The sequence below is a fragment of the Balaenoptera acutorostrata genome, chromosome X, assembly GCF_949987535.1.
Source record: "Balaenoptera acutorostrata chromosome X, mBalAcu1.1, whole genome shotgun sequence".
NCBI lineage: Eukaryota > Metazoa > Chordata > Mammalia > Artiodactyla > Balaenopteridae > Balaenoptera > Balaenoptera acutorostrata.
In genome coordinates, this window is record NC_080085.1 from 41,819,989 (window position 1) to 41,892,077 (window position 72,089).

The window sequence follows — 72,089 nt, forward strand, 5'->3', positions numbered from 1 at the left end:
CCAAACAAACTGAAAAGTTAGAGTTTGGAGCAGAGAAAGATTTATTGCAGGCCAAGCAAGGAGGATGCGTGGCTCATGATCAAAAAACCCAAAGTCCCCAATGGTTTTTGGGGAGAAGTTTTTAAATAGGCAAAATTTGGGGTGAGGGCTGCAGGGTGTGTGACTTTCTTGTGATTGGTTGGTGGTGAGGTAACAGGGTGGTGCTCCGGAGATCTCGTGCTCAGCCTGAAGTTACCATCCTCCACCTGGTTGGGGGCCTTAGTTCCTGAGGAAGAACTCAAAGATATTGTTATGTATATTCCTTGAGCAGGAACCAGGACCCTGCTTTAATCACTGCACTATTGTTTCTTGACTGCTCCTCCTTTGTTTCTGCATTCCCTCTCTTCCCTAATTAGTAACTGTTTGAATCTGCCCTTTGGAACTCAGGGAAGGTGTAGGAGGCTGAGTGAAGCCTATTTCCTACAAACAAGAAACTGGGGAAACAGAAAGGATTTGTACCCTGGAGGGCCCCACAAGTTCCTGCTCAGTTTCACCTCTTCTCCCTGCTTTTTAAATTGTACTTTTTAATATGTATTTTTCCCCCTTTTCATCCTTACTTTTAGTCCAACTCCAGGCACACGCCTTAAAGCATTGTGTCCTTTATGTCTAGTGACATATAGAATATATATTTCACCATCAGTTAATATTTGTAAGTACATAGGGTGAATTGAAACCGCACAGCTCAGATGGGATTTGAACCCAGCCAAAACTCAGATTGGGACTCGAACCCACTGTCTCTTAATTGAAATCACTCACCTGGTCTCAGGACTTAATCAAGCTTAGGTTCTTTATGTCTTGTCAGAGAAAGAATTCAGTGAGAGACAAAGTGATAGGTTAAGAAGTGGATTTACTTAGAGAGATACACATTCCATAGACAGAATGCGGTCCGTCTCAAAAGGCAAGAGCATTCCCGAAATAAGGGGTGGTTAGTTTTTATGGGCTGGGTAATTTCATAGACAAATGAGTAGGAGGATTATTCCAACTATTTTGGGGAAGGGGGTGGGGATTTCCAGGATTTGGCCACCACCTACTTTTTGGCCTTGGAACTGTCATGGCGCTGGTAGGTGTGTTATTTAGCATATGCTAATGTATTACAATGAGTGTATAATGAGGCTCAAGGTCTACTGGAAGTTGAATCTTCTGCCATCTTGGACCTAATCGGTTCTAATCAGTTTATGTTGTACCCTCAATGACTATGTCATTCTTTTAAAGGTTGTGCCTTGCCCCCTTCCCTCCTGTTTCAGAATCAGCCACTATATTTCACCATTATGCAACTAAATCCTCTTATGACCACTAAATGTCTTCATCTTAAGACTCAGAAAGATGCCCATATATCTAAATATCTATATCTAGATATAAAAGTTATTCTATATATTTCCATGTGTATATTCATATATATTTTATTTATAACAAATACATTTGTGTTACACACACATATATGTATATATATGTGTGTGCATATATATATGTATTTTATATATATATATAAAATTGAAACTGAGCAGAACCCTATGGGGCCCTCCTGGGCACAAAAACCTTTCTGTGTTCCTCATTTTCTCATTTGTAGGAAATAGGCTTTATTCCACCACCTCCCTTACCTTCCCTGAGTGTCAGATTGTTACCAAGGCTCTTGCTCCATAATCATACCCCTGCCCCTTCCTCGAATGGAAACCAATTGCTCTTATCTAAGTTTCAAGAGGAAGCTGCAAAGAGAAAAACAACTGGTTAGAACCAACTAGGCCCAAGATGGCAGATTTGACTTCTAGTAGGCCTTGAGCCTCACTATATGTTCATTGTAACACAATAGCAGGCTAAATGACAAACCCACCAGTGCCATGACAGTTGACAATTGCCATGACAACAATCAGAAAAGCCCATACAAGGACTGAAAAGGAGTATTGCCTCAGTTCCTGTCCAAACCACACCCCTGTTCTCAGATAAGTCACGAATATTCCTCCCTCTTTCCAATTCCCTCCCTTTTACCTCAACCCTCCTATATATATGGTGTCTCCACCCAAACTGGGTTGAGAAGTTGATTTGCAAACTAGGTTTCTGCTTCTCCATTCTTTGGCCATTGAATAAAGCTTGTGCTGTTCCAGTCTCAGCATCAGTTTCGTGATTGGCTGTGCGAATCTGATAGGAAAAAGAATCTCCCTGGCCCAGACAAGGCATCTCGGCTGGGGCTAGGACTCTGGTGCGGGTCTGGTTGACCAGTTCGGTAATGAGATCCCACAGGTTAAGGGCTCAGTCCTGCGAGACTACCCTCTCCCCACCCCCCACTTCAGATGCCAGATTGTCACCTATACTTCTGACCAGTTTCCATGAAGCAGAAATTTGATTAATTCACAGAACTCAGAGAAACATTTTACTTACTACATTACAGGTTTATTATAAAAGAATATAACCTAGGAACAGCCAGATGGAAGAGATGCATAGGGCAAGATGTCTGGGAAGGGGGAGCGGAGCTTCCATGCCCTCTCTAGGTGCACCACTCTCCCCACATCTTCACATGTTCACCAAACTGGAAGCTTTTTATTTCCCCTTCTTACCTGAAGGATAGTTTCACTAGATAAAGAATTTGCACTTGACAACTCTTTTCTCTCAGTACTTTAAAAAATATTATGTCACACACACACACAAAATATTATGTCACTAGTGAGAAATCTACTGTCATTTTTTTCAGTCTTTTTCTTTTTTGCATTTAAAAAAATTGAGATATAATTGACATATAACATTGTGTAAGTTTAAGGTGTACAATGTGTTGATTTGATGTGTTTATATACTGCAAAATGATTATCACCATATCATTAGCTAACACCTCTATCCTGTCACAAATTACAGTTTCTTTTTTGTGGTGAGAACAATTAAGATTTGCTCTCTAGGCAACTTTCAAGTATATGATACATTATCACTAGCTATATTCATCATGCTGTGTATTAGATCTCCTTTATTTATCTACTACTTGCAAGTTTGTACCCTTAAACAGTATCTCTGCAATTTCCCCACCCAATCTGCTGTCATTTAAATTGGTGTTCCCCTAGAGATAATGCTTTATTTCTCTCTGGCTGCTAAAAGGGAGAAGATTTTGCCACCCCAAACATGCCTCTTCAGCATATTATTATTTATTTTTTTAATTAATTAATTACTTTAAAATTTATTTTTGGCTGCATTGGGTCTTCGTTGCTGCGCGCAGGCTTTTCTCTAGTTGCAGCGAGTCGGGACTACTCTGGTTGTGGTGCGCGGGCTTCTCATTGCAGTGGCTTCTCTTGTTGCGGAGCATGGGCTCTAGGTGCACGGGCTTCCATAGTTGTGGCACATGGGCTCAGGAGTTGTGGCTTGAGGCCTCTAGAGCGCAGGCTCAGTAGTTGTGGTGCACAGGCTTAGTTGCTCTGCAGCATGTGGGATCTTCCCGGACCAGGGCTCGAACCCGTGTCCCCTGCACTGACAGGTGGATTCGTAACCACTGAGCCACCAGGGAAGCCCTGGCATATTATTTTAAGCTGGTTATTTTTAAAAAGACAGCAGCCCTGAGAGAAGCTCTGAAAACTGAGTAGAAGTTACCCTTTTGTAAGAGACCTTTACATTTATAAGGGAAATCTCCATTTGTTAGGTGTCTCCCTTCTGTACCAGGAAGAGAAAGATGATTTTAAATCTCTAGAACTTCTTATCAATGGAGTAGGCAACAACTTAAATCTACATAGCAACCTTACCCCTGTTTACTGTGCTTTTCCTGGTCACCTCCCATAACTGACTCCCCTCCCACCCCCTCCAACATTTTCTTCCACCTTTAGCTGGAAGATAGTATTTAAGGTGATGGCTTTGGCCATTTCAGAGAGTTACTCAGTTTTCCTGGGTATCTCCCATGTATACAGGAGGTATACATGTTATTAAACTTTTGTTTGTTTTTCGCCTGTTAATCTGTCTTATGTCAATTTAATTATTAGACCAACCAAAGAACCTAGAGGAAAGAAGGGAAAATTACCCCACCCCTTCACTGTTTTCAAGTTATTTTCATTGTCTTAGTTTTCAAAAGTTTAATTATGATATATACGTATTTTAAATTTTATTTATTTATTTATTTATTTGGCTGCATTGGGTCTTAGTTGTGGCATGTGGTATCTTTCATTGTGGCAAGTGGGCTCCAGAGCATGCAGGCTCAGTAGTTGCAGCGAGTGGGCTCAGTAACTGTGGCACGTGGGCTTAGTTGCCCCACAGCATGTGGGATCTTAGTTCCCCGACCAAGGATCGAACCCGTGACCCCTGCATTGCAAGATGAATTCTTAACCACTGGACCACCAGGGAAGTCCCCCTAATTATGATATATTTTGACATGAATTTCTTTGGGTTCATCATATTGAGATTCCCTCAGCTTCTTGGATCTGTAGGCTTGTGTCTTTTGCCAAATTTGGAACATTTCATTAATTATTCAAATACTCATTTGGTCTCAGGGTCTTTCTCTTATCTTCCTGGGAATTCCATGATATGAATGCTGGGCTTTTTGTTATTGTCTTACAGGTCTATGAGACTCTGTTTAATATTTTCTGTCAATTTTCTCTCTGTTGTTCAGATTGGGTAAGTTCTATTGATCTGTCTTCAGGTTTACTGATTCTACCTTCTGTCATCTCTACTCTACTAGTGAGCCCATCCAGTGAGGTTTTTATTTCTGTCATTGCCCTTTTTGGTTCTATAATATCCATTTGGGGTTTTAAAAAAATAACTTCTTTGCTGAGATTCTTCTCATTTTTCATTTGTTCCAAGAGAATTTGTAGAGTTTGTAATTGATTGTTGAAACATTTTATATTGGGTGCTTTACAATCTTGTCAGATAATTTGAACATGTGAGTCATCTCAGTGTTGGCATCCGTTGATTGTCTTTTCTCATTCAAGTTGTTATTTACTTGGTTCTTGATGTGACAAATGATTTTCTATTGTATTCCAGGCCTTTGTCTATGATGTTAGGAGACTATGGGTCCTATGAAAATCTTTCATTTTAGCAGCCAGTCACCCTGTTTAGGTTTGGCATGAAAGTTTCGGCCTAATTTTGGTGCTGTGGTTCCAATGGCAGTTTAATTTTCTGAGCCTCTGTGGTGTTATTTTTATCTGCTTGGACTATCTGGTGCCTCTGGGGCTCTCATTTGCCTTTGCTGGTGCTGCTTAAGGGTGAGAAGGATTTCTACAGGCCAGGCCTCTGGGTGTTCCTCAGTGGTAGAGGGATGTGATGAGCTCCACTGACCAGTGCCTTCTGGCTGCCCAGGTGTCTCTGTGCAGCCAGAAGGGGAATCTCAGGTCAAAGTGGCATCCTGGGTCAGGATGATTGCTGTGGCTAGGTCCCTCTTGCTGGTTCTGCCCCTCTTGCCTGCCTGGTGACTCTGGACAGGGGAGAGGTTTTCCAAGTCTGGTCGACTGATTGGATCCTTCTTTCTAGTTTCACCCACCAGCATCATGTTTCCTGTTGGGAGAAGGGAATCTCAGGTCTCTTGGGCCTTCAAGGTAAAAGAAGTTTCCAGCCTGGCCTCTTGCTGTGGCTGCGTCTCTCCAGCAGTTCCCCCCTGCCTGGTTCTTTCAACTTGACCACCATCAATGGCATATTGCCTAGAATTGTGCCATTTGATATTGGAGACACCAGCCACGTGTGGCTACTGAGCACTTGAAATGAGGCTAATGGGACTGAGAATTGATTTAAAATTTTATTCATTTTAATTAACTAAAAATTTAAAATAGATACTCAAGTGGAAGATCCAGTGCTTCAATAAAATGCAATACAATTTTGGATTAAAAGATCTGAAATGATGTCCTGTCCCCATTGACCACGTATTGAGAGTCACAACCTTTCCCTGGCAAACCTTTCAAATACCTAGCTGCCATCTGAAAGAAAAACTGTTCTAAATGTAATGTTATACATTTTGGTAATATTAGACATTTCTTCTGTTAAAAAAATACTCAATTCAGTTATTGGAAAACTTTTAAAGTATGTTTGAAACAACCTGTGAATATTAATCTACATTTTCTTTTTAAAAAAAGGTTATTTATTTGGCTGTGCCGGGTTTTAGTTGCGGCATGTGGGACCTAATTCCCTGATCAGGGATCGAACCCGGGCCCCTTGCATTGGAAGTACGGAGTCTTAACCACTGGACCACCAGGGAAGTCCCTAAGCTACATTTTCATCTGTAAATTTTATGAAGTCTACATATAAATCAAGTATTTCTGATGAAAATTCAGCATTCAAATTGAGATGTGTTGTAAGTGTAAAATACACATCTGATTTCACAAGCTTACTACAACAAAAAGAATGCCAAATATCTCATTAATAATTTAAAAAATTGATTACATGTTGAAATGATAATGTTTTCCATATGTAGTTTAAATATATTATTAAAGTTAATTTCATTTGTTTCTTTTTCTTTAATGTGTCATCTGTCTGCAGCACCTCATGCTAAGTTTCCTCCTCCTTTTCCACCTGTGTTGGAAATAGAGGCTGATGCTCTGTTTGTTTGTTTGTTTGTTTTAGTTTGGTTTTTTGGCCATGCTGAGCGGCTTGCAGGATCTTAGTTCCCTGACCAGGGATTGAACCCGGGACACGGCAGTGAAAGCACCAAGTCCTAAACGCTGGACCACCAGGGTAATCCCCAGGCTGCTGCTCTGTGTCAAAGTGATGTAGATTCTCCAGGCAGGAGTAAGAAGTTTCATTCTTTTTTTTTTAACACCTTTATTGGAGTATAATTGCTTTACAATGGTGTGTTAGTTTCTGCTTTATAACAAAGTGAATCAGCTATACATATACATACAATTTGGAACAGCAAAGTTATTTCTACATAGTAACAGAGATGTTCACATTTCATTAGTCAGGGAGACTAAAGTCTGCCTCCCACACAGAGCCATTGGCCAGCTGCACCACCTGCCCAAAGCAACCTCAAGCCTTTGCTCCCACCCACTTCCACTTCCCTCACACAGCTGTGTCATCTATCTGCACCCCCGCAGGCTATGCACTGCCCCCTCCCTGCACAGGACAATGAGGACCTCACTGATTTACAGACCAGGAAGCCTCATATACCTAGGGAGGCCAGAGCCCCATTCTTACTCAGCCATTGGTTAACTGTGCCTTTTGTCTACAGCCTCTCATGTGCCACTTTGGCTGCCTTCTTTCACATGGCCGTGGGGGTTACTACCTAGCATCAGTTTACTATAGGCTGAAGAAGCTAAAGCCCAATTTCTGCAGTCATTGGCTAACTATTTGTCTGTAGCAACTCAGGCTAGACCTTGCCTCTCTCACTCTGCACATAGCAACAGGGGCTTCTCCCTGGTAACAGGTTGCTGCTTCATCCCATTGGCCACCAGAAACTAGATCCCACCTTTCGTACACAGCCATTGGCCAGCTGTACCATCTATCTACAACCCCTCAGACTTGGTCTAGACAAGAGAGCTCAAATTGCTGGCTTCCATTAACTCTTCCACCACCACTGCTCATATGGTAGGACCTTGAATTTGGTCATTTGTTATCTGACCAACCATCAACGACTCTCTTGTCAAAATCTAAAATCCAGGCTCCTGTAATAACATTTCTACTACCTTTGGACCAAATTTCAACCCTATCAGTATTGCTCTAGTCTGACCTGTAATCTACAGCTCTGATAATTCTTCCACCATCAATGCTTTTCTCGTATCTTTTAGCATTCAGCCTTTAATTAACTATTCCTCCATCAATGTCTCTCTGATCTGGAGCTTGAACCCAGGCCTGTTAATTTTTCCACCATCAATGCATACTAGGACTGATCTCAAACTCGACATCTGTGAACCTTCCAACATTAATGACCTTGATAAAGTCCATCTGATAAAGACCACAAGGGTCACATCCATAGTTGGACAGAAATGGGTTTTTTTTTAAACAAGTTTTTAAAAAATTTATTTATTTATTTATTTTCGGCTGCATTGGGTCTTCGTTGCTGTGTGTGGGCTTTCTCTAGTTGCAGCAAGCAGGGGCTACTCTTCATTGCAGTGTGCGAGCTTCACATTGAGGTAGCTTCTCCTGTTGTGGAGCACGGGCTCTAGGCTCACGGGCTTCAGTAGTTGTGGCACGCGGGCTCAGCAGTTGCGGCTTGCGGGCTCTAGAGGGCAGGCCCGGTAGTTGTGGCATACGGGTTTAGTTGCTCCGCGGCGTGTGGGATCTTCCTGGACCTGGGCTCGAACCCATGTCCCCTGCATTGGTAGGTTGATTCTTAACAACTGCGCCACCAGGGGAGCCCAGAAATGGGTTTTAACTTGCTGCAGCAAAGGAGACCACACACCGTAGGAATTGTGGAGGATCTCACTTAGGGTGGTCAACTTGTTTTAGTTTTGCCTGGGACTTTCCTGATTTTAGCACTGAAGTTCCCTTGTTCCAATAAACCCCTCAGTCCTGGGCAAACAGGTATGGTTGATCACCCTAGTCTCACCAAACAAAGGAAGAAATAGAATTATGGTAAGTCACCTACATACAAACAAGTTCCATTCTGAGAGTGCGTTTGTAAGTCCAATTTGTTCGTAAGCCCAACAAAGTTAGCCTAGGTACCCAACTAACACAATTGGCTATATAGGACAGTACTGTAATAGCTTTATAATACTTTTCACACAAATAATACATAAAAAACAAACACAAAAAATAAAGAAAACATTTTTAATCTTATAGTACAGTACCTTGAAAAGTACAGTAGTACAGTACAACAGCTGGCATACAGGGGCTGGCATCAAGTGAACAGCAAGAAGAGTTACTGACTGGAGGAGGGAGAGGAGGTGGGAGATGGTAGAGCTGAAGGATCATCAGCAATGGGAGACGGAGGGCAAGCTGCAATTTCACTCACGCCTGACGTTGATGGCACAGGTTCTGGTTCCTTGCTGGATTCAGTTCTATCTAGCCTCTTTTTTCGTCATAGATGGCATGGTAGCACTGGATTGCATTCTGAACGGCTGCTGCAACCTTCGTGTACTGTTCTACATTCGGGTCCTGTGCCTCAAAAACTAACAGTGCCTCCTCAAATAAAGAAAATCCCCTTGCCATTTCCTGCATCGTGAATCTCTTCGGTTCTTCAGCAGTACCAGCTACATCACCGCTGCTTTTACACTTGCTTCCGGACATCCTGGGCTTGAAATATACTGTACTACTGTACTGTATACAGTATGGTACTGTAAAGTACATAAAAGCACAACCACTTATAGAGGATGCACACACATGACAATGTACACCAGACATGTGAGCTAATTTACGTGATTGGACATGTGAACGCACGTCAACATCTTCGAAAGTTCGCAACCTGAAGGTTGTATGTAGGGGACTTACTGTACTACAGGATGTTGGGGAAGAGTGGAGTTCAGTTAAAATTTAAATGAAGCAGTGTACTGATTAGCCCAAAGCAAAGTAGGTTGGTATGTAAAAGAGTCAATGTCAAGTCTGGACTGTGAGGTGGATCCAGGGTCCTTTTTATTTAGAAACGCTAAATTAAAAAAAGATGTGACATACTGTCTGCTAAGGTTTCCACTACAGATGCAAGAAAAAAGTGTCCTTATGCTTTCTGTCTGTCTGATTGTGGCAATCCAGATTGAATGGGGGAATACAGGGAAAAATTGCAACTGACAAATAACCTTGTGAACAGTAAAAGCCTCCTTTATTTCAAAGAAAAGTTTATAAGAACAGTATTGGAGGGCTTCCCTGGTGGCGCAGTGGTTGAGAATCTGCCTGCTAATGCAGGGGACACGGGTTCGAGCCCTGGTCTGGGAAGATCCCACATGCCACGGAGCAGCTGGGCCCGTGAGCCACGATTGCTGAGCCTGCGCGTCTGGAGCCTGTGCCCCGCAACGGGAGGGGCCGCGATGGAGAAAGGCCCGCGCACCGCGATGAAGAGCGGTCCCCGCACCGCGATGAAGAGTGGCCCCCGCTTGCCGCAACTGGAGAAAGCCCTCGCACGAACCGAAGACCCAATACAGACAAAAATAAATAAATTAATTAATTAAAAAGAAAATCCTTAAAAAAAAAAAAGAACAGTATTGGAAAATTATTCCCCTACACCCTTGCCTTCTGATTTTACTTTTAAAAGCATAAGGGTTCAGTCTAAGCATGGTGGGGAGGGATAGTTAGGGAGTTTGGGATCAGCATGTACACACTGCTATATTTAAAATGGATAACCAACAAGGACCTACTGTATAGCACAGGGAACTCTGCTCAATGTTATGTGGCAGCCTGGATGGGAGGGTAGTTTGGGGGAGAACGGATACGTGTATATGCAAGGCTGAGTCCCTTTGCTGTGCACCTAAAACTGTCACAACATTGTTGGTCGGCTATACTCCAATATAAAATAAAAAGTTAAAAAAATAGATGTGACATGTTTGCTTCAGATACCCCTTATTTGAAGCTCTGAACCTGGGTTGGAAATCGAGTCTGCTTCTCTGTGTCAAAGTGACTTGGATCCTCCAGGCAAGAGTGGGATGTTTTATTCTTACTGACATAATTTCAATTAACAAAGCTTCTGATAGTCTATGATTTTAGAGAACAAGTTTTCTGGGACTAGGGTAAGGCAAGAGAGACATTCACTTCAAAGTGCAAAATTTAAGGGGGCACCAAAAAACTCAGTAATCAAAACAAATAACATTTTAGTGCAATATTTTCAAAAGTCAAAATACAAGAACATTGATGATTGAATCATTAATAGAGAACATGAAGCCAGATCAGAAAAATGCAACATAGGTGTTGGTAGAGTTAAGAAAGGTTCAGGTTTGAGATCAGCTCAGAGAGGCATTGATGATGGAAGTAAACAGGGTCTAGGATTTGAGACGTTGACCAGAAGTCACAACAATAATAAGTTTTGGCAATTTATGTCGAGGTGTGTGTGTTACAACAATATTCTCATATTTGCCATTCTGTCTTTCATCCAGTTCATAAATACTGCTGGGGAGACAGAGAAAATGGGATAATCTGAGAGGCTAACATTCTAGCTCTCCAGATTGTTGAGCTGAGGTCCAGAGAAAGGAAATGAATGTCCTCAGGGTACCCAGCAATCCATACTCAAGCTTAGCCAGGGTCTACCTGCTGGGTTGGAAACACCTTACGCAGGGAAAAGAGCTCTTTACCTCTTGTCAGAGTAGGCTCCCTGCAGGAGGGTGTACTAGGACTAGCTTATAAAGACTGTGTATAGGAGTTCAGAGGTGAAGAACACCCAGAATTCTCTTCTCTCCCAAGAGTCAGTAGCAGCTCCTGAATTTCCATATAAGAGAGGCTAACCTGGTTGACAGCAGGTGTTGGGGGCATGTCTTGAAGATGCATTTTCATCGAAAGTGTGCTTAAAATGTTTTCTAAATATTTTTCTATTGATAATTTGCTGAAAAACATTAGTTGTCCAGATCAAAGGCTAGTATTATTATTCTCACCTACTATCATTTCAGTGGGGTAATGGAGATTGAGGGGGATTAAAGACCCCTCCATATCTGTTCCACAGTCCGTCAAAAGGAGACTGTACCACCTTGACTCCTCCCCTCTCTTCTACAGTGGTATCGCCCAGGAGGGACTTTTCCCCCCTCTTCCCGGTGGTATCTCCCTTGAAGATCGGGACACATCTCCCCTTCCCCCGGGTTGGGGTTTGGCACCTCTGCTTCTGTAAACTTTGCACAAACCTATAGAACTCGGTTCCAAAGACCAGCTTCTCTCGGAAGCTTGTCTTCAGAAAGTTTCTACCCATGAACGACACCCCCCTCCGTCGCCTATGGAACAGCCCACTGTACGGAATGGATGCTATGATGGCGGCCCTCATGGTGGAAAGCCTCGGCGCAGCCATGTTCCTCTCTCGGCACCGCTGCTCATGGACAAAGTCTCTGCAGATCCATAACAGCACCTTGTTCAGAGTGAGTAGACCACAGTCGCACAGCTCTTGTGTGATCGTGTGCGAAATTAACAGCCCCAGAAGGGGCAGGTTCAGAGGTGAGGACAGGAAACGGAAGTGGCCCTCAGAGGCTGTTTAAGTCTTGTTGGCGCGCGGCACTAAAGCGAGTGCACGAGGGTTTGTGGCGTGACAGTCATCAGTGATTTTGAGGTGATGGCTTTGTTGGCTTTTGGGAATGACAGTTTGTGGGGTCAGTTGGTGGGGAATTAAAGAATCTGGTGAATGGGAGTGTATGCGGGTCAGGGAGGGATGGAGGCTTCTGAAGTAGTCAGTTCTTTTTTAGATTCCTTGCTGCATTTTGTTGTCAAGCCCTAATAGTGTGTGTGCTTTTAGATTTTTTCCTCAGTCTCCCCAGAGATTTGCTAATTTTATTAGCCTTTCCAAACTACCAACTTTTGGCTTTGTTGATCCTCTCTGATGTACCTTTGTTTTCCCTTTCCCTAATTCCTACTATCTGTGCTATTTTCTCTTTTATCTAACTTCTTAAATTGGTTGTTAATTCATTAATGTTCAGCCTTTCTTTGTTAAAAGGCATTTGAAAACATGAATTTCCCTTTAAGAGTCTCTTTAGTTGCGTTCCACAAAATGTTATATACACCATCTTATTATTGAGCTTAGTGTTTAATTTTTCTTTTTTATTTATTCTTTACATTACTATAATGTTTTGGGAGGGCTGACATTTTCATTAAATTTTTTGTCCAGGGGTATGGTATGTCTGTGTGACTATTTTATATTTGTCAATTTTTTTTACTTTTTAAATTTATAGGTGCAGCTCCTTAAAGAATTTATTTTACATATTTTATATTTTTCTTGTTATCATTACTAACGGATTTTTTTCCCATTTTCATTTGGTCATTGTTATTATACAGGGAAAAAACTATCTGCTCTTGTAATTTTATCTTGTATCCAGCCCCTTATCAAATTACCCTATGACTTCTGGTAGAGTCTGGGGTAGGTTTTCTATGTATAAAATCATATCACTGGCAAAGAAAGCTACATTTTCATTTCTTTTTTAACTTTATTTTAAATTTTATTTATTTATTTATTTATTTATTTATTTATTTATTTATTTTTGGCTGTGTTGGGTCTTCGTTTCTGTGCGAGGGCTTTCTCTAGTTGCGGCAAGTGGGGGCCACTCTTCATCGCGGTGCGTGGGCCTCTCACTATCGTGGCCTCTCTTGTTGCGGGGCACAGGCTCCAGATGCGCAGGCTCAGTAGTTATGGCTCACGGGCCTAGTTGCTCCGCGGCATGTGGGATCTTCCCAGACCAGGGCTCGAACCCTTGTCCCCTGCATCGGCAGGCAGATTCTCAACCACTGCGCCACCAGGGAAGCCCCATTTTCATTTCTTTGCAATATTTATTCTGATTATTTCGTCTTCTATTGTGTAAGCTAGAGCCAGAAAAAACAATTTTGAGTTGTATCAGACATCCCTATCTTTTTACTAATTTTAATGGCAGTTGCTTCATCATTTTATTTTTTAGCATAGTATTTCAGGGATATGTTTTGTAAATGATTTTTGTGATATTTAAGTGATTTACTTCTTCCTTAATTTTAGTTTGAGTTTTTATTAGTAATGACTGCTGAATTGTGTCAAATGCTTTTTTGGTGTAAGTTAAAAGCAGCATGTTTCCTCCCCCACCCCCAGTTTGTTGATTTAATAAATATTATTAATGTTGAATCATCTTCTGGAAAGAAGAGGCTCAGAGCTTCTCTGCAGAAGAATTTAAGAGGGATTTTTCACCCTAAAATGGTGAAATAATTAAAGTGGACAGAAGAGACCCCTTTCATTAAGATTACCAGGTTTCCAGGTTTTTTGCCTCCACAGTCACTCACCAGGACCCCATGGACAAGTCCTTCCCCTGCCTACCCCATGGGGCTTCAGCACCATTCACTGCCTCACTTCCACCTTCTCCCCAAACCCAGATCTGCCGTGAACCTGGAATTGAGTGATGAGCTGGTTGGGTAAAGTGTGAAGCACCCCCTGTGGAGCCACCCAAGAGTAACGGACTCTGAGTTCATTCATTTGACTCCAAATATCATGACTGTTTCCACAATCTACCCTCACTAATACTCAGAGTGGGAGTTGCTGAACTTTGTGGGGTGAATGTGGAATGACAGTGATGACATGGATACTATCCTTTTAGGATTTGTTGGTGTCTCTGTGGAGCTGTTGAACTTTCTGCATATTGGAGGCTGCAGGATCTTCCATTTATTCTGACTGCAGCCCACATACAAAGGCCTCTCCAGCTTTGGAAGGTGGGCTGGTACTCGGAGTCAACATGCCAGCTAATGGGAAATCACCCCAGAGGTTTCCTGCCCTGGTTCCAGGACAACCTGGCAGATCATTTGAGGTAAGTAAGAGGAGCCTACTTTTTCCCATTTTTTTATTTTTAAAAAAATTTTTAGACAAAAGTTTTTATTTTTTAGACAAATTTTGATTTTGAGATAATTGTAGATTCAAATGCAATGTACTGATGTACTGTTTACCCAGTTTCCCCCATCATAGCATCTTGCAAAACCTTGGTATTGATACAGTATCACAACCAGGATATTGACATACAGAACATTTCCTTTACCACAAGGATCTCTCATGTTGCACTTTAATAGTCACACCCACTTCCCTCCTCCCCCTCTCCCTCCTTAACCCCTGGCAACCAATAATCTGTGCTCCAGTTCTATAATTTTGTTATTTCAAGAGTGTTATATATGTAGAATCATACAGTATGTAACCTTTTGGGACTGGCTTTTTTTACTCAGCATAATTCTCTGGAGATTCATCCAGATTGTTGCATATATGAATAGTTTGTTCCTTTTTATTGCTGAATAGCATTCCATGGTATGGATTTACCACAGTTTGCTTAACCAGTCACTAGTTGAAGGACATCTTGGTTGTTTCCAGTTTTTGGCTGTTATGAATAAGGATGCTGTGATTGTGTAAGATTTTTGTATCGAAGGAATGCACGTGAGTGCAATTGCTGGATTGTATGCTAAGAGCATTAAAACAATTAAGTGACCTAATTTTTAGTAGTTCTAGATTTACAGAATAATTGAGATGGTAGTATTAGTGTGGTACATTTGTTACAATTAACCAATATTGATACATTATTATTAATTATAGTCAACAGTTTACAGTAAGGTTCACTCTTTGTGTTACACATTCTATGTGTTTTGACAAATACATAATGACATATATCCACCATTACAGTTCATACAGAACAGTTTCATCTGTGCTTTAGCTATTCATTCATCTTCCCTCTCCCCCTGCCTGAAACTCTGGCAACCACACTTTTTTACTGTCTCTATAGCTTTGCCGTTTCTAAAATGTCATATAGTTGGAATCATACAGTCTGTGGCATTTTCAGATTGGCTTCTTTCACTCAGCAATTTGCATTCAAGTTTCCTCCATGTCTTTTCATGGCTTGATAGCTCATTTATTTTTATCACTGAATAATATTCCATTGTATGGATGTACCACAGTTTGCTTATCCATTCACCTATTGAAGGACACCTTGGTTGTTTCCAGTGTGGGGTGATTATGAATAAAGCTGCTATAAACATGTATGTACAGGTTATGGTGTAGACGTAAGTTTTCCATTCATTTGGGTAAATGACTAGGAGTGCAACTGTGGGTCATATGGTAAGACTTTGTAAGAAACTATCTTCCACAGTTTTTCATCATTTTCATTCTCACCAGCAATGAATGAACATTCGTGTTGCTTCATATCTTTGCCAGGATTTGATACTGTCAGTTTTTTGGATTTTAACCATTCTAATAAGTGTGTAGTGGTATCTTATTGTTGTTTTAATTTGAAATTCCATAATGAAAAATGATGTTGGACATGGTTTTACATGCTTATTTCCCATCCGTATATTTTCTTTGGTCAAGTGTCTATTCAGATCTTTTGCCCATTTTGTAATGGGGTTGTTTGTTTTCTTATTGTTGATTTTTAAGAGTTCTTTGTATATTTTATTTTATTTTATTATTTAAAAAAAATTTTAAAAATATTTATTAGGGGCTTCCCTGATGGCACAGTGGTTAGGAATCCGCCTGCCAATGCAGGAGACACGGGTTCGTGCCCCAGTCCGGGAAGATCCCACATGCCGCGGAGCGGCTAGGCCCGTGAGCCACAACTACTGAGCCTGCGCGTCTGGAGCCTGTGCTCCGCAATGGGAGAGGCCGCGACAGTGAGAGGCCTGCGCACCGTGATGAAGAGTGGCCCCCGCTCGCTGCAACTGGAGAAAGCCCTTGCACAGAAACGAAGACCCAACACAGCCAAAAAAAAGAAATTTTTTTAAAAAATTATTTATTTATTTATTTGTTTATTGGCTGTGTTGGGTGGGTCTTAGTTGCAGCAGGCGGGATCTTTTGTTGCAGTGCATGGGTTCTCTGTTGGGGCGCATGGGCTTCCCTCTAGTTGTGGTGTGTGGGCTCCAGAGCGCGTGGGCTCTGTAGTTGTGGCACACTGGCTCCAGAGTGCGTGGGCTCAGTAGTTGCAGCACGTGGGCTTAGTTGCCCTGAGGCATGTGGGATCTTTTGTTGCAGTGCATGGGTTCTCTGTTGGGGCGCATGGGCTTCCCTCTAGTTGTGGTGTGTGGGCTCCAGAGCGCGTGGGCTCTGTAGTTGTGGCACACTGGCTCCAGAGTGCGTGGGCTCAGTAGTTGCAGCACGTGGGCTTAGTTGCCCTGCAGCATGTGGGATCTTAGTTCCCTGACCAGGGATCAAACTGGCGTGCCCTGAATTGCAAGACAGATTCTTAACCACTGGACCACGGGGGAAGTCCCTCTTTGTATATTTTTAAATACAAGTCATTTTATCAGATATGTGTTGTGCAAGTATTTTCTCCTGTTCTGGGCTTGTCTCTTTATTCTCTTAACAGTGTCTTTCACAGAGCAGAATTTTAAAATTTCAATAAAGTCCAACTTGTCAGTTTTCTTTCATGTAATGTACTTTTGGTGTTATATTTTAAAACACTGCCAAACCCAAAGTCACTTAGATTTTCTCCTGTTATTTGCAGAAGTTTTCTTTCTTTTTTTTTTGGCCGCACCGTGCAGCTTGTGGGATTTCAGTTCCCTGACCAAGGATTGAACCTGGGCCATAGTAGTGAAAGTCTGGAATCCTAACCACTAGGCCACCAGGGAACTCCCTATATGCAGAAGTTTTATATTTTTGCATTTTGCCTATAAGTCTAAGATCCATTTAGAGTTAATTTTTGTGAAAGTTGTCAGGACTGTGTCTAGATATTTTCTTTTTGCATATGGATATCAAATTGTTTCAACACCATTTATTGAAAAGGCTGTCCTTTCTCCATTGAATCGCTTTTGTTCCTTTGTCAAAGATCAGTTGTCTATATTTGTGTGGGTCTATTTTCTGGCTCTCTATTTGTTGCATTGATAAATTTGTCTATTTTTACCAATACCATACTTTTATTTATTTATTTATTTTTAAATTGAGGTATAATTGACTTACAATATTATATTAGTTTCAGATATACAACATAGTGATTCGATATTTGTATGTGTTGTTAAATGATCACCATGGTAAGTCTAGTTGACATCCATCACCATACATAGTTACAGAATTTTTTTTCTTGTGATGAGAACTTTTAAGATTTACTTTCTTAGCAGCTTTCAGATATGCAATATAATATTATTAACTATAGTCACCATGCCTGTACATTACATCCCCATGACTTATTTACTTTTTAACTGGAAGTTTGTACCTTTTGACTCCCTTCACCCATTTTACCCTCTCCTCTTGCCTCTGGCAACTGCCAATCTGTTCTCTATATCTATGAGTTTGCTTTTTTGTTTGTTTTGTTTTGTTTTAGCTTCCACATATAAGTGAGATCATACACTATTTGTCTTTCTCTGTCTGATTTATTTCACTTAGCATAATGCCCTCAAGGTCCATCCAAGTTGTTGTAAACAGCAGGATGTCTTTCTTACTCATGGCTGAATAATATTCCATTGTGTATGTGTGTATATCTATATCTCTATCTATCTCACATTTTCTTTATCCGTTCATCCATTGGATGGACACTTAGGTTGCTTCCATATCTTGCCTATTGTAAATAATGCTGCAATGAACATGGGAGTGCACATATCTTTTCAAGTTAGTATTTTCATTTTCTTCAGATAAATACTCAGAAGTGGAATTACTGGATCATATGGTAGTTCTATTTTTAATTTTTTGAGGAACTTCCATACTGTTTTCCATAATGGCTGCACCAATTTGCATTCTTACCAACAGTGCACAAGGGTTCTCTTTTCTCTATGTCCTCACCAACAATTGTTACTTGTCATCCTTTTGATAATAGGCATTCTAACAGGTGTGAGGTGATAGCTCACTGTGGTTTTGATTCACATTTCACTGATGATTAGTGATGTTGAGCATCTTTTCATGTACCTGTTGGCCATTGCTATGTCTTTGGAGAAATGTCTATTCAGATCCTCTGTCCATTTTTAAATTGGATTGTTTTTTGCTATTGAGCTGTATGAGTTCTTTATATATTTTGGATATTAACACCTTGTCAGATATACAATTTGCAAATATTTTCTCCCATTCAGTAGGTTGCCTTTTCATTTTGTTGATGGTTTCCTTTGCTGTGCAGAAGCATTTTAGTTTGATGTAGTCCCACTTGTTTATTTTTGCTTTTATTGCCTTTGCTTTTGGAGTCAGATCCAAAATAATCATTGCTAAGACTGATGTCAAGGAACTTACTGCCCATGCTTTCTATGAGTTTTATGGTTTCAGGTCTTACATTCAACTCTTTAATTCATTTTGAGTTAATTTTTTATATGGTGTAAGATAGTAATCCAGTTTCATTTTTTGCATGTGGCTGTCCAGTTTTCCCAACACTATGTTTTGGAGATATTGTCCTTTTCCCATTGTATATTCTTGGATCCTTTGTCATAAATTAATTGACCATATATGCATGGGTTTATTTCTGGGCTCTTTATTCTGTTCTGTTGTTGTTTGTGTCTGTTTTTATGCCAATACCATACTGGGTTTTTTTCACTAAATTTATTTATTTATTTTTATTTTTATCTTTTTAATTGAAGTATAGTTGATTTAAAATGTTGTATTAGTTTCAGTGTACAGCACAGTGATTCAGTTATATATATATATATATATATAATTTTTTAGATTCTTTTCCCTTATAGGTTATTACAAAATATTGAGTATAGTTCCCTGTGCTATACAGTAGGTCCTTGTTGGTTGGTTATCTATTTTTTGTTTTTAATTGATTTCTTTTTTTTTTTTGGAGCTCCTGATTTATTTATTTATTTATTTATTTTATTTTTTTGGCTGTGTTGGGTCTTCGTTTCTATGCGAGGGCTTTCTCTAGTTGTGGCAAGCGGGGGCCACTCTTCATCGCAGTGCACGGGCCTTTCACTGTCGCGGCCTCTCTTGTTGCGGGGCACAGGCTCCAGACGCGCAGGCTCAGTAGTTGTGGCTCACGGGCCTAGTTGCTCCGTGGCATGTGGGATCCTCCCAGACCAGGGCTCGAACCCATGTCCCCTGCATTGGCAGGCAGACTCTCAACCACTGCGCCACCAGGGAAGCCCCGGTTATCTATTTTATATAGATAGTAGTGTGTATATGTTAATACCAAACTCCTAATTTATCCCTTCCCCCTTTCCCCTTTGGTAAAGGGGAGGTAACCATAAGTAACCATAAGGTAACCATAAGTTTGTTTTATGTGTCTGTGAGTCTGTTTCTGTTTTGTAAATAAGTTCATTTGTATCTGTCTTTTTTTGTTTTTTGGCTGTGCCACCAGGCTTGCGGGATCTCAGTTCTCCCACCAGGGATTGAACCCAGGCCACAGCAGTGAAAGCGCTGAATCCTAACCACTAGGCAACCAGGGAACTCCCTGTATCTTTTTTTAGATTCCACATATAAGTGATATCATAAGATATTTGTCTTCATCTGGCTTACTTCACTTAGTATGATAATCTCCAGGTCCATCTATGTTGCTGCAAATGGCATTATCTGATTCTTTTTTATGGATGAGTAATATTCCATTGTATATATATACCACATCTTCTTTATCCATTCTTCTGTCGATGGACATTTAGGTTGCTTCCATGTCTTGGCTATTGTAAATAGTGCTGCAGTGAACATTGGGGTGCATGTAACTTTTTGAGTTATAGTTTTCTCCCATACTGTTTTGATTACTGTAGCTTTGTAATATATAGTTGACCTTTGAACAACACAGGTTTGAACTGTGTGGATCCACTTATATGTGGATTATTTTCAATAGTAAATACTACAGTACTACATGATCTACAGTTGGTTGAATCTGTGGATACAGAGAAACTGGGGATAAGGAGGAACCAAGTATATGGTGGGCCAACTATAAGTTATACATGGACTTTCAACTGCTCAGAGGGTCAATGCCCCTAATCCTGCATTGTTCAAGGGTTTTAAATCAGATAGTGTAATGCCTCCAGCTTTGTTCTTCTTTCTCAAGATTGCTAGTGTGTTGCAGTATTTAACTTACTGCAAGAAGTGAACTTACTGCAAATAAGTAAACAGCAATTTAACTTACTGCAACTTTTAGTTTTGTTAGGGTTATACTTAAGTGTTTCATACTTCTGAGTAATTATCAATGGTTTCATATTTTTTATTTTGGATTTATTTTATTTTTATTTGGAGCACTTGGTTTTTGTGTGTTTTTCTATGCTTTCTATGACCTTTTCATCTGGAAATAGAGACAGTTTAATTTCTTCCTTTTTATTCTGTATGCCTTTCATTTCCATTTCTTGCCTTATTGTAATGGTTAGAACTTCCAGCACTATGTTGAATAAGAGTCGTGAGAATAGACATCCTTGCCTTGCTCTTGTTCTTCAGTCTTTTATCATGAAGTATAATGTTAGCTGTAGTTTTGTTTTAGATGCTGTTTATCTAATTGAGGGTGTTACTCTATATTTCTATTTCTATTCTGGTTTTTGCAGGAATGAGTGTTGGATTTCTTCAAGTGCTTTTTCTATTTTGATTGATACAATCATGTGATTTTTAAAATCCTGTTAACATGGTGGAGTATATGGATTGATTTTTGAATATTGAACCTGTCTTGCATCCCTGGAATACACCCTAATTGGTCATGGTATATAATTCCTTTAATATATTAATGAATTATAGTTGCTAATATTTTGTCAAGAAATTTTGCCTCTATATTCATGAGTGATATTGGTGTGTAGTTTTCTTTTTTATACTATATTCATCCAGTTTTGTAATCAGGGAATGTGTTAGTTTCATGTGGTTGCTGCAACAAATTACCACAAACTTGGTGGCTTAAAACAGCAGAAATTTATTCTCTCATAGTTCTAAAGGCCAGAAATCCAAAATAAGCATCACTGGGCAAAAATCAAGGTGTTGACAGGGCTTTACTCCCTGCAGAGGCTCTGGGGGAGAATCTGTTTCTTGCCTCTTCCAGCTTTTGGGGGCTGCAGCTATTCCTTGGATTGTTACTTCATCTCTTCATTCTTCATGGCCAGCATCTTCAAATATCTCTCTACTCTCTTCACATCACTGCCTCTGTGTGCGTCAAATCTTCTTTTGCCTCCCTCTTGTAAGGATACATGTGATCACATTTAGAACCCACCTGGATAATACAAGATACTCTCCTTATCGGAAGATCCTTAATCACATCTTCAAAGACCTTTTTATTTTTGCCATGTAAGGTGATATTCATAGATTCCAAGGATTAGGATGTGGATATCTTTTGGGGGCCCCTTTTCACCTATCCTAGGAAAATACTAGCCTCATAGAATGAGTTTGAAAGAATTACCTCCTCTTCTGTTTCCTGTAAGAGATTATGTAATTGTGTTAATTCTTTGTTAAAAGTTTGGTAAAATTCTCCAGGGAAACCATCTGGCCAGAGATATCTTTTTTTGGGTGAGTTTTATTTTTTATTTTTAAAAACTTTTATTGGAGTATAGTTGATTTAAAATGTTGTGTTAGTTTCTGCTGTACAGCAAAGTGAATCAGTTATACATATACATATATCCATTCTTTTTAGATTCTTTTATGAGTTTTAAATTATGGATAAATTTTCCTTAATAGTACAGGGCTACTTAAATTATCTATTTCATATTGGATGACTTGTGGTCGTTTGTGGTTTTTGAAGAATTGGTTCATTTCATCTAAGTTATAAGTGTAGAATTGTTCATAGTAATTTCTCTTTTGATGTCCGCTGGGTCTGTAGTGATATTCTTTGTTTCATTCCTGATATTGGTAATTTGTGTCCTCTCTCTTTTTTTTTGTCAGTCTTACTAAAAGTTTATCAATTTTATTGATATTTTCAAAGAACCAGCTCTTTGTTTCATTGATTTTTATCTATTGTTTTTCTGTTCAGCTTCATTAATTTCTGTTCTTTTCTATTATTTTCTTCCCTCTCTGTGCTCTGGGTTTATTTTGGTCTTTTTTTCTTTATTTTTAAATTGAAATATAATTGGCATATAACATTATGTAAGTTTAAAGTGACAATGTGTTGCGAGTTCCCTGGTGGCCTAGTGGTTAGGATTCCAGGCTTTCACTGCTGCAGCCTGGGTTCAATCCCTGATGGGGGAGCTGAGATCCCGCAAGCTGTCCTGTGCAGCCAAAAAAAACAAGTGACAATGTGTTGACTTGATACATTTATATATTGCAATATGATTATCCCTGTAGCATTAGCAAACACCTCAATCACATCACATAATTATCATTTCTTTTTTGTGGCAGTAACAGTTAAGATCTAGTCTCTTAGCAACTTTGTATAATACAGTATTGTTGACTATAATCACTATTCTGTGCATTAGCTCTCTTGGACTTATTTATCTACTAGTTCCAAGTTTGTACTCTTAACTTATCCTCAATATGGTCTTTTTTTCTAGGTTTTTGGTATGGGACCTTAAATCTTTGATTTGAGACTTTCCTCTTTCAAATGTATGCATTTAGTGCTGTATATTTTCCTCTCAGCAATGCTTTAGATGTGTTCCACAAATTGTAAATATGTATTTTTTTCATTTTCATTCAGTTCATTGTATTTTATGGATTTCCTTTGAGACTTCCTCTTTGAACCATGGATTATTTAGAAGTGTGTTGTTTCGTTTCTAAGTGTATGGAAATTTTCTTGTTATCTTTCTGTTATTGATTTCTAGTTTGGTTCCCGTGTAATCAGAAAAAATACCTTGTATAATTTCAATTCTTCTAAAATTGTTGGGGTTTGTTTTACGGCCCAAGATATGCTATATGTTCCATGGACACTTGAAAGGAATGTGTATTCTGCTGTTGTTGGGTGGTGTGTTCTGTAAGTGTCAGTTAGATCCTGTTGGGTCATTGTGTTGTTGAGAATGCTCATTTTCTGTTTAGCTGTTCTGTAAATTGTTGAGAGAAGGGGTGTTGAAGTTTCCAACTATAATTTGTCTACTTCTCCTTTCAGTTTTATCAGCTTTTGCTTCTGTATTTGCTGCATACACATTTAGAATTGCTTTGTTTTTCTTGATGGATTGACTTTTTTATTATTATATATCTCTCTCTGTGTCTGGTAATTTTTTTTTCTAAATTCTAATTTATCTGATATTAATATAGCTACTCATGCTTCTAGCTTTATTGAGGTATAGTGGACAATACTTCTGCTTTCTTTTAATTAATGTTTGCATGATATATCTTTTTCCATACTTTTTCCTTCAACCTGCCTATATCGCTATATTTGAAGTGACTTTCTTTTAGATACCATACAGTTGAGTCATGTTTTTAATCCTTTCTATGAGTCTCTGTCTTTTACTTGGTGTAGTTAGACCATTCACATTTAATGAAATTAATGATATGTTAGGCCTACATTTACTATTTTTCTTTTCTGTTTGTTCTCTCTGCTTTGTTTTCTGTTTTATTTTTCCCTGTCTTCCTATCAGTTTCTTGAGCATATTTTAGAATTCCATTTTGATTTACGTATAGTGTTTTTGAGTGTATTTCTTTGTATAGCTCATTTAATGGTTGCTCTAGATATTACATTATATACACATAACTTATCATTGTCTATTGCTATCATCATTTTGCCAGTTTGAGTGAAATGTAGAAACCTTGCCTCCCTTTAATCCCCTTTGCAGTCTCCTGTTTATCATTGTCTTAAATATCTTGTCTACATACATTTAGAACCAGATCAAACAGTGTTAAAATTTTTTCCTTTAATTGTCAAACGTAATTTAAAAACTCCAGAGGGGAAGGAAAGTCTATTGCACTTACCCACATTTTCATTTACTGTATCCTTTCTTACTTTGTGGTGTTCCAAGATTCTATATTTTATCTTTCATTTTCTGTTTAGGGAATTTCCTTTAGCCATTCTTTTAAGGTAAGTCTGCTGGTGACAAATTCTATTAGTTTTCCTTCATCTGAGAATGTCTTTATTTCTCCTTCATTCCTGAAGGATATTTCATTAGGTATAGGATTCTGTGTTGACAGTTCTTTTCTTTCAGCACTTGAAAAATGTTATGCTACCTCCTATGGCATCTGTGGTTTCTGATGTGAAATCTGCTGTCATTCACACTGTTTTGTAAGTTGTTGTTTCTCTCTCATGGCTTTCAGTGCATATATTTTATTTTATTTTATTTTATTTAAGATTGATTTATTATTTATTTAATTAATTTATTTATTTTTGACTGCGTCGGGTCTTAGTTGCAGCACGTGGGATCTTCGTTGAGGCAAGTGGGATCTTTTGTTGTGGGGCGCAGGCTCTTCGTTGTGGCGCGTGGGCTTTCTCTAGCTGTGGCATGCAGGTTTTCTCTTCTCTAGTTGTGGCACACAGGCTCCAGGGTGCATGGGTTCTGTAGTTGTGGCGCACTGGTTCCAGAGCACATGGGCCCTGTAGTTTGTGGCATGCAGGCTCTAGCTGAGATGCACGAGCTCAGTAGTTGTGGCACGTGGGCTTAGTTGCCCCACGGCATGTGGGATCTTAGTTCCCTGACCAGGGATCGAACCCGCGTTCCCTGCATTGCAAGGTGGATTCTTTACCACTGGACCACCAGGGAAGTCCCTCAGTACATATATTTTAATCTTTAGTTTTCAGAAGTTTAAGGATGTGTCTTGGTGTGGCTTTCTTTTGTTTTATCCTATTTGTGGTTTGCTCTGTTTCTTGAATCTGTAAATTTATCTTTCGCCAAATTGGGACGTTTTCAGCCATTATTTCTTCGTGTACTTTTTAAGCCCCATCCTCTTTCTCCTTTCCTTTTTGTGTTCTGATAACATGAATGTTGGTTCTTTTGCTATAGTCCCACAGGTCCCTGAGGCAGTATTTTTCCAGTTAATTTTGTCCGGGTAATTTCTATTCTTCTGTGTTCCATTTCACTGAGTCTTTCCTCTGTCCCCTCTGTTCTGTTGTTGAGGCCATCCATTGAGGATTTTTTGTGTTTTTTTTGTTTGTTTTTTATTTATTTTTTGGCTGTGTTGGGTCTTTGTTGCTGTGCGTGGGCTTTCTCTAGTTGTGGCGAGCGGGGGCTACTCTTCATTGCTGTGCAAGGGCTTCTCATTGCAATGGCTTCTCTTGCTGCAGAGCACAGGCTCTAGGCACACAGGCTTCAGTAGTTGTGGCATGCAGGCCTCAGTAGTTGTGGCTCGTGGGCTCTAGAGCGCAGGCTCAGTAGTTGTGGTGCATGGGCTTAGGTGCTCCGTGGCATGTGGGATCTTCCCAGACCAGGGCTCGAACCCGCATCCCCTGCATTGGCAGGCGGATTCTTAACCATTGTGCCACCAGGGAAGCCCCCACCCATTGAGTTTTTAATTTTAGTTATTGTGTTTGTTAGGTCTAAAATTTCCATTTGGGTCTTTTTTTTAAATTAATTAATTAATTTTTTTATGGCTGTATTGGGTCTTCGTTTCTGTGCGAGGGCTTTCTCTAGTTGCGGCAAGCGGGGCCACTCTTCATCGCGGTGCGCGGGCCTCTCACTATTGCGGCCTCTCTTGTTGCGGAGCACAGGCTCCAGACGCGCAGGCTCAGCAATTGTGGCTCACGGGCCTAGTCGCTCCGCGGCATGTGGGATCTTCCCAGACCAGGGCTCGAACCCACGTCCCCTGCATTGGCAGGCAGACTCTCAACCACTGCGCCACCAGGGAAGCCCATTTGGGTCTTTTTTATATCTTCTATTTTTTTCCTGAGACATGCTCACTGAAGCGTTTTTGTGATGACTGATGCAAAATCTTTGCTGGATAATTATCTCTGTTATGTCAGTCTTGATACCTATTGATTATTTTTCATTCAGTTTGAGATTTTTCTGGTTCTTGATATGAGTGATTGTCAATTGAAACCTAGGCATTTTTGGTATTATGCTATGAGAATCTTGTTCTTATTTAAACCTGTTTTAGCTGGCTTCCTCTGACTTACTCCAGCTGGGGAAGAGAGGGCGTCGCCTCATTAGTGCCAAGTGGCACTATATATATATACACCACATCTTCTTTATCCATTCATCTGTTGATGGATACAGGATGCTTCTGTGTCTTGACTATTGTAAATAGTGCTGCTATGAACATTAGGGTGCGTGTATTTTTTTGAATTAGAACTTTGTTTTGTATATGGTGTTCAGAGTTTTTAGTCATACTTAGCAGGAGGAATGGGGAAAAGTATATTTACTCTATTTTCCCAGAAGCAGAAATCAGCCTACTTCTTAAGAGAGAAAAAAAATACAGAGCTAATTTCCAGTTCAGATTAAAATTACAGAACTTTTACTTCTTTGCTATTATACTTACATATCTTTTTTTGATGGAGGTGTTATAATGACATTAACACAATTACTTTCTTGGTTTATCCTATAATATAAAAAATGATGGCAAATGAAGTAAAACTAATAAGAATGGTTACCTTTTCTAAAAAAAGGAAACATTGGGAGTGTTAGATAAATATTTTTCCACGTCCAGAAACAATTTTCTACATAATTTTAGTGGTTACATAGCACTCCATCCTTTGAGCACTTGCAATGGTGGTAAGTTTTCATTATAATTGACAATTTGATGGTGAAACTCCTTGATTTGTTTCTTTACGTACATCCATGATTATTTGTTAAAGATATTTTTTGGGAAATTGAATTTTTGTGTCACAGGAGAGGGTTCACTAAATTGTAAGGAATTCAGTGGATGACAGTGAAAAATCTTCCTCTTCACACTAAATGGTAATACTGTTTGGAGGCTGATGATTCTGGGCAATGCATGGCAACTTTTTCCTGATCAGTGCTCTACCCCTCTCCAGCTCTTCCTTCCCAGATCTTCCAAAAAAGTTAGAGATGGCCACATCTCCAGCCAGTTTTTATTTGTTCATTTATTTACTTATTAATTTTGTTTTCCTGTGGTTTTTAGGGAGCTTCTAAGTATAAATAGACAAATATTAGGATAAAAGGAAGGGAAATAAAAAGAAGAAAATATCAAAACAAGTTTTAGAATGTAGGCATGTTGGTCAACAATCCTACACAATTAGAAACTTCGAAGTCTAGATTTATCTCTGATATTCTGGGACGACATAACAGAGTTAGAAGTCCAATCAAACACATGAATTTCAATGCCCCCACAGAGAAATCGATAATTCCTCTATAGCAAAGATTTCCTGATACTTGAGAGTTAAGAAATCTTTTGATGGATCTTCATATGGATGATGGAAACAGTATCTTCAATCATAATTTTGTCATAAATGCTATTACAGGACTCCTATGGCTTTTTCTCTTTTTGAAAATATTTTTTTCATTCAGTGTTTAAGTAAGATTAAAACCTATAAGATTTTGCTTACAGTTAATGAGTGATAAGAGAAAGGGTGAACATAAATTATCCTCTGATTGGGTAATTAAAATGCATCTGACCCAAAGTCAAGTTACTCAGTGATATACCAGTTACTTTGTGTGGGCTTAAGAGTTTTTGACCAAAATACTTCTAAACAAAACATGCCATCTGAGAGCATAGGGATACTGGGTACATAAAATACTACATAAGAAAGTTGATGGAAGGTAGTTGTGTCAGACCTTTAGATTCTTTTTTTTAAAATTGAAGTATAGTTGATTTACAATGTTGTGTTAGTTTCTGCTGCACAGCAAAGTGATTCAGTTATACAAACATACATATATATATATATGTATATGCTTTTTCATTATAGGTTACTACAAGATATTGAATATAGTTCCCTTTGCTATACAATAGGACCTTATTTATCTATTTTATATATAAGACCTTTAGATTCTTTAGGCTTCTAACAGTTGGTTGCCATATGCAGGGACTTTGCAACCAGTTCGTCGTTATTTTCTCTCTTGACTTTTCTGAGTTACAGTTTTAACCCACACCCACTAAGCAGGATTAAAGAGACACTTTAAAATAAAGATTAGTTGGAAAACATAAAGCAATCCTACATCCCAGTAGAATTTTAGTTGAATTAAATTGTAAGAGAAGTGCAATGATTATTGCACATATTGTTCTAGTCTCACTACATCTGTTGAATAGAATTTGCATTCCAAGTGTTTTCATCTTCACCATCATTGAGTCCTTAATCTGTCTCCCTTCCTTTTTGAAGTCTTCCCCATGCTTTTCCGATACTCCTTTCTGGCTGGTTCTCTTTTTTTCTGAGTTGCTAGATGGTGCACAATTTGAGGGTTCTGATGATGTTGTTATCAAAGAAGTCTGTGCAGGAGGAGTATTACCAAATAAGAAATTGCTAATCAATGTCCAGATGACGTGGCATGGATAAAGTACCATCCCCAACAGTGTCCAAATGTCTCCCCTGGAAGAGTGCACCATGGATGTAGTTGGTCTTTCTGCCTGTGCAGTAAACTGTCATGCTTTTTCTCAAGGAGCATCCAGAGGGAACTGATTTATAAAGGAAGAACCATCAAGAAGACCCAATTGAATTATTGCAACAATGTTTCTTTCTCTAGCATAAGATTCCCTCGTGAATTCCACTTTTGCCTGTTGTCAGCAACGTTCCATTCATGATGCCCAAAGACATCAAGAGAGCTACCGCTTTTTGCAATTCAGACATAGCTTACTTTTTTTCAGGCCCTTATACACATATGGCCTTCTTTTTGGGTCATTTTATAGAGAGGAGCTAGCAATATTTGCAGATGTGGACCATGCATCCTGCAAAATCCATGTAACCCGATCATGGGCTGTGTCTCTTCTTAGTACCAAAGGTAGGCAACAACAGTTCATTTTTTGTTGCCTGTGGAATGTCACGTGTGGCTCCTGCCAAGGGTATTCCTAAGAATTTCACCATTTGAGTGGGCGCTTAGATTTTTGTTGGATTTATCAACTAGCTTCTGTTGATCATATGTGTCACTATTGCATTTAAGTCAGTCCTAGCTCGATCTTCAGTTTCCAATATTATGATATCATCAATGTAGTATATTATTATACTTGGGACCTGCATTAAGTTTAAATCCCTTCTAACCAAATTATGACAGTTGAAGTATGACAGCTGGTGAATTCAAATAACATTTTGGCAGTACAGTAAATGTAAATTAGGATCCTTCCCACATGAAAGCAAACTGTAGTTGACTCTTCCTATATTGAGATAGGGAAAAAGCATTTGCAGGATCAGTCACTGAGAACCAGTCTCCTTTAGCTTCCTGTATTTTTCCACTGTTGGAACCATATCAGGAAGTACTGATGCTGTTAGGTGATACTAATTTATTTAAGCCTTGATGATCTGCTGTTAGTCTCCCTGAGCCATCCGCCTTTTTCATGGGCCACTCAGGGCTATTCTAAGAGAATTTGTTGGACCAGCACTCCAGCTTCTAACATGTCATTAATTAAAATGGTAACTTTTTTTGTCCAACACATTTTCTACACTGCTTCAAAATAACAACTTGTATGAGCTTGGGCAATTATAAAGGTTCTCATTTATCATGTGCAATTAATACTGGCCAAGGGATGAACTTATATTCCTCTTGTTTTGCAATACTACGTAGGAGAAGTATTCCCCAGTCAGACATAAATATCCATCTCAGGAATACATTTAGATGAAGGAGATGCACTTCACATAAAGTCTATTCAAATATTCCCATTTTCATGCAGATTTTCACCTTAATTCCATCAACTGTTGCATCCCTATATCCTTTTAATCTAACTGTGGCCCCTGTTAGGACTTGACCAACAGATTTTGGAATCACAGTGCATTATTCTTACATGTCAAAGAGTCCCAGGAAACTTTCTTCTCTGCCCTCTGGCCATTTACCCACACATGTGCATATGGCCTTTGGGTACTCAGCTGGGTGTTGAGCCTGGCTGGAGACTAAGATAAACCTTGAGTCCATACTGATAGTAAATGTATGAACAAGGGAGAAAGGAAAGCTCTTCCTTAAGGTCTAATGGCAACTAGTAATGTGGAAAGAATGATGGAGTTAGAAAAATAACCTTTTGCAACCATTCTAGTTAGTAATAATTAAGCCAAGCAAGAATCATTGATGGATGCCAAAGCTATTGGATGAAAGTTTAATGAGGAACAACACATTTACATAGTTTCAAGGTATGTTCCTACACATTGCTCATTAATTACATAGGGAAAATTGTTAACTTTACAATGGAGAAACCTGACAGACACTACCTTAACTAAATGATCAGAAACATAAAAATTTTAATTTGAAGAGTCCTCATAATCTCATCTTCTGGAGATAACCAGTCTTAACAGTTCAGTAAATATCCCTCAGGAATTCTGAAGTTTTTCTGGATATGACTGTCTGATTGATTGTTCCAGAGACATTTGTTGAGAAGAGTATCCTTTCCCCACTGAATATTCTTTTTTTTTTTTAACATCTTTATTGGAGTGTAATTGCTTTACAATGTTGTGTTAGTTTCTGCTATATAACAAAGTGAATCAGCAATACGTATACATATATCCCCATATCTCCTCCCTCTTGCATCTCCCTCCCACCCTCCCTATCCCACCCCTCGAGGTGGTAACAAAGCACCGAGCTGATCTCCTTGTGCTATGCGTCTGCTTCCCACTAGCTATCTATTTTACATTTGGTAGTGTATATATGTCCATGCCACTCTCTCACTTTGTCCTAGCTTACCCTTCCCCCTCCCCATGTCCTCAAGTCCATTCTCTGGTAGGTCTGCATCTTTATTCCCATCTTGCCCCTAGGTTCTTCATGACCTTTTTTTTTTTTTTTTTTTAGATTCCATATATATGTGTTAGCATAAAGTATTTGTTTTTCTCTTTCTGACTTACTTCACTCTGTATGACAGACTCTAGGTCGATCCTCCTCACTACAAATAACTCAATTTCGTTTCTTTTTATGGCTGAGTAATATTCCATTGTATATATGTGCCACATCTTCTTTATCCATTCATCTGTCCATGGACACTTAGGTTGCTTCCATGTCCTGGCTACTGTAAATAGTGCTGCAATGAACATTGTGGTACATGACTGTTTTGAATTATGGTTTTCTCAGGGTATATGCCCAGTAGTGGGATTGCTGGGTCGTATGGTAGTCCTATTTTTAGTTTTTTAAGGAACCTCCATACTGTTCTCCATAGTGGCTGTATCAATTTACATTCCCACCAACAGTGCAAGAGGGTTCCCTTTTCTCCACACCCTCTCCAGCATTTATTGTTTGTAGATCTTTTGATGATGGCCATTCTGACTGGTGTGAGGTGATACCTCATTGTAGTTTTGATTTGCATTTCTCTAATGATTAGTGATGCTGAGCATCCTTTCATGTGTCTGTTAGGCCATCTGTGTGTCTTCTTTGGAGAAATATCTATTTAGGTCTTCTGCCCATTTTTGGATTGGGTTGTTTGTTTTTTTGATATTGAGCTGTATGAGCTGTTTGTATATTTTGGAGATTAATCCTTTGTCAGTTGCTTCGTTTGCAAATATTTTCTCCCATTCTAAGGGTTGTCTTTTCGTCTTGTTTATGGTTTCCTTTGCTGTGCAAAAGCTTTAAAGTTTCATTAGGTCCCATTTGTTTATTTTTGTTTTTATTTCCATTTCTCTAGGAGGTCCCTACTGAATATTCTTGACACCTTTGTCAGACATCAATTGATCATATATGTGTGAATCTACTTCTAAACTCTATTTTGTCTCATGGATATCTTTTTTTTTAAATTTATTTCTTTATTTTGGCTGCACCAGCTCTTAGTTGCGGAACGCAGGATCTTCGTTCCAGCATGTGGAATCTTTGTTCGGGCATGCAGGATCTTTTTTTTTTTTTTTTTTTTTTTTTTAGTTGTGGCATGTGGACTTAGTTGCGGCATGCATGTGGGATCTAGTTCCCCGACCAGGGATTGAACCTGGGCCCCCTGCATTGGGAGCGTGGAGTCTTATCCATTGGACTGCCAGGGAAGTCCCTCTCATGTATATCTTTACAAAAATACTACACTGTTTTGAAAACTGTAGCTTTATAAGTCTTGAAATGAGGTAATGTCAGTCCTCTAACTTTTTTCTTCTTGTTCAAAATTGCTCTGACTAGTCTAAGTCTTGTGGTTTTATTTCTATATTAATTTTAGAATCAGCTTGTCCATTTTTAGTTCTTAAATTTCTTTATTGATTGTGATCAGTGTTGCTTGTAATATTTCAATTTTAAGGAACTTACTGAGATTGTTTTCTTTGTGCCCTAGTATATGATCAAGTTTTGTGAATGTTCCATGTACACCTGAGAAAAAGTATATTCTGTATGATCTGGGTATAGTGTTTCTTTCTTTTGTTCTTTCCTTCTCACTCCCTTCCTTCCTCCCTCCCTCCCTCCCTTTTTCTCTCTCTTTAAAAGTCTCCCATTAGAGAAAGCTTCTATTTCTTCTTGTATCTCTGTAGTTTTCAGCTTATGTAGGCTTTTGCTGTGTTACTTTGTGCATAGATATTTACAAATATCTTTATTGTTATATCTTCATTGTGAACAGGGCTTGTAACATTACGACGTATCCTACTTTATCTTGTATAATTGCTTTTGGAATTCTACTCTGTCTGGTATCAGGATTTCAATCCCTGCTTTTATATTGTTTTCATTTGTTAAATCTTTGTCCATCTTTTTAACTTTAGCCTTTTTGAAAGACCATTTTAAGCATGTCTCTTGTATACAGCATTGTGTTGGGTTCTGCTTTACAAGGCAATGTGAAAACCTTTTTTTTTTCTTTTTTTAAATTTTATTTATTTATTTATTTTTTGGCTGTGTTGGGTCTTCGTTTCTGTGCGAGGGCTTTCTCTAGTTGCGGCAAGCGGGGGCCACTCTTCATCGCGGTGCGCGGGCCTCTCACTGTCGTGGCCTCTCTTGTTGCGGAGCACAGGCTCCAGATGTGCAGGCTCAGTAATTGTGGCTCACGGGCCTAGTTGCTCTGCGGCATGTGGGATCGTCCCAGACCAGGGCTCGAACCCGTGTGCCCTGCAGTGGCAGGCAGATTCTCAACCACTGAGCCACCAGCAAAGCCCGAAAACCTTTTTCTTTTAATAGATGAAGTAAGCCCATTCACATTTATTTGTATTACTGTTTGGTAATATAAATAATACAAATATGTTCTCAGTTCTCTCATTTTATCTTATGATGTAATTACTGTGTGTATTTGTTATATTTACTGTGTTTCTTTTTCTATTGAGTGTTTCCTCTAAACTTTTTTTTGGTAGTTAGGAAGACTTGTATTTTTATGCTGGTGGTTACCTTTGTGTTAATCCTTTTTATAGTACTCTTAGTCAACCCTTTTATCTTTCTTTTTATTTACATATTTATTTATAAAATTGTATATATTTAAGGTGTACAGCATGATGATTTGATATACATATACGTAGTGAAATGATTCCTACAGTTAAGCTAATTAACATATCATCTCCTTACATAGTTACCATTTTTTGTGTGTGATGAGTGCACCTGAAATTTACTCTCTTAGAATATTTCCATTGTTCAATACAGTGTTAAGTATAGTCATCATGCTTGATCTCTAGACTTTATTCATCCTACATAAATGTAATTTTATAATCTTTGACCAACATCTCTCCTCATTTCCCCCATACACTTGGTAACCACCATTCTACTCTTTGCTTCTGAGTTTGACTTTTTAATGTTTTTTTTAGATTCCACATATTAGTGAGATCATACAATATTTGTCTTTCTGTCTGACTTATTTCACTTAGCATAATGTCCTCCAGGTTCATCCATGTTGTTGCAAATGGCAGGATTTCCTTCTTTCTCATGGCTGAATACTACTCCACTCTATATATACCAGATCTTTTTTATCCATTCATCCACTGATGGACACTTAGGTTATTTCCATATATTGGCTATTGCAAATAATGTTGCAATGAACATGGGAGTGCAGATACCTATTCGGGGTAGTGATTTCATTTCCTTTGGATATATACCCAGAAGCAGGACCACTGGATCATACAGTAGTTCTAGTTTTAATTACTTGAGAAATCTTCACATTGTTTTCCATAATGGCTTTACCAATTTACCTTTTTTAAATTAATCTTTTACCATCTAATTTGTCTCTCATCTGTTACCTATACAGCAGTAAATGATCTTATTCAGTTTCCCCCTTTTTCTTTCTCTTCTCCTCCCATATTTTAGTTGTATTTTTTCTACTTTGTCAGGACACTTAATGTTTATACATTATCCTTCAACCCATGACCCCAGCCTTATTTTAGTCTTAGCTTTACCGTTAAATATATGAAATGCTTACTGTCAGTCCTTTTGCCAGAATTTTCCCATTCATTGTTTTTGGTTGAAGCTCATTGTTTAGTATAGTGCTATCCAGTAACACTTCCTTCAGTGTTGGGAACATTCTGTATCTGTGCTGTCCAGTACTGTCCAGTACTGTAACCAGCCACGTGTGGCTACTGAGCACTGGAAATGTGCCTAGTGTGACTGAGGAACTGAATTTTTAATTTTATTCCATTTTAATTCATCAAAATTTAAACTCAGATAGCCACATGTGGTTAGTGGCTACCATATTAAACAGTGCAGCTCTAGCAAATTCCTTAGGAAGGGCACACATATTCTGGCCTATTCAAAACTTTTTCTGATGGCCTTGATACTTGAAGGGTATCTTGGCAGGATATAATTTCCTTTATTTGTACTTTCTTTCCTTAAGTTTCTTGAATGTGCTGTTCTACTATTGCCTTGCTTTCTACATTGTTTTTGAGAAATTGATGCCGATCTAATTCTTTTGCCTGGAGGCCCTGAGGAATATTTTTCTTTGCCTTTAAATTCTAATAGTTTTAATTAGGATATATCTCAGAGTTGATTGTTCCAAGTCAATTTTCCTTGGTATCCAGTGGGCCCTTTGATTGTGTTGAGGTTTGTTTTATGATCCAGTATATGGTCTAGCTTGGTGAATATTCCATGTGTACTTGAAGAAACAGTTAACCTCAGTTTTTGAGTGAAATGTTCTACAATTCATTGGATGATTGGTGGTGTTCAGTTTTTCTGTATCCTTGTTGATTTTCACTCATCACTAAAAGAGGTGATGAAAGTTGGCAGCCGTATTTGTGGATTGTCCCATTTCTTCTTTCAGTTTTGCTTCATGTATTTTGAAGCTATATTGTTAGGGCAATCTCCCCCACACCCCTGTTCCCAGGGCTTCCCCATCTTGGTCCTCTAGCTGGACAGTTGGGGCTTTCATCTCCATCCTGGCACTCACTTTCTGCAACTAGGTTTACCCTTGGGGCCAAGTGGTGAGAGGTTAGAAAAAAGGCAATGGGGATCCTTCCCATACTCTTCAGACCACTATTCCTCTGGCCAAAGAAGAGGATTCCTCTCCCTTAGAGTTTGAGGGGCCTGCTGCTGCAAGGTTGCATCTTTGGCACTGGGATTTACTTTGGGGCAGGACTGCATGAGAAAGAAAAGAGGCTTTTTCTCATTTTCTCTGTCCCACAAGATCCCCTCCCACCCCCTTTCAGTCTTCATGTCATATTGGTGTACCTGCTGACTCTGTATTTGATGCCTCTCTCAAGCTCTGTGTTCTCTTAGCCACCCAGTTTATTCTGGTGGCTTCAGCTAGTGCTGAAATGCTACTGTCTCTCAATCCTTCATCTATCCTAGCCTCCTCTCACAGATCCAGCATCATATATGCACCTTCCAGCTGGATGTCTCTATCAGTATGTGACATAAACACTCCAGCTCAGGTCCAAGATCTATCTCAATTTCCCCTTCTGCCAACCCACTGTCTTTCCTGTTTTGCTACTCTCAATATTGTGGCACCAGCCTCAACCCAGCTGTTCATGCTTTTATCCTGGGAGTAGTATTCTCTCCCTTTCTCCTACTTGACAGTACTTCTGTATAACTTATAAATCTAACTATATTGTGTGAAGGTCAGAAAATATTCTGCTCATATAAAGAGTCAAGTATTTTGGAGATTGATGATCTACAGAAAAAAAAAAGGTGAAAATCCCTCCACTGTCTGCCCCTGAATATCTCTCTAGCCCTTTATCTCATCACAGCCCAAAGCACTGTTTTCCTGTCATACTGTGCTATTTGTAGTTCTGTAAATCACCATGTGTGTTTCATGTCTTCCTGCCCTTTCTCATACTACTGCCCCATATTCGTGAGGGAGATTATATTCTTGTTTAAGGATTCAAAGCTCTACCTCCCCAGTAACACAAGGTGGAATTTTATTCCATCCCTTGTGAAAGCCCATTGCACCCTGTACACATGTCCAGCATAGCTCCTGTAACATCTCATCGCAGGTGTGTGTTCACATACAGTCATACCTCCGAAATATTGGAGGTTTGGTTCCAGACCACTGCAATAAAGAAAATATCTCAATAAAGCGAGACACATGAATTTTTTGGTTTCCCGGTGCATATAAAAGTTACATTGGCATTATACTGTAGTCTATTAAGTGTGCAATAACATTATGTTTAAAAAAACCAATGTACATACCTTAATTAAAAAATACTTTATTGCTTAAAAATGCTAACCATCATCTGGCAATACAGGGTTGCCACAAACCTTCAATTTGTAAAAAACGTGATATCTGTGAAGCACAATAAAATGAAGCGCAGTAAAACACGGCATGCCTGTGCAAGTCTCCTTATTGGGGTACGAGCTCCTTGAGAGCAGGCACTCTATCTTTGTTTCCCCAGCAATTGGGACAGGTCCAGGCACAGAGTGTTAACTCAGTAGTCAGTGGTCTTTTCTCCATGAATTGAAAAATTAATACACTAGCAGGACTGTTCTGTGTTTTCTTCCCCCAAAGTATAGTATCAAGCAAGACAGGGTCAGGTTTCCAGTGCCAGCTAAAAATTGTCACTTGCTATCTGCCTCTACAAGGATGAAGTCACTAGCCACTGCAGTCGCTGACCTTCAACATACCCTGAAAGGAGTTCAGGGTGGAGATCAGGAATGAGGTACTCTGTGCTCTGGGAAAAACTGGCAGAGCAGGCCTTCAGATAGTTAGATATTTTCAGGAGAAAATTTTCTGAACTCAATTTCTTGCATCTTTTCATATCTAGCAAAGCACTAAAACCATTAACGGAGACATCTGCTCCTTCTGACTAGCAGCAACCTTCTACCAAGATGTGTGCTTAATTGCATGTACCTCCTTCACCAAAATCACATATATACTGACCTCCCCCCTTGCCTCTTTGGAGCAGTTCCTCAGAGCTATCTGAGAGGCTGTCTCCTGAGCTATAGTCTTCATTTTGCCCCAAATAAAACTTAACCCACAACTCTCACGTTGTGCTTTTTTTTTTTTCAGTTGACACCAGTGTAGCTTTTTCTAGTCAACTGTCAAAAGTGCTCTATTGAAAGAATTAGTTCCCACACATCTTTTCCATGTGTCCCATTCTGATCATTGCAGATTGTTGTTACAGGGATCTGTGTCATTTGAAGACGTGGCTGTGGATTTTACCCGACAGGAGTGGTACAGACTGGACCCTGCACAGAGGACCATGCACAAGGATGTGATGCTGGAGAACTACAGCAACCTGGCGTCAGTGGGTGAGGATTATTGTCCATGTAACTCCTGGTAGCATGTGTTTCCTTTCTTGGTTGCTGTAACCTGGGCAGCCTTTGTAGAGTTCAGTAATACTTTAGTTCTAGATTCAAGGGGTCACAGATGATTTATCAGTTTGGGGCACCAGGAAGAGTGTGTGTGTTCTTGCTTCCCCCAATGAAAGGTTTCAATGGGCGCCCTTCCTTGTGCAGCTCATGAAGATGCACCTTTCTCCTCCATCAGAGGCCCTAAAGCTCAGACAACTTGGCCCACGTCCTGTGCCATTTCCCATTAACAGGCCTCTGCGTGGCCAAACCAGAGATGATCTTCAAGTTGGAGCGAGGGGAAGAACTGTGGATATTAGAGGAGGAATCCTCAGGCCATGGTTACCCAGGTGAGTGAGCAAGAACTAGGCATATGGAAAATAGGGGAAATAAGAGCTCAGGAATTCAGGTCAAAGGTTAAGTTTGTGCAGTGTTTTTCAGGAATCTCTTTTCACAGGCCCTTGCTCTTTGAAAATGACTGGAGGACAAAGGTCTATATGCTTTAGATACCTAAATCCTACATCCCAATATCCTACTCACACTTAAGTGCTCTCTCCTATTTTATCTCAATCTTTGTAGTCATTTACCACTCTTATCTTTCCCTGCCTGCCTCAGCTTAGGCATTTATTCTTAGCTAGTCTGTCTCTCTTTAGTATTCTCAATTGCCTTCCTTCCTTCCATTGCCTTGGATGCCTTCTGTTGTCAAGCAATCATTCATACATTCATTTAGTCATCTACCAAATCTTAAATGAGGTCAACTATATGCTGGTCACATTCTAGGTGTGGGGATCCAGTAGTGAATAAAGTAATATCTCTGTTCTCCTGGAGCTTGCAGTCTAATGAGGGAAAGAGACCAGAAACAAACAAGTACATGGTGTTTGGTGGTGAAAAGAAAATCAATTCAAGATAAGAATAGACAGTGATGGGGTTTGTGCTTTTCGGGAATGTGGTCAGAGAAGACTCTTTGGGGAAGTTAACATTAGTGCACCAACATCAGTGAAGTGAGAGAGACAGAGCCATGTGGAATTTTAGTATTCTGAGCAGAGAGAACAGTAAGTGCCAAGCCTAGTCTGAGCAATATATCATAGGAACAGCAAAGATGCTGGTGTGGCTTAAGTGTGGGTGGTGAGAGTGTTAAGAGGTGATATCAGAGAGTTAGCTGGGGGCTAAATTATGTAGAATTTTTATAGGCTTTGTTAAGCATTTTAATTTTACACTGTGACAAGGGAAAACCTATGTTGGGTTTTGAGTGAGAGTGATATGATCTGATTTGTTTTTAAAGGCTCTCTCTCACTGCTGTGTGCCAACAATTCTGTTGGGGGTAATGCCCTCAGTCATGATAATGACCTTCAGCATCAGAAGATTCAAACTTTGGATCAAACTGTTGAATATGGGAAAGCCTTCTACAAGAGAACAGGCTTTGTTGGACATAAAAGAACACACACAGGAGAGAAAAACTTTGAATGTCATGAATGTGGGAAAACTTACTGCAGGAAATCAAATCTTATTGAACATCTGAGAATACACACAGGCGAGAGACCCTATAAATGTGGTGAATGTGCAAAAACCTTTAGTGCAAGATCATACCTCATTGCTCATCAGAAAACTCACACAGGGGAGAAGCCCTTTGAATGTAATGAATGTGGAAAATCTTTTGGCAGGAAGTCACAACTCATTCTGCATCGGAGAACACACACAGGAGAGAGACCCTATGAGTGCACTGAGTGTGGGAAAACCTTTTCTGAGAAGGCAACCCTCATGATTCATCAGAGAACTCACACAGGGGAGAAACCCTATGAATGTGGCGAATGTGGGAAAACATTTCGTGTTAAGATATCCCTTACTCAACACCAGAGAACTCACACAGGGGAGAAACCCTATGAATGTGGTGATTGTGGGAAAAACTTTCGTGCAAAAAAATCCCTAAACCAACATCAAAGAATTCACACAGGCGAGAAACCCTATAAATGTGGTGAATGTGGGAAATGCTTCAGAATGAAGATGACTCTCAATAATCACCAGAGAACTCATACAGGTGAAAAACCCTATCAGTGTAACGAATGTGGGAAATCTTTCAGGGTGCACTCATCTCTCGGAATACATCAGCGAATTCACACAGGAGAGAAACCTTATGAATGTAATAAATGCGGTAATGCCTTCTATGTCAAAGCACGCCTCACTGAACATCAGAGAATGCATTCAGGAGAGAAACCCTATGAATGTAGTGAATGTGGAAAAATCTTCAGTATGAAGAAATCCCTGTGTCAACATCGGAGAACTCACATAGGAGAGAAACTTTATGAATGAAGTGAATGCAGAAATGCCTTCTATGTGCAAGTATGCCTCATTGACAGAGGAGAGAGACCCTTTGAATGTCAAGAATGTGGGAAAGCCTTCTGCCAGAAAGCACTTCTCACAGAACATCAGATAACTCACTTAGGCCAGCCCTTGCCTTGTACTATGGAGAAAGCTTCTCTAAGAAGATTCCCCTCATCATTTGACCAAGCCCTTTGGGCCATCTGATTACTGGTGCACACAGAGTGCACTTGTAACAATTTGGCTCTTACATTGGTGTGAAAATTGTCCTGATCCCCTTAGGGAGTGGCTCACTGTTGTTTTCATTTCATTTGGATTTTCCTAATTAGTGGTGAGGTTAAACATTGGCTTACCTGTTGACTGGCCATTTGTTTTATTTCATCTGTGCAATGACTGTTCATATCCTTTGCTCATTGTTTTCTAGTGGGCTGTTTATCTTTTACTTCTTGGTTTAAATGTTGTTTTTCTTGTTTTTTTTTAATATACGAAAATATAAAAATCATTTTTCAGTCATGTGTGTTGCAAATATCTCCCCTCAGACTGTGACTGGTTCTTTAATTTTTTTAACTCTTTTCTTCTGCTGAGGTTTTATGTTTTCATATTATTGGTTTCAAGGTGATAATATTCTCCTATACTTTCCTCTAAAGTGAAGGTTTCACTTTCAACATTTAGAATTTTAATCTACCCTAAATTTTTTCTGTGTATTATGAAGTCTACAATATATAATGCTGCATTTCTTTTAAATACTTTACATCAGTGGTATCACACTATTTTAAAACTTATGCAACTTGCTTTTTTTCATGAAATGTTACATTTCCAAGATCTATCCATGTTGATAAATATATTTATTTATCTCTCCATTCCCCTAGTGAAAGACATTTGTATCGTTTTTGTGCTTAGTGTTTAAATCTAGAAGTGGAAATGATGGGTCCAGGGTGTAGATAGTATGCCAGTTATTAATCTATTGTGCTTCAGCTCCGAACCTACCATTCTATACTGGGCTTTGTGATGCTGGGGCCATGACTCTACAGAACACATTTCTGGCTTGCCAGCTGCTACTCCCTGTTGGGTCTTACCGGTAAGAGATACTAAATATAAATATTGAGGCTGCAGAAGGAAGAAGGGACTTGCTCCTTTTTTCCTTCCGGTTGGCTCCCTGTTCATCTGAGTGTCAGCCCAGCATTGCTTCTTCACTTGGGCAGCAGCAGTTCCTCATGGTAGCAGCAGTTTAATCCAGTTTGCACTTTTCCAGCACTAACAGCTTTAGGGTACCCCACCCCCTCAGAGACCTAGCAGCATCTGGCTGGTGCCACCTCCTTAGAGGTATGAATCCCAGTCACATGAGACCCCGCTTCCAACCTTCTATTTTTAATAATTCCAACTTCTTCCCTTGTTACCCTAGGCCAGCTGCTTTCTGCAGTTGCTACCTCCATGATAATTTTAATGTTCTCTTTTTCTCTTTTAAGTTATGTGGTTAATAACTTCATCACTAGTTAAAAATTCATTTTAAGTTCTCTCTGTTAAAATAATCATTATGGTTTCTGTCTCCTAACTGGGTTATGATTGATATAGAAGTTTTTCAACTTGACTAAATTTTAAAGTTAAAAAAATTGCACTAATTTACACTCTCATGAGCAGTTTGAGAAAGAGTTTACATTTTCCCACATATTCACCAGGACTTATCTGTTCTTTTTAAATTGTTGCCGATCTGAAAGGTGTAAAATGGCTTTAAGCCCTCCCATCCATGAATATGGTTTGTCTTTTTATTTAACTCACCTTTTTAAATTTTAAATAGTATTGTATGGTTTTCTCTAAGAAATTGTCTTTGAAAGTTAATCTTTTAATAGAAAATTTGCTCATATACATGTATATACATATATATTTAAAAATATTATGATGTATTATGGGGTATATATATATTTATATGTAATATATGTATCTATATATACGTATATAAGTGTGTGTGTATACATGTGTGTGTATGTCTCCCCAGAAAACATTTTTGTTTTATATATTCATTTTATTTTACCCACATATTTACCACTTTGGTTGCTCTTCATTCTTTTCTGCATTTCCTCCAGGATCATTTTCTTCTTTGCCTGAAAAATATCCTTTAGAGTTTTCTTTAGTGGAGGTCTATTAATGATAAACCTCTCAACCTTGTGAATATTTTCTCTTGCACTTTTTTGATAAACAAAAGTGAATCCTTACCTTTAGTACTTGGTAGCACTGTGCCATAGTAAATTGATGCTAAATTAAATACTTTTTTTTGCTTTTATCCCTGAGTGTTCCATAATGATTATGACAACCCAGGATACTTGAATTAATCACCAGATGCCCCCCAATACAGCATACACTTGAATATACATATTACACTTTCTTCACTTTGTATATAGCATGCCCTCATCCTCATTTACTAATTATTAAGTTTATCAAGATGATATCTCATCAGTTCTTCCAATCTTCATCTCATCCATTAAAAAAACTAAATTTGATGTTTTAAAATTATTATTATTATGGAAAATGTCAAACATAAATAAAAGTAATCTATAGTGACAGAAAGCAGATGAGTGATTGCCTCTGGGGTAGGAATTAACTCCTAAGAGGTAGGAGGGAACTTCCCAGGGTGATGGAACTATTCTGTATCTTGACTGGAGTGGATGTTAATGGGGATACACAAGGTCATCAAATGAGTAAACTTAAGATTTGTGCATTTTATTGTATGTAAATTATATGTCAATTAAAATTTTAAAACAACAATAAAGAGTTCCCTGTTCCCATATCAGGAGTCAAATGTGGGCTGCTTGGGAGAAAACCAAGAATCTTGACCACTAGATCAGATGAAAGACACTGGCAATGGGAGACTTGGTCCTCCCAAGGCTTTAGAAATGGTTTTGCTCCATGAAAATGACCTTTACTAAGGCCCCATGATGGGTTGTGCTGGCCTTCCATTAGCTACCATCACTTATGTGGTGATCCCTACTGGCCAATACTACTGTGTGTATTTGGCTCCCAATAGCCTGAGCACAGTCTCTCCTAATCCTCCATTAGCTACCATGATGTAGTTCTTACCCCCATCACATGTCTGCACAGTGTCTACTAACACCCACTCCATTAGCTTATAGCAGTTCTTATCACCACCTTTAGTCAAGAGCAGTGTCTGCTGACCTTCCATTAGCTCACAATAGCTTGTCTTCCCACACTTTTTATTCCAGCAGAGTCTGCTGACCCCCTTTAGCTCATAGCATCTTGTCTCGAAACCCCTTTTAGCTGCCATTACAATTTTTACTGACCTCCATTTACTTACAGCATAGTATCTTTTCACTCCTTTAGCCTCCAGCTTAGTGACTGATGATCTATTAACTCAATATCATGTCTTTTGCCCTCTTTTAGACTCAACATGGTGACTGCTGACCTCCCATTAGCTCCCAGCGATGTGTCATCACCTTCCTTTATACCTAATGCAGTGGCTGTTGACCCCATGTTGGCTCTCACCACTTTGTTCATTCCCCATTGGCCACTGTACAGTATATTTAATCCAGTGAGTTCTAATCGCAGTGTCTGCTCATCCTACATTAGATCCCCTCACTATGTCTGCTGGTTTTTTATTAGCCATGAGTACAGTGTCTTTGACCCCCATGAACACACAACACAGCACAGTTGCACCAATATTTATCTGCTGTTCCCCAGTTAGCCACGAATATGGTGACTTTGATCCTCTTGAGCCCCAGCACAATGTCTGCAGAACTCACATGACCTTGTCACTCTATCTTCTGATCCCCCATTTACCAAGTTCCAAGTTTTTTACCTGAGGACCCCTAAATAGCCTCCATCACTATGTCGTCTGACCTTACATTATAGCCTATTAGTGTATCTGCTGACCATATGTTAATGTCTTCTGACTTGTCAGACACCCACACAGAGTATGACCTCCTTGAGGACCCATTACCATGTTTTTTGTCCTTACAGTAACTGAATCCCTGTGTCTGCTGCTGAGTCCCCCTCCCTCTCCTTTAACCACGAGTATTGTGTCTTTGACCCCTTGTGGCCTGAGTAGAGTTTGCTGACCCCACGTTAGCTCCGATCCCAGTGTCTGTTGATCCTCCATTAGGCAGCAGTACTGTTTCTTCAATATGCATGAGGTTCCAGCAATGTATTTGCTGATCCCCAATTAGCCACAAGATCAGAGACTAACCTCCATGAGCTTCTGGCACAGTATCTGCTGATTCCACAGTAGGCTCATCTTGCTGACCACCCATTAGCAATGAGTACAATGTCTTTGACCTTCATAAGTCCCAATCACAGTGTTGCTGACCCTGCATTAACCATCATCACTGTGCCTGTTGATCCCCCATTAGCCACTAATACAGTGTCTGAATACAATGATGCCCCAGTACAGTGCATGCTGACCATACATTAGAGCCCATCACCATGTTTGCTAACCCTATACTGGCCTCAACACTGAGACTACTGACTACCAGCTACTAGTTTAGAGCCTTTGCCTCACGTTTTTCAATCACAGTATCTGCTACTGATCCTATGTTAATTAGTGTCATCACTGTGTCTTCTAATCTTGGTCATGGGTAGAGTGTCTTTGATCTTCATAAAAAATCTGACTAGTGTCTGCTGATCCCACATTAGTACTTTATTACCCTGCTGATTACCATTAGCCACCACTAAAGTGATTTTTGTCTCCACCCCAGCATCAGCCCATTCGCTACCCCCATCCCTGTGGATGCAGGTTACTTATCCTCTAATACAATGCATTGACCTCATGAGCCCCAGCATAATGCCTGGGACTCATTAGAGCCTACCCTGCATTAGAGCCCTTCATGGTTTCTGATGATCTTCTATTGGTCGCCAGTACAGTGTCTTTGACTCCCATGAGTCCCCATAACCATATCTGCTGGTGGTGTATTAGCTCCCGTGATTGTTGAATTCCCACTAGTCATTAATATACTATATTTGATCCCTGTGATTACTCCCCACAGTTTCTGATGACCCTCTATTAGGACCAGTCACTGTTCCCTGATTTCTGTAAATTGGTTTGTTGGCTGTTTCAATCGCTATAATTGTTCCTTGGACTCTGGTGGTTCCCCAGCCCTGAAGACTGCTTTTTTATTTTTCCTTTCCCAGCACTTCAGAGACTCTTCTTTGATGTTTTTGGCCTGATCCTCTGGATCTAGGCCCTGTTGCTCTCGCTCTTTTGTAGCCCCTCTGACTGTCTTCCAAATACAAGGACTGTTTTGTGGTCTCTTCAGATGTTTGATGATCCCTGTGTTCCTCAGGTCCAGACACTATCCCCTTGTCCCGTTAGCTGTTTCCTGGTTTCTCTGGCTGTGCCCTCAGCTTGAGATTGTTCCCTTATCTGTCTGGCTGTCTCCTAGGTATTTATAGCTGTTGCATGACATTTAGGGATGTTTTCTTCTTCCATTTGCCTGTTCTAGAGTCTCTCTGGTTGTCCTCTAACTACAAGGACTGTTTTCTGGTCCTCTGGCCGTTTGATAATTTCTCTGACTGTTCACATCACTGCCATGACTGTTTCCTGGTCCCTATGGCTGTTTTCTAGTGTCCGGGGATGTTTCCTCAGCCCTGACCTATTGTCTGGAACCACAGACTGTTCCTGCTGCTTCTAGCAGTTCCCCAATACATGGAATAGGTTACTTTACCCTCCCTGATGTTACCTCAATCCTGGGTATGTTCACATGTCTTATTGCTTATTTTCTGGTTTTGCCAACTGTTTCTCAACACCAAGGACTGTTGTATACACTGGATGTGGCCGCAGGCATTAAACAGCAAGTGGGAGTTGCAGGCTCCAGAGGGAGCACCTTCCAGGTAGATCCCTTTAGCTGTGGCTGCTATGGAGAAACAGACCCTACAGAGAGGCTATTTAGTTCAGAGTCCTGGTGTGAGTCAATACATTTCCTCCCATTACCCTTCTAGAAAATCCATTAAGGTGAGTAAAATGAGTTACCCCTTACCCCCACATTCCATGTGTCTGTGTGTCAATCTCTGCTTGGAAGAGCATCTCTGATGGCTGAGAGAAAGCACGAGGGGGTAGCAGTCCTGTGAGGTGTGCAGCATGGGGTCCAGCTCCATGGGTAGCCTGGGGGCTGGCCCTACCCTCACCCGACCCTCATTACTTCTCCCTGAAAAAATGGGTCTCACAGTCCCTACCCAGAATCCTTCTGAGGTCTGTGCTAGGATTGGAGGATGATTTATGGGTGTATTCACCCCTTGGATATTTTTTCCGGTCAAAACACAAAACTCTCATAATAATAACTTCATGTGTAATATTACTAACAGTGACAATTGCTAGACAGGCAATGTAGTGTAATGATGAAGAACATGAACACTGAAGCCAAATCTGTATTCAAATCCGAGGCCTTAATGGTTTCTTAGCTATGACACCAAAAGCACGTACTATAAAACAAAAAGGGAATAAATTGGGCTTCATCAAAATTAAAAACTTTTGTGTGGGATGGAAAAAGATATTCCATGCAAATGGAAATCAAAAGAAAGCTGGAGTAGCAATTCTCATATCAGACAAAATAGACTTTAAAATAAAGACTATTACAAGAGACAAAGAAGGACACTATATAATGATCAAGGGATCGATCCAAGAGGAAGGTATAACAATTGTAAATATTTATGCACCCAACATAGGAGCACCTCAATACATAAGGCAAATACTAACAGCCATGAAAGGGGAAATTGACAGCAACACAATCATAGTAGGGGACTTTAACACCCCACTTTCACCAATGGACAGATCATCCAAAATGAAAATAAATAAGGAAACACAAGCTTTAAATGATACATTAAACAATATGGACTTAATTGATATTTATAGGACATTCCACCCAAAAACAACAGAATACACATTTTTCTCAAGTGCTCATGGAACATTCTCCAGGATAGATCATATCTTGGGTCACAAATCAAGCCTTGGTAAATTTAAGAAAATTGAAATCGTATCAAGTATCTTTTCCGACCACAACGCTATGAGACTAGATATCAATTACAGGAAAAGATCTGTAAAAAATACAAACACATGGAGGCTACACAATACATTACTTAATAACGAAGTGATTACTGAAGAAATCAAAGGGGAAATCAAAAAATACCTAGAAACAAATGACAATGGAGACACGACGACCCAAAACCTATGGGACACAGCAAAAGCAGTGCTAAGAGGGAAGTTTATAGCAATACAAGCCTACCTCAAGAAACAGGAAACATCTCGAATAAACAACCTAACCTTGCACCTAAAGCAATTAGAGAAAGAAGAACAAAAAAACCCCAAAGCCAGCAGAAGGAAAGAAATTATAAAGATCAGGTCAGAAATAAATGAAAAAGAAATGAAGGAAACAATAGCAAAAATCAATGAAACTAAAAGCTGGTTCTTTGAGAAGATAAACAAAATTGATAAACCATTAGCCAGACTCATCAAGAGAAAAAGGGAGAAGACTCAGATCAATAGAATTAGAAATGAAAAAGGAGAAGTAACCACTGACACTGGAGAAATACAAAAGATCATGAGAGATTACTACAAGCAACTATATGCCAATAAAATGGACAACCTGGAAGAAATGGACAGATTCTTAGAAATGCACAAACTGCCGAGACTGAACCAGGAAGAAATAGAAAATATGAACAGACCAATCACAAGCACTGAAATTGAAACTGTGATTAAAAACCTTCCAACAAACAAAAGCCCAGGACCAGATGGCTTCACAGGCGAATTCTATCAAACATTTAGAGAAGAGCTAACACCTATCCTTCTCAAACTCTTCCAAAATATTGCAGAGGGAGGAACACTCCCAAACTCATTCTACGAGGCCACCATCACCCTGATACCAAAACCAGACAAAGATGTCACAAAGAAAGAAAACTACAGGCCAATATCACTGATGAACATAGATGCAAAAATCCTCAACAAAATACTAGCAAACAGAATCCAACAGCACATTAAAAGGATCATACACCATGATCAAGTGGGGTTTATCCCAGGAATGCAAGGATTCTTCAATATACGCAAATCAATCAATGTGATACACCATATTAACAAATTGAAGGAGAAAAACCATATGATCATCTCAATAGATGCAGAGAAAGCTTTTGACAAAATTCAACACCCATTTATGATAAAAGCCCTGCAGAAAGTAGGCATAGAGGGAACTTTCCTCAACATAATAAAGGCCATATATGACAAACCCACAGCCAACATTGTCCTCAATGGTGAAAAACTGAAACCATTTCCACTAAGATCAGGAACAAGACAAGGTTGCCCACTCTCACCACTATTATTCAACATAGTTCTGGAAGTCCTAGCCACAGCAATCAGAGAAGACAAAGAAATAAAAGGAATCCAAATCGGAAAAGAAGAAGTAAAGCTGTCACTATTTGCAGATGACATGATACTATACATAGAGAATCCTAAAGATGCTACCAGAAAACTCCTAGAGCTAATCAATGAATTTGGTAAAGTAGCAGGATACAAAATTAATGCACAGAAATCTCTTGCATTTCTATACACTAATGACGAAAAATCTGAAAGTGAAATTAAGAAAACACTCCCATTTACCATTGCAACAAAAAGAATAAAATATCTAGGAATAAACCTACCTAAGGAGACAAAAGACCTGTATGCAGAAAATTATAAGACATTGATGAAAGAAATCAAAGATGATACAAATAGATGGAGAGATATACCATGTTCTTGGATTGGAAGAATCAACATTGTGAAAATGACTCTACTACCCAAAGCAATCTACAGATTCAATGCAATCCCTATCAAACTACCACTGGCATTTTTCACAGAACTAGAACAAAAAATTTCACAATTTGTATGGAAACACAAAAGACCCCGAATAGCCAAAGCAATCTTGAGAACGAAAAATGGAGCTGGGGGAATCAGGCTCCCTGACTTCAGACTATATTACAAAGCTTCAGTAATCAAGACAGTTTGGTATTGGCACAAAAACAGAAATATAGATCAATGGAACAGGATAGAAAGCCCAGAGATAAACCCACACACATATGGTCAACTTATCTTTGATAAAGGAGGCAAGCATATACAGTGGAGAAAAGACAGCCTCTTCAATAAGTGGTGCTGGGAAAATTGGACAGGAACATGTAAAAGTATGAAATTAGAACACTCCCTGACACCATGCACAAAAATAAACTCAAAATGGATTAAAGACCTAAGTGTAAGGGCAGACACTATCAAACTCTTAGAGGAAAACATAGGCAGAACACTCTATGACATACATCACAGCAAGATTCTTTTTGACCCAGCTCCCAGAGAAATGGAAATAAGAACACAAATAAACAAATGGGACCTAATGAAACTGAAAAGCTTTTGCACAGCAAAGGAAACCATAAACAAGACCAAAAGACAACCCTCAGAATGGGAGAAAATATTTGCAAATGAAGCAACTGACAAAGGATTAATCTCCAAGATTTACAAGCAGCTCATGCAGCTCAATAACAAAAAAACGAACAACCCAATCCAAAAATGGGCAGAAGATCTAAATAGACATTTCTCCAAAGAAGATATACAGATGGCCTACAGACACATGAAAGAATGCTCAACATCATTAATCATTAGAGAAATGCAAATCAAAACTACAATGAGATATCATCTCACACCGGTCAGAATGGCCATCATCAAAAAATCTAGAAACAATAAATGCTGGAGAGGGTGTGGAGGAAAGGGAACACTCTTGCACTGTTGGTGGGAATGTAAATTGATACAGCCACTATGGAGAACAGTATGGAGGTTCCTTAAAAAACTACAAATAGTACTACCATACGACCCAGCAATCCCACTACTGGGCATATACCCTGAGAAAACCATAGGTCAAAAAGAGTCATGTACCAAAATGTTCATTGCAGCTCTATTTACAATAGCCAGGACATGGAAGCAACCTAAATGTCCATCGACAGATGAATGGATAAAGAAGATGTGGCACATATATACAATGGAATATTACTCAGCCATAAAAAGAAATGAAATGGAGGTATTTGTAATGAGGTGGATGGAGTTAGAGTCTGTCATACAGAGTGAAGTAAGTCAGAAAGAGAAAAACAAATACAGTATGCTAACATATATATATGGAATCTAAGGGAAAAAAAAAAAAAAAAAAGGCCAGGAAGAACCTAGTGGCAAGATGGGAATAAAGACACAGACCTACTAGAGAATGGACTTGAGGATATGGGGAGGGGGCGGGGTGAGATGTGACAGGGTAAGAGAGTGTCATGGACATATATACACTACCAAATGTAAAATAGATAGCTAGTGGGAAGCAGCCGCATAGCACAGGGAGATCAGCTCGGTGCTTTGTGACCACCTAGAGGGGTGGGATGGGGAGGGTGGGAGGGAGGGAGATGCAAGAGGGAAGAGAAATGGGAACATATTGTATATGTATAACAGATTCACTTTGTTATAAAGCAGATGCTAACACACTATTGTAAGGCAATTATACTTCAATAAAGATGTTTGAAAAAAAAAAAACTTTTGTGTGGTAAACAGTACTGTCAAGAAAGTAAAATGTCAACCCACAGAATGGGAAAAAATATTTGCAAATCATATATCTGATAAGGGATGTGTATCTCAGATATATAAAGGACTTGTATAACCCAATAAAAAAAATAACCCAACTTAAAAATGGGCAAAGGATCTGAATAGACATTTCTCCAAATGAGATATATGAATGGCCTAAGCACATGAAAAGCTGCACAGCATCATTAGGCATTAGGGAAATGGAAATCAAAACCACAATGAGATAATACTTCACAACCACTAGTAGGCTAGAATAAAAAAGATAGACAATAGCAAGTGTTGACGAGGATGTAGAAAAATTGGACCCATCTTACATTGCTAATGGGATGTAAAGTGGTGCAGCTGTTTTGGAAGAAAGTTTGGAAGTTTCTTAAAATGTTAAACATAGAGTTACCATATGATCTAGGAATTCCACTCCTGGGTATCCACCCAAGAGAAATTAAAACATATATGCATACAAAAACTTACACACAAATGTTCACAGCAGCATTATTCAGAGTAGTCCCAAAGTGGAAGCAACCCAAATATCCATCAACTAATGAATGGATGATCAAAATGTGGTATATCCATACAATAAAATATTCAGTAATAAAAAGGGATGATGTACTGATACATGCTACAAAATGGATGAACTCTGAAAACATGTTACTTGAAAGAAGCCAGTCACAAAAGACCACATATTGTATGATTCCATTTGTATGAAATGTCCAGAATAAGTAAAACTATGGAGACAGGAAGTAGATTAGTGGTTACCTAGGGCTGGGGTTGGGGGAGGTGGGAGAATTGGAGAGTGACTGCTAATGGGTTTCTCTTTGGGATGATGAAAATATTCTAAAATTCTATTGTGATGGTTGCACAACTTTGTGAATATACTAAAATTAATTTAATTCTCATATTAAATGGGTAAATTTTATTGTATGTGGATTGCATCTCAATAAAGTTTTAAGAAATATTATAAAAATAAAAAAGATATTAACTAAGTCAGTATTTGATTCCTTGTAATATTAATTTGATTATTAATTTGATTCCTTGTAATATTTTTTAAAGAAAAACAATTAATTAATTCCCACTTACGACTGAGAAAGAAATCCTGCCTTTTCCTAGCTCTGTGTCCTTGGGGAAATCATATTACTTCTCTATGCCTGTTTCTACATCTGTAAAATGGGGATAAAAATAATGCCTAACTCATACGGGCAGTGTGAATATTAAATGACATTATATATGTAAAGTACTTAAAACAGTGCTAGGCATATAGCTCTCTGTACTAGTTATTATTAGTAATAGTAATGGTAAATATATTTTATAACAGTAGTGATAGATCTTAGTAATGACTATTTACATTATTGCAAATAATGTTTTATTAGGCATGATAATTTATAATATTGGAAATAATGTATAATACTAGTAGTAATTGCATGCCCTCTGGCATCTTTAACTCATGATTTTGACAAACTCAAAGACATTACAAATATTTAATATACTCATTTGTAATGTTTTTCTTATGGTGATGCTCATACACTAATTTCTAGTGTACAAATCCCCCCACTGAAAAATACCAACATTTTCAAAGACTTCTGAGACAGCCACCCCCCAAGTGATAATGTTCCTGCTTCTATTTCCAAGTGAGGTCACATTCTGAAATGGTGGGGGTTATGTATCTTTTTGGAGGACACAATTCAACCCATAACAATTCTCTATTATGCAGTCCTCTCTGTGGACAAATCCCCATGTTTATAAATCTCTACTGTTGCCAAGAACAGATGACAAATCCCCAAGCCCTGTGTAAATAATTCCCTTGAAAAGTAACCTCTCTTCATTGTGGCATATCCCCTCTTTCACAAATACCCAGCTGGCAAATACTGTATTAGATTTCTATCGTTGTGTAACAAATTACCACAAACTTAACAGCTTAAAGCAACACCCATTTATGATCTCACAGGTCAGAAGTCCAAGTAAGCTTGACTGGGTTCTCTGCTTAATGGTCTCACAAAACCAAAGTCAAAGTGTTGGCCACACTGGACTCTTCTATGGAGGCTCTTAGGAAGAATCCATTTCAATCTTATTCATGTTATTGGCACAACTTAGTTCCTTGCAGTTGTAGTACTGAGGTTCCCATTTCTTTGTTGGCTGCCAGCCAGTGGTGGTTGCTCTCTGCTTCTAAAGGCCAACTGCATGCCTCACAATGTGGGCCTCTTTGTCTTCAAAGTCAATTAGGACGTGCCAAATGCTTCTCATGCTTCCAATTTCTCCAGCATCCTCTTCTGTCACCAGCAGGAGAAAACTCTGCATTTCTGAAGGGCTAAGGTACTTAACTAGATTAGGCTCACCTGGATAATCTCCCTATTTTAAGGCAAACTGATTAGTAACCTTAATTACATTTGCAATTAATTTGCTACATAATGTAATATAATCATGGAATTATATCTCATCACATTCACAGGTTACATGCACAATCAAGGGGAGATGTTTATATAAGGCCTCCTGCAATCACTTTTGCACTATCTTTGTATTCACAAATATTCCACTGGCATATCTCCATTGACAGTCCCCATTGGCAAATCTTCCTTCTCATAAATATCTACTCACTGGAAAATCTTTCATTCCTTAACCTGTTGGGGAAAAAAAATCACCCCATTCCAAAAAAAAACCCCTTAAAATATCTCCACTCATGACCCCTCTTGACAAATCTCCTCACTGAGAAATAAAAACTATTGACATATCACCAGTCTGCCACTGAGAAATCTTATGCATAAACACCCACTGGCATCTTTCTTATTTATAATCCCTGTTGAAAAATCTCTTTTTATAAATAACCTCCATAATACATACTCCATTGTTGTTTGTCCATTGAAAAGTCTTTATAAACACCCACCTGATGGTGTAACCTATTTATAACCTTTGATGACAATTTGCCTTGTCTTTAAACACTTGACTATTGGCATATGTCCTATTGCCCAGCTCATTTAAAAAATATACCCATTATTAATACCCTTGTTGACATATACCCTATTGACGATATCTGTTGTATATCTCTCCATTCTTATACACCTATCAATGTATCCCTAAGTGATAGCTCCACATTTACCAGGATCTATATTCATAAAAACCTCTCCCCCTCAACCAGGTATAACTCTATTGATGATCACTGGTGACAAATCTCTTTATTCTTAAATACTCACCAAAGTCATATCACTCATTGACAACCCAATTTACAAATCTTCTGATGTGCAAATACCTGCCCATTGGAATTTTTTTACATTAAAAATCCCAGTTGAACATAAATTTTCACCTACTGGAGAATATCTCATTGACAGCCTACATTGACATATCTCCCCTTTCTTAAATACTTCTCAATATATCCCACACTGATGAGCACTTAGTAGATACAAGTTCCTTGTTTATAGATACAGGTTCTTTGGCATACTTGTCTCAAACCCAGGTTACAGTATTCATCATTCATAAAAATCACACCAACTGAAATATATCTCTTACTGATGATCTCCATGGACAAATCTCCACATTTATAAATTCCTGCCTGTGACTTCTTCTAGCCAAGATGGAGTCCCAGGGCCTGGATTTACCCTCATGCCAGGAACAAACAGAACAAAAACCAGACAAAGTACACTGAGAAAAAAAAATGTTTTCAAGACACTGGATATCAGGCAATGAAGAACGGTGATCCCTGAGGAAAGGGAAACAAAGTGAATCATATGATTTGTCCAACATACTTCCTTGAGAGAGTTTCCAGGGTACTGCACAGAGAGGGGAAACTGAGGAAGAGACTAGTGAATTCCCTGAATTGAGAAGGAACTGAGAGTCTAGGGAGAACAAGGCAGCTAGAATTTGTAGGACACACCACCAAAGTGGAGAAAACTGCACAGAGAGAAGATCGGGGTGATCTGCCTAGGGTCCTCCTTGAGTATTCAATTGAGTATCAATCAGCATGTGTGTGTGAGGAAACTGAGGCCAGGGAGAGAACCATCCGAAACGATAAGAGGAAATGGTGTCTGATGCTCACACAGGGCTGTGAATAGTGCCTGTTCTCAATAGCTAGACTGGAAAAATAGGGCATTGGGTAGAGAATTCAAGAAGCTATTGTCTCAGTAGCAGGGATTAATTAGCCCTAGGCTGAGCACTGCTCCAGATACACCTAAAAAATTATATTAGCAAGATGTGCAAGGATCAAACTCCTTCCAAGTAACTTAGCTGTGTCCCAGAACAAAACTCCAGATGACTTATAGAAATGCATAAATGTCCAGTACCCAACAAAATAGAATTCACAATGTCTGGCATTCAATCAAATATTACCAGGCATGAAAAGAGTTAAGAAAATAGGAAAAGTAATGAGAATAATCAAGCAATCAACCAACCCAGAAGTGACACAGAGGTTAGTATTAGCAGACAAGGATATTTTAAAAGTTGTTGTAAATGTATTCCACATGCTCAGAAAGTAAGTAGAGACTTCGGAAATATTTTTTTTAATTAATTAATTAATTAATTAATTTATTTATTTATTTTTGGCTGAGTTGGGGCTTTGTTGCTCCGTGCGGGCTTTCTCTAGTTGCGGTGAGCGGGGGCTACTCCTCCTTGCGGTGTGCGGGCTTCTCATTGCGGTGGCTTCTCTTGTTGCAGAGCATGTGCTCTAGGGCGCGCGGGCTTCAGTAGTTGTGGCATGTAGACTCAGTAGTTGTGGTGTACAGGCTTAGTTGCTCCGTGGCATGTGGGATCTTCCCGGACCAGGGCTCAGACCCGTGTCCCCTGCATTGGTAGGCGGATTCTTAACCACTGTGCCACCAGGGAAGTCCGGGAAATATTTTAAAAGACCCAATTACATGATTTCCACTTCTGGGAGAATGGAGCAGATTCTCTCTTTCTGGGAGAAAGTGGAGCAGCACTTTTCCCTATTCCTCCTGCTAAGTACAATAAAAAAACTTTGGAAATGATATTTATAAAACAAACATAAGCTGACTCAGAAAGGTGGAGTGAAGGAGGCAAGCTGGCTAAGGACCTCAGGACCCAAAAGAAAAGAGCACATTGGGAGTTCCCTGGTGGCCTAGTGGTTAGGACTTGGTGTTTCACTGTCATGGCCTGGGTTCAATCCCCGGTCAGGGAACTGAAATCCCACAAGCTGTGTGGCGCGGGGCGGGGTGGGGGGGAAGAAAAGAACATTGGTTCCATGGGTTTTCTTTTTGCCTCATATATCTGACAGTGGTGGAGAACCTGGCAACCTAGAAATGCCGATGGGCCCAGACAAGAAAAAAGACCCTACAAAAGCCAGTTCTGTCTAGTAAAAGAACCAGGGAATGAGCAGCTTAACAATATGGTAAATTTTCAGAAAATAGTTGCTTTACTGCATCCCAAAAGTATAGAAAAAAAATGTGGCCCAACTCCCATCAATGCTAATAAATGCCAAGTGAAGAGCTTATATTTTCACCCTGAACGGACTGTAAAAGTCATGCCAAACCCCTGCCGAGGTGGTGTCAGAAAAAATCGACTATGAAGCCAGGACTTTTGTCCCCACTGGGTGGTAATGAGCCCTCACCTATATGATGTCAGTGGAAACCATACAGGGAGCCTATACTTCCTTTCTCACATATCAGCATCAAGGCACCCCTCCCTTTTCCCCTAGGGTGGTGTCATTGGAGGCCATGTGGAAAACAGTAGGGAGGCACTGCTACCCCTTCCAACCAGGGAAATAGTGGAGCCCTACTTGGTTGTGGAACTCCCAGTCTTGCCCAGCAGTAGCAAGGAGCCTCCCAACTCTGTTATTAACAGAGGCTGAGTGGGGAAACTAGACTTCTCCCCATAGCTGGCATTAACAAACTGGCACCCTCCACTTCTTTTCCCTGCTGGAGTGGTGTCAGAAAAAGCCAGCTTAGAAAGAAGGTTTAGGGAATTCCCTGGTGGTCCAGTGGTTAGCACTCAGCACTTTTACTGCCGTGGGCCTGGGTTCAATCCCTGGTTGGAGAACTAAGATCCCACAAGCCCCGTGGTGTGGCCATAAATAAGAACCAGGATCTTACAACATAATATCGAAAATGTTCATCTTTCTTTCTTTTTTTTTTTTGGCTGTGCAGCTTGTGGGATTTTAGTTCCCTGACCAGGGATTGAACCCAGGCCATGGCAGTGAGAACGTAAAGTCCTAACCACTGGACCCCCAGGGAATTCCATGAAAATGTTCATCTTTCAATTGAAAATCACTTATCACACCAAGAATCAGGAATACATGTGAACACCAAGATGACAGAGATGTTAGAATTATCTGACAAAGATTTTAAAGTAGCCATAATAAAAATGCTTCAATGATCAATTATGAACACACTTGAAACAGATGCCAAAATAGAGTCACAGAAGAGAAATAGGTCTCAGCAAACATATAGAAGATAGAAATAAAAACCAAATGGAAATTTAGAACTGAAAAATAGAATAACCATAATAAAAAACTCAAAAGATGAGCTCAGTGGAGAAACAGATGAAGAAATCAGTGGGTTGGAAGATAGAAGAACAGAAATTACCCAGTTTGAACAACAGAGAGGAAATAAAATTTTTAAATGAATGGGGGGCTTCCCTGGTGGAGCAGTGGTTAAGACTCCACACTCTCAATGCAGGGGGACCGGGTTCTATCTCTGGTCAGGGAACTAGATCCCACATGCATGCGCAACCAAGAGTTTGCATGCCACAACTAAGGAGCCCGCATGCCACAACTAAGGAGTCCACCTGCTGCAACTAAGATCTGGTGCAACCAAATAAATAAACAAATATTTTTAAAAAATGAATGGATCCTCAGGGACTTGTGGGATTATAACAAAATATTTAATAGTCCTGGAGGAGAGGAGAAATAGGGCATGACTGAAGAACTGCTCAAAGAATTAATTGCTGAAGACTTCCTAAATTTGGTAAAAGACAAACCTACAGATTCAAGAAGCTGAGTGTTTATCTGGGAATGTGTTTATTCTTCCTTCATTTTTAAAAGATATTTTTGCTGGATATGAGATTCTTGGTTGGTAGGTTTTTTCTTTCAGTACTTTGGATATGTCATTCCATTGCCTTCTGGCCTCTGTTGTTTTTGAAGAGAAGTCAGTTGTGAATGTTATTGGGGTTCTCTTCTATATGATGAGTCATTTTTCTCTTGCTGCTTTCAAGATTTTCTCTTTGTAGTTGCTCTTCTGCATTTTTTTTCACACACACACTGTATTTTATTTTACAAGAGATAAATAGACTGACACCAAGCATTGTACATGGATGACCACAACAAAAGCAACAATGATTGCAATTACCAAACATAAAACACACTCATACTATGTCATAATATTGACATTCAGTCCAGTAATCCTCCACTGTAACAGCTCCTTTACTTTGCAGTGAAAATTGATTTGTATATTCTTTGCCTCTGAGTCCCTGTGGGATTTTTTTTTAATTCAAACAGAAAGTCACAAAAATTATACTCATCCTCATCAGTTCACTCAGTCCCATGTAATTAATTTTTTTTCATCTTGATCTTTTGTTAGCACTTTTATGAGTTCATCAGTTTTTCATTAGAGTTTTGAAAATGCTTATTCATTCAGTTCAGCAGTACAGTCAGTTACCAGAAACCTGTACTTGTCAGAGTCTTTTCCATGAATTTCTTGAAGATGAAACCCTTTTATAGGAACATATTTGCAAAAGCATCAGAGTACACCCAGAACTGTCTGTAAATGACAAAAAGACTTAAAAATGACCACGGTTAAAGATTTGATGAAAGTTCATAATAATGCAGTTGACAAGAAAATTAGTTATTTCTGAGATATACATTTTAAAGTAATAACTAGGATTATGACTTATAACATTATACCAGAACACATAAGATTTTTAGAAATTTCATGTAATGTCTGAAACATTTATATTAACATATTTCCATACAAATAACCCAATGAAAGTTTAGTATTAGTTGTTTTGTTTGTTTGTTTGTTTTTTTATACTGCAGGTTCTTATTAGTCATCAATTTTATACACATCAGTGTATACATGTCAATCCCAATCGCCCAATTCAGCACACCACCATACCCACCCCACCGCAGTTTTCCCCCCTTGGTGTCCATATGTCAGTTCTCCACATCTGTGTCTCAACTTCTGCCCTGCAAACCGGCTCATCTGTACCATTTTTCTAGGTTCCACATACATGCGTTAATATACGATATTTGTTTTTCTCTTTCTGACTTACTTCACTCTGTATGACAGTCTCTAGATCCATCCACGTCTCAACAAATGACTCAATTTCGTTCCTTTTTATGGCGGAGTAATATTCCATTGTTTATATGTACCACATCTTCTTTATCCATTCGTCTGTTGATGGGCATTTAGGTTGCGTCCATGACCTGGCTATTGTAAGTAGTGCTGCAATGAACATTCAGGTGCATGTGTCTTTTTTTTTTTTTTTTTTTTTTTTTAAATATTTATTTATTTATTTATTTATTTATTTATTTATGGCTGTGTTGGGTCTTCGTTTCTGTGCGAGGGCTTTCTCTAGTTGTGGCAAGCGGGGGCCACTCTTCATCGCGGTGCGCGGGCCTCTCACTATCGTGGCCTCTCTTGTTGCGGAGCACAGGCTCCAGATGCGCAGGCTCAGTAATTGTGGCTCACGGGCCTAGTTGCTCCGTGGCATGTGGGATCCTCCCAGACCAGGGCTCGAACCCGTGTCCCCTGCATTGGCAGGCGGATTCTCAACCACTGCGCCACCAGGGAAGCCCACATGTGTCTTTTTGAATTACAGTTTTCTCTGGGTATATGCCCAGTAGTGGGATTGCTGGGTCATATGGTAATTCTATTTTTAGTTTTTTAAGGAACTGCCATATTGTTCTCCATAGTGGCTGTATCAATTTACATTCCCACCAACAGTGCAAGAGGGTTCCCTTTTCTCCACACCCTCTCCAGCATTTGTTGTTTGTAGATTTTCTGATGATGCCCATTCTAACTGGTGTGAGGTGATACCTCATTGTAGTTTTGATTTGCATTTCTCTAATAATTAGTGATGTTGAGCATCCTTTCATGTGTTTGTTGGCAATCTTTACATCTTCTTTTGAGAAATGTCTATATAGGTCTTCTGCCCATTTTTGGATTGGGTTGTTTGTTTTTTTGATATTGAGCTGCATGGGCTGCTTATATATTTTGGAGATTAATCCTTTGTCAGTTGCTTCATTTGCAAATATTTTCTCCCATTCTGAGGGTTGTCTTTTCATCTTGTTTATGGTTTCCTTTGCTGTGCAAAAGCTTTGAAGTTTCATTAGGTCCCATTTGTTTATTTTTGTTTTTATTTCCATTACTCTAGGAGGTGGATCAAAAAAGATCTTGCTGTGATTTATGTCAAAGAGTGTTCTTCCTATGTTTTCCTCTAAGAGTTTTATAGTGTCCACTCTTACATTTAGGTCTCTAATCCATTTTGAGTTTATTTTTGTGTATGGTGTTAGGGAGTATTCTAATTTTATTCTTTTACATGTAGCTGTCCAGTTTTCCCAGCACCACTTATTGAAGAGACTGTCTTTTCTCCATTGTATATCTTTGCCTCCTTTGTCATAGATTAGTTGACCATAGGTGCGTGGGTTTATCTCTGGGCTTTCTATCTTGTTCCATTGATCTATGGTTCTGTTTTTGTGCCAGTACCATATTGTCTTGATTACTGTAGCTTTGTAGTATAGTCTGAAGTCAGGGAGTCTGATTCCTCCAGCTCCGTTTTTTTCCCTCAAGACTGCTTTGGCTATTCAGGGTCTTTTGTGTCTCCATACAAATTTTAAGATGATTTATTCTAGCTCCGTAAAAAATGCCATTGGTAATTTGATAGGGATTGCATTGAATTTGTAGATTGCTTTGGGTAGTATAGTCGTTTTCACAATGTTGATTCTTCCAATCCTAGAACATGGTATATCTCTCCATCTGTTGGTATCATCTTTAATTTCTTTCATCAGTGTCTTATAGTTTTCTGCATACAGGTCTTTTGTCTCTCTAGGTAGGTTTATTCCTAGGTATTTTATTCTTTTTGTTGCAATGGTAAATGGGAGTGTTTCCTTAATTTCCCTTTCAGGTTTTTCATAATTAGTGTATAGGAATGCAAGAGATTTCTGTGCATTAATTTTGTATCCTGCAACTTTACCATATTCATTAATTAGTTCCTTCCTCTGCAATTTTTTGGAAGAGGTTGAGAAGGATAGGTGTTAGCTCTTCTCTAAAAGTTTGATAGAATTCACCTGTGAAGTCATCTGGTCCTGGACTTTTGTTTGTTGGAAGATTTTTAATCACAGTTTCAATTTCATTACTTGTGATTGGTCTGTTCATATTTTCTGTTTCTTCCTGGTTCAGTCTTGGAAGGTTATACCTTTCTAAGAATTTGTCCATTTCTTCCAGGTTGTCCATTTTATTGGCATAAAGTTGCTTGCAGTAGTCTCTTAGGATGCTTTTTATTTCTGCGGTGTCGTAACTTCTCCTTTTTCATTTCTGGTTTTATTGATTTGAGTCCTCTCCCTCTTTTTCTTGATGAGTCTGGCTAATGGCTTATCAATTTTGTTTATCTTCTCAAAGAACCAGCTTTTAGTCTTATTGACCTTTGCTATTGTTTTCTTTGTTTCTATTTCATTTATTTCTTCTCTGATCTTTATGATTTCTTTCCTTCTGCTAACTTTGGGTTTTGTTTGTTCTTCTTTCTCTAGTTTCTTTAGGTGTAAGGTTAGATTGTTTACTTGAGATTTTTCTTGTTTCTTTAGGTAGGCTTGTATAGCTATAAACTTCCCTCTTAGAACTGCTTTTGCTGCATCCCATAGGTTTTGGGTCGTTGTGTTTTCATTGTCATTTGTCTCTCGGTATTTTTTGATTTCCTCTTTGATTTCTTCAGTGATCTCTTGGTTATTTAGTAACGTATTGTTTAGCCTCCATGTGTTTGTGTTTTTTAACATTTTTTCCCTGTAATTGATTTCTAATCTCATAGCGTTGTGGCCAGAAAAGATGCTTGATATGATTTCAATTTTCTTAAATTTACTGAGGCTTGATTTGTGACCCAAAATGTGATCTATCCTGGAGAATGCTCTGTGTGCACTTGAGAAGAACGTGTAATCTGCTGTTTTTGGATGGAATGTCCTATAAATATCAATTAAATCTATCTGGTCTATTGTGTCATTTAAAGCTTCTGTTTCCTTATTTATTTTCATTTTGGATGATCTGTCCATTGGTGTAAGTGAGGTGTTAAAGTCCCCCACTATTACTGTGTTACTGTCAATTTCCTCTTTTATAGCTGTTAGCAGTTGCCTTATGTATTGAGGTGCTCCTATGTTGGGTGCATATATATTTATAATTGTTATATCTTCTTCTTGGATTGATCCCTGGATCATTATGTAGTGTCCTTCCTTGTCTCTTGTAACATTCTTTATTTTAAAGTCTATTTTATCTGATATGAGTATAGCTACTCCAGCTTTCTTTTGATTTCCATTTGCATGGAATATCTTTTTCCATCCCCTCACTTTCAGTCTGTATGTGTCCCTAGGTCTAAAGTGGGTCTCTTGTAGACAGCGTATAGATGGGTCTTGTTTTTGTATCCATTCAGCAAGCCTGTGTCTTTTGGTTGGAACATTTAATCCATTCACGTTTAAGGTAATTATTGATATGTATGTTCCTATGACCATTTTCTTAATTGTTTTGGGTTTGTTTTTGTAGGTCCTTTTCTTCTCTTGTGTTTCCCACTTAGAGAAGTTCCTTTAGCATTTGTTGTAGAGCTGGTTTGGTGGTGCTGAATTCTCTTAGCTTTTGCTTGTCTGTAAAGCTTTTGATTTCTCCATCAAATCTAAATGAGATCCTTGCCGGGTAATCTTGTTTGTAGATTCTTCCCTTTCATCAGTTTAAGTATATCATGCCACTCCCTTCTGGCTTGAAGAGTTTCTGCTGAGAAATCAGCTGTTAACCTTATGGGAGTTCCCTTGTATGTTATTTGTCATTTTTCCCTTGCTGCTTTCAAAAATTTTTCTTTGTCTTTAATTTTTGCCAATTTGATTACTATGTGTCTCGGCGTGTTTCTCCTTGGGTTTATCCTGTATGGGACTCTCTGCGCTTCCTGGACTTGGGTGGCTATTTCCTTTCCCATGTTAGGGAAGTTTTCGACTATAATCTCTTCAAATATTTTCTCCGGTCCTTTCTCTCCCTCTTCTCCTTCTGGGACCCCTATAATGTGGATGTTGTTGCATTTAATGTTGTCCCAGAGGTCTCTTAGGCTGTCTTCATTTCTTTTCATTCTTTTTTCTTTAGTCTGTTCCGCAGCAGTGAATCCCACCATTCTGTCTTCCAGGTCACTTATCCGTTCTTCTGCCTCAGTTATTCTGCTATTGATTCCTTCTAGTGTAGTTTTCATTTCAGTTATTGTATTGGTCATCTCTGTTTGTTTGTTCTTTAATTCTTCTAGGTCTTTGTTAATCATTTCTTGCATCTTCTCAATCTTTGCCTCCATTCTTATTCCGAGGTCCTGGATCATCTTCACTATCATTATTCTGAATTCTTTTTCTGGAAGGTTGCCTATCTCCACTTCATTTAGTTGTTTTTCTGGGGTTTTTTCTTGTTCCTTCATCTGGTATATAGCCCTCTGCCTTTTTATCTTGTCTATCTTTCTGTAAATGTGGTTTTTGTTCCCCAGGCTGCAGGATTGTAGTTTTTCTTTCTTCTGCTGTCTGCCCTCTGGTAGTTGAGGCTATCTAAGAGGCTTGATGGGAGGCTCTGGTGGTGGGTAGAGCTGACTGTTGCTGTGGTGGTCAGAGCTCCATAAAACTTTAATCCACTTGACTGTTGATGGGTGGGGCTGGGTTCCCTCCCTGTTGGTTGTTTTGCCTGAGGCAACCCAACACTGGAGCCTACCTGGGCTCTTTGGTGGAGCTAATGGCAGACTCTGGGAGGGCTCACGCCAACAAGTACTTCCCAGGACCTCCGCTGCCAGTGTCCTTGTCCCCACAGTGAAACAGAGCCAGCCCCCGCCTCTGCAGGAGACCCTCCAACACTAGCAGGTAGGTCTGGTTCAGTCTCCCCCAGGGTCACTGCTCCTTCCCCCGGGTCCTGATGCACACACTATTCCATGTGCGCCCTCCAAGAGTGGGGTCTCTGCTTCCCCCAGTCCTGTCGAAGTCCTGCAATCAATTCCCACCAGGCTTCAAAGTCTGATTCTCTATGAATTCCTCCTCCCGTTGCCGGACCCCCAGGTTGGGAAGCCTGACGTGGGGCTCAGAACCTTCACTCCAGCGGGTGGACTTCTGTGGTATAAGTGTTCGCCAGTCTGTGAGTCACCCACCCAGCAGTTATGGGATTTGATTTTATTCTGATTGCACCCCTCCTACCGTCTCACTGTGGCTTCTCCTCTGTCCTTGGACGTGGGGTATCCTCCTTGGTGAAGTCCAGTGTCTTCCTGTCGATGATTGTCCAGCAGCCAGTTGTGATTCTGGTGCTCTCGCAAGAGGGAGTGAGAGCACATCCTTCTACTCCACCATCTTGGTAAATCCCCACACTTCTGCATTTTTATTATGATGTGTCTGGGTAATGATCTTTTTGAATTTATCCTGCTTGGAGTTTGTTGAGCTCTTGGATGTGTAGATTAATGTTTTTCAGCAAATTGGGAGAGGCTACAAATGGGTCCTGACAGGAATAGACACACTGAACTGAGCTGTGCGTACCTGGAGGGAGATGCAAATGCTCAGAGTACTATAAAACGACCAGAACAGAAGATATTGTACCAATTTAGACCACCGAGTTACATTCTTCAGACCAAGGAACACACTTTACAACTGTATTGGTCTGCTTGGGCTACCATAACAAGATACCACAGACTGGGTGACTTAAACAACAGAAATTTATTTCCTCACAGTCTGGAGACTGAGAGTCCAAGATCAAGCTGCCAGTAGGGTTGGTTTCTGGTGAGACCTCTCTTCCCAATTTATAGATGACCACCTTCTCACTGTGTCCTCGCATGGCATTTTCTCTGTGCATGCACACCCCTGGTGTTGCTTCCTCTTTTTATAAGGATATTAGTCCGTTTGGATTAGGGCTCTACCCTTATGACCTCATTTAACTTTAATTACCTCCTCGAAGGACCCATCTCCAAATATAACCTCATTGAGGGTTAGGGCTTCCAAATATAAATTTTGAGGGAACACAATTCAGTCCACAATAACAATCTATAGTGTCCAACAATGAGCAAAGAGGTATCCTAGGAGTAGTGCTTTGATAGAGACTTAGAACAGGTAACTGAAATATTTGTTGTCTAAAACTGGGGGAGATAAGGGCATGCAGGGCTGACTTACACGTCTTCACAGTGTGTGCTCACACTCAACATGAGGGTGGCCAAGAGAGGGTCTCCAATAGATAGATTCCTTCACTTTTCAGAAGAATCTGGGGAAGAGGAGGTGGGAGAAGATGCTGGTATGACTATACAGTTTTCCCCCACAACACTTCAATTTTCTTTTATTCCTACCTGATTCAGTGGTCCCAGGACCAGGGCTGCAATTGCAGGGGCCAGAAGCAGGGATGATTCCTAGGCAAGAAACTTTAATTATACTTTCAAACTTTTGCCTCAGAATTCCTAAAGGCATAACGTGATTGATAGACTGTGCCTTCACCCAACTTGGCAAACTTGGGGTTGACAGTGAATACAGCTGTATTACCTAGTGGTTGAGATAGACCACTAGTTCTGTACTTGTGATGATACCCTATATAAATGGGAGTGGACTGAAGGGGAAGCATTTGCTAGACTGGTATTGCTGCTGGCAATCTGGACCAGCACAGTGGCCGAACCTATTGTCCCTTCCAAAGGTGGTAAAATTTGGGTCAAATTCAATGATAAATGGAGAGAAGAAGGAATATAGCTGAGAGTAAAAGAATGAATAAATAGGTTATGCAACAAGGGAAATCCATTACATTGGTGCCCGAAAGGCTCAGAGTCAGAGGTGATATTGCCTCTTAACTCAATTAAACCAAATGCCAGAAAGAACGAAGCCATGTGTTGCCAAGACTACTCCTACTTTTGGAACCTGAGAAGGTCAAATAGAAGTCTGCAAACCTGAGTGATATTGTTCTGGGAGATGAATGTGCCAGTATCTTTTGAGTATTTTATTTTGGAAAGAACACTTAACAAGACATCTACTCTCTTGACAAATTTTAAATGTACAGTATATTATGTTGACTATACGTACGGTGTTGTATGCAGATTACATCTACTATCATGTTATGATATGGTGTAACACTGCCATTGTTGCTAAGACTATATTTATATTGATGGTCAAGTATATGGGGAAATTGAGTTAAAGACTTTTCAGGATATAACACTGATGGCAAATGACTAGCTTGAGGAAGAATTGGATTTAGCTAACCATCAGCTAATCTCTATGCTAAATAGTTCCGCACAAGTTTATCATAAGGTATAAATAGATGTAGATCAGAGAGGAAGAGTAATCAAATTGGTATAAAAATATGAAAATGCATGTAATGGCTTTACAGGATGGATTTGAATTATTGAAACTGAGGGTGAACCCTTGAACTTGCAACTGGTGTCAGAAGTGAGGGCAGTCTTGTGTGGGGACTGTTCCAACTTCTGCCCAAGATAAGCATACAAACATCAATTGCTTTTCTATATACTAGTAATTAACAATAAGTAATTGAAATGAAAAATGAATACTACACAATAAAGTGGAAATAAGACAACACCAGGTAAAATAGCATCAAAATGTGAAATACTTAGGGAATAATTTGTCAGATGTGAAAGACCTGTACACTGAAAATTACAAAATATTGTTGAGAGAAATTAAATGGAGAGATATACCTTATTTATGGGTCAGAAAACTCAATATTGTTAACATTTCAATTCTCCCCAAATTGAGCTATAGATTCAAACCAACCTCAATAAAAATCACAGCAGCTTTTTTTGTTGTTGAAATGAACAAACTTATTCTACAATGTATATGGAAATGTAAAGGACCTAGAATAGTCAAAACAACTCTGAAAAAGAAACAACTTTATTGAGGTATAATTTAGGATCCATATTTAAATTGTACAGTTCAATGACCTTTTTGAAAAAAACAAAAGTTTATTCTTAAATGTACAACAGGCTCCAAGACAACACTTCATTCTAGATATGGGTGGCAATAGATGTTATGGCAGGGAACCCAGATGTTTAAACAGGAATGGAATTAAGGATCACCTCAATGACCTTTATTAAATTTACCTAGTTGTGCAACCATCATCACAATCAAGTTCTATAACATTTTAATCACCCCAATAAGATTCCTTGTACTAATTAACAGTTAATGACGATTCCCATTCTCACACCCAGACAACCACTAATCTACAGATCTCTGTAAATTTTACTTTCGTGGACATTTCATATAAATAGGCAAATACAATCCTAGATCTTTTGTGTCTCACTTCTTTCACTTAGCATATTTTTGAAGTTCATCCATAGTTGAACAGTTCATGCTGTAGTATTTATTAGTATTTGTTCTTTTTTATTGCTGAATATACCACATTTTGTTTATCTACTTGCTGGTTGATGGACATTTGGATTGTCTCCACTTTTTGTCTTGTATGAATAATGCTGTTATGAATATTCAAGTGTAAGTGTTTGCATGAAAACATTACATATCTTTTGGGTAGATAATGGGAATGGCAGTACTGGGTCCTCTGGTAAATTTATGATCAACTTTTTAGGAAACTGCCAAACTTCTCCAAAATGGCTATACCATTTTAATGCAGTCACACCAGAAATGTAGGAAAGTTCCTGATTCTCCATATCCTTGCCAACATTTGTTATAATTGTTTTTTTTTTAATTTTAGCCATTTTAGTACATATAAAGTGGTATTTCTTTGTGGTTTTAATTAGAATTTCTCTATTGACTAATGATGTTGGGCATCTCTTCATGTGCTTACTTGTATATATTTTTTGGTGAAATATCTCTTCAAATCTTCAGCCTAATTTTAAACTGGGTTGCTTGTCCTCTTTTTATTGAGTTGTAAGTGTTCTGTATATATTCTGGATACAAGTCCTTTATCAGGTAAATGATTTACAAGTGTTTTCTCCCTGTCTGTGCTTTGTCTTTTCATTTTCTTAATGGTACCTTTTGAAGTTTAAACCTTTTTCATTTTGATGAAGTCTAATTTATCATTTTTCCTTTATGGATCATGCTCTTGGTGTCCTACTTAAGAATTCTTTGCCTAATACAAGGTCACAGAGATTTTTCTCCTATGTTTTCTGCTAAAACTTTTATAGTTTTAGCTTTTATATTTACATATCTGATCCATTTTTTTGTTAATTTTTAGTATGGTGTGAAGTAAGATTTAAATTCATCTTTTTGCATGTGGATATGTAATTATTCTTGCATCAAATGTTGAAAAGACTTTTCTTTCCCCAATGAATTGCCTTCACACTTTTGTAAAAAATATTTTTACCGTAAGTATCAGGGTTTATTCCTAGACTCTCTGTTCTGTTCCATTGATCTATGTCTCTATCCCCATGCCAGTACCATACTGTCATGATTACTGTAGTTTTATAGCTTTGAAATTGGGAGGTTACTGTCCTTCCACTTTGCTTTTTGGCAAATTCCTGTTTGCTAATCTTGGTCTTTTCTATTTCTATATAAATATTAGGATTAGCTTATCAATTTCTGGGGAAGAAAGTCTGCTGGAAATTTGATAAAGTTGTATTGAATTTGTAGATCATGTGATCTTTCTTCTTTACCTTGTATATATAATATGGTAGATTGCGTTGACTGATTTTTGAATGTTGAAGCAGCCTTATATCACTAGAATAAACCCCACTTGGTGATGATGTATAATCCTTTTATATGTTGCTGGATTCAATTTGCTAATATTTTGTTGAAGATTTTTACATCTATGTTAATGAGGAATGTTGGTCTGTAGTTTTATTTTCTTGTGATGTGTTTGTATGGCTTAAGTATCAGGGTAATACTGGCCTCATAGAGTTGGAGAGTGTTCCTTCCTCCTCTATTTTCTGAAAGATTTTGTGGAGTGTTGATATTATTTCTCCTCAAATGTTTAATGCAATTAAGCAGTTAAGCCATCAAGCTTTGGGCATTTTTGTGTGGAAAGATTTAAAGTTACTAATTGCTTACTATTGCTGGTGAGATGTAAAATGGTACAGTCACATGAGAGCCATGCCTGGGTTTCAGATCTGAGATATCAGTCAACTGTCTTGAGAAGATGGTGGGATTGGAGGATAAGGAAATAAAAATTAAATCACACTGAGATATCACTGTACACCCACCATAATGGCTACAGTAAAAATGATGGAAAATACCAAGTGTTGACAAGGATGTGGAGCAAATAGAACTCATATACTGTGCTGGTGGGAGTGTACATTGGTGAAACCACTTTGGAAAACTCGTTTTATAAACTAGCTGAGCATGGACACCATATAGCCTGGCAGTTCAACTCCTAGATATATACCTAACAGAAGTTCATAAATATGTTCACCAATAGATAGGTACTAAAGTATTTATAGTAGCACTATTCCCAAAAGCCCCAAGCTGCAAACAACACAAATGTCCATTAACAATAGAATGGATAAATATATTGTATTCACAGAATGGAATATAACATGACAATAAGAATGAATTATCCATAACTACATTTAACAATATGGACGAATCTCATATTTATAATGTGAATGAAAGAAGATAGACACTTGAGTATATTACCAAAATATGAAATATAATTGTTTGACTCAATTTATATAAAATACCAAGCAGACAAAGCTATTTAAGTCAGGGTAGTGTTTACCTGGCGGGGTAGGTGGACAGTAAGGCCTGGAAGGGAGCACAGGGAGTTTTTCTGGGGTGCTGGTCATGTTCTGTTTCTTGATCAGTGTTCAGTTTGTGAGAATTCATTGAGCTGTATGCTTATGATATATGCATTTTCTGTATGCATTATACTTTAATAAAAAGTTTTAAAAACAAAATAAAATTACATGCTAGAAAGAAAGCCCCTTTCTTATGAGTATTCCAAAAAACATTTAATTGAAAACAAGAAAGCGTTTATATATCAGTGCTTTAAAAAAAAGCAGTGTTCTCAGAGAAGTCTTCCAGTTATTCAACTATAATAAACTATAATCATATCTTAGGCTAAAAAACTACAATGCAACATGACTTTATCCCATAGCAATCTACACAAAATTACTCTTAATGTGCATGTAGAAAATGAATATATCAAATTAACTAAATTGGAAGAAAAACCACCAAAGTTTTATGTATTGAAATCCAATTTCTTAACCATTGTTTTTCAAACAGAAATCCCAAAGAAAGCAGAAGCTTCAGTGGATGAGACTGGAAGTCCAGAGTGCTGTGGCTCAGTTTCATTGTCTTAGGGGCAGTTACTAAGGGGATAAGAAGTTTATGGTCTGCAGCTTATATAATGATAGCTTTTGGGGTACAGGTTAGAAGGTATGCCTACCATTTTCGAGTGCGAATCACCTGCTGCCACAGCATAGAATTAATGAGGGAACAATTGCCACCTTTAGGTGTGTGTAACATTTAATAACTCTATTCCTGTAACATAGGCTAGAGCTATGCTTAATTTGCCAATGCATAAAGTCAGACTTTAAGTTTAAAAATTCTATTTAATTTTTAAAAAATATACCATGGTGACTTCTCAAAGGGAAGAGAAAGAACGGTTCCTCAGGGCAATATTTTCTGTGTCTTAAATGTCAGTGATAACAAAAACTTCTGGCTTCTACTCATAGAGCTATTATACATTCCCAAATTGGTTTTTGCCTTGACTTCAGTGCCCTGGAGGTGTTTGAACAATGAATACTCTTCTCCCCACCCTAGAAATTTGAAAAAAGAAATTGGCCAGTATTGAGGACTTTTACATCCCAAGGTATGAAGGACAAATCAGTGCTGAATTTATAAAGTCCTTTATCCAAAAGGTGAAAAACAGGAGATTACAAGTCATCTCCTGGGGTCTCTATTTCTACCATTTGCAGGAGATTGAGAGTACCTGTGTGAATCATAAAACCAAACAGGGCTATTGCTCAAATGCTTTATCGAAGTGTCTCCCTATGCATATAATTGCTTATCAACTTGTATTCCACCTGACTGAAGGATACTTGACTTTGTTTGCCTTCTGTTCACTTAGGCTGTTTGTAGTCTGTCATATCTACTCCCCCTGTACAATGATTGATGCATCAGGCACTCCTCGTCTCTCCACTATGAGACAGCTGATGCATATCCAGTTGTGATTTCCAGCTGAAGGCATTTTCAGTCACTGGCTTTATAGAGTTTTTCTCCACTATGAGTTTTCTGGTGTTTAATGAGATTTGACCTGTCAGTGAAGGCTTTCTGACATTCTGTACAAGCATAAGGTTTCTTCCCTGTATGAATTATCTGATGCATACTTAGTGTTGCTTTCTGGATGAAAGCTTTCCCACATTTACTGCATTCATAGTGTCTCTCTCCAGTATGAGATTTCTGATGGATAGTGAGGCGTGACTTCCAGGTGAAGGTTTTTCCACAGTCACTGCATTTATAGGGTTTCTCTCTAGTATGGATTTTCTGGTGTGTTATGAGATTTGACCTGTCAGTGAAGGCCTTTCCACATTCAGCACATATATTGGGTTTCTCTCCTGTGTGAATCTTCTGATGCACCCGGAGTTGTGACTTCTTTGTGAAGCATTTCCCACAGTCACTGCATTCATAAGGCTTCTCTCCAGTATGAATTCTATGATGTGCAATGAAGTGTGATTTCTGGATGAAGGCCTTCCCACATTCAGGACAAGCATAGGGTTTCTCTCCTGTATGGATTCTCTGATGCACACTGAGTGTTGATTTCTGGATAAAGGCTTTCCCACATTCATTGCATTCATAGTGTCTCTCTCCAATATGAGATTTCTGATGTATTTTAAGGCGTGACTTCCATATGAAGGCCTTTCCACAGCCATTGCATTTATAGGGTTTCTCTCCAGTATGAGTTTTCTGGTGTTTAATGAGATTTGACTGATCACTGAAAGCCTTTCCACATTCGGCACACATATACGGTTTCTCTCCAGTATGAGTTTTCTGATGTGTAGTGAGATTTGTCCTATGAGTAAAGACCTTTCCACATTCTGTACATATATAAGGTTTTTCTCCTGTATGAATTCTTTGATGCACATGGAGTTGTGATTTCTTAATGAACGATTTCCCACAGTCACCGCATTCATAAGGTTTTTCTCCAGTATGAATTCTCTGATGTGTATTGAAATGGGATTTCTGGATGAAGGCCTTCCCACATTCAGTGCATACATAAGGTTTCTCTCCTGTGTGAATTCTTTGATGCATCCTGAGTGCTGATTTTCTTGTGAAGGCTTTACCGCATTCACT

General features: G+C 39.0%; 2 protein-coding genes across 4 annotated transcripts in view; one reads left to right on the plus strand and one right to left on the minus strand.

Annotated features, from left to right (window-relative positions):
* Nucleotides 1–11,646: 11,646 nt before the first annotated feature.
* ZNF157 (zinc finger protein 157) lies at nucleotides 11,647–42,893 on the plus strand. Of its 3 annotated transcripts, XM_007187184.2 has the most exons (5): nucleotides 11,647–11,900; nucleotides 14,085–14,291; nucleotides 37,689–37,815; nucleotides 38,109–38,204; nucleotides 39,137–42,893. In XM_007187184.2, the coding sequence occupies exons 2-5, from the start codon at nucleotides 14,220–14,222 to the stop codon at nucleotides 40,159–40,161; spliced, it is 1,320 nt and encodes a 439-aa protein (XP_007187246.2). In that variant the 5' UTR covers nucleotides 11,647–11,900; nucleotides 14,085–14,219; the 3' UTR covers nucleotides 40,162–42,893. The 3 variants fall into 3 exon arrangements, with proteins under 3 accessions (XP_007187246.2, XP_057393825.1, XP_057393824.1); XM_057537842.1 differs by lacking the exons at nucleotides 11,647–11,900; nucleotides 14,085–14,291 and having other exon boundaries at nucleotides 37,695–37,815; nucleotides 38,054–38,204; XM_057537841.1 differs by lacking the exons at nucleotides 11,647–11,900; nucleotides 14,085–14,291 and having other exon boundaries at nucleotides 37,744–37,815; nucleotides 38,023–38,204.
* Nucleotides 42,894–66,716: 23,823 nt separating this feature from the next.
* Nucleotides 66,717–72,089, minus strand: part of ZNF41 (zinc finger protein 41) — a 55,232-nt gene continuing 49,859 nt past the window's right edge. Inside the window, exon 5 of the mRNA XM_057537633.1 lies at nucleotides 66,717–72,089. This exon is cut by the window's right edge and continues 953 nt beyond it. Coding sequence (XP_057393616.1) covers nucleotides 70,989–72,089 — 1,101 coding nt within the window. The 3' untranslated portion in view covers nucleotides 66,717–70,988.

Bases quoted from the DNA above. Each gene is read 5' to 3' on its own strand.
- ZNF157 (XM_007187184.2), top strand. From the start codon at position 14,220: ATGCCAGCTAATGGGAAATCACCCCAGAGGTTTCCTGCCCTGGTTCCA. The intron at 37,816-38,108 runs GTGAGGATTATT...TCCCATTAACAG, and splicing joins CAGCAACCTGGCGTCAGTGG to GCCTCTGCGTGGCCAAACCA. The intron at 38,205-39,136 runs GTGAGTGAGCAA...TTGTTTTTAAAG, and splicing joins CTCAGGCCATGGTTACCCAG to GCTCTCTCTCACTGCTGTGT.